The sequence below is a fragment of the Saccoglossus kowalevskii genome, chromosome 15 (genome assembly GCF_978046115.1).
Source record: "Saccoglossus kowalevskii chromosome 15, keSacKowa6.1, whole genome shotgun sequence".
Lineage (NCBI taxonomy): Eukaryota > Metazoa > Hemichordata > Enteropneusta > Harrimaniidae > Saccoglossus > Saccoglossus kowalevskii.
The window spans coordinates 21759447-21831535 of NC_140655.1; the positions used below are offsets into that span (position 1 = coordinate 21759447).

Consider the following 72089-nt stretch of genomic DNA (forward strand, 5'->3'; position numbering starts at 1 on the left):
ATATTTTGTTGACCACATGAACTTGTGTCTTGAAGTGCGTGCAAGTTTGTTACAGGTGTGCGTGTTTTATCACAAAGTTCTGCCCTGGCATTACTGCATATGAATATATATCAATACCAATATAGCTATAAATTATTTATATTGTGCATTTTGGGGTTCAGAATCCAACCACAAGGTCGGTGACGGTACTTTATTTTGGCTGTTGTATTTCTGATATACATTTGGCGATTCTACCACACCATAGTACCTCCCCGTATAATTTACCTTGGGACATTAAAATGACGCATAACGCACGCTTTGACTTTTTGAGCGTTTTCAACTTCAGCTAAACAAATATCAATACGCGCCCGTTTAGTAATTCTGTGAATATCTCTTCTAAGTATCATATTAGTAGTGTTCACGCTACACGAAGTACGGGCTAAGATTTAAGCTGATTTAGGCTTGTCTCGCATATTTGCATTTCGGCTAGACCCAATTGCATCCATGCACTGGGCACTTAGCGCGGGCTAAGGGGCGCCATCAGTCGGTGACCTTTGTTAAGCCGCTGTTTACAAACAAATCCTTTTAAATTTAGCTTGCATATCCTGGTAAGCATTGTTCTGTTTCTCGGCGAGGAGTCCAACTGTTTCAAGATTTCGCTGCCTTTCCATATACTCAGTAAAGCTTTTGTCTCTTCGTCGCTCCAGCTTTTGCGAGGGAACGAAGTTTCGTACACACTGAGCTCGGTTGCCATTTTGGAATTTTACCTCTTAGCCCGTACTAAGGGGTTGTGCGTGAACGCAACTATAGTAAATTGTAGGTTGTTATCTGTTATAGTAGATAAACGATGTGGATCTATGGGTGACCAATCATGGCCCGATTTTAGATGCCAGAAAATAATTGATGTCGCATCGATCACATACACACTTTACTCCTTGAATCTTTGGGCCTTTCCATTATGGTTCCTGCGCCCTTCGCGATGAATTCAGACGCAGTCCGGAAGCAACACTATCTACATTTATGAACGCATACCTGCAAGTTGAGGTGCGGGAGTGGAGAATTGTTCGAGGTCGTTAAGTGTGATGGGGAGACTAGTACATTTTGCAAAATAAAAAAATAACATTTGAAACGAAAAAAATAGGGCAATTATTTTATATTGCATGCGCATTTTCCATTAAAAAAAACAAATAAAAAGATATGCTTTAGTTTATGGCTATGAAGATTAGTTTAATAAATTTGATTTGAAAGACCGATCTCGACTATTGTCGACGTTATGATTACAATAACCAATGTTTAATTATGTCTAGTTGAACACGGTGTCCCGGGGACATTCGTTTTCAAAGTAGACACAAAGGCAACATTGTAATGGTGTACATTAGCACTTCGATTTGCTTTTTTTTTTATTTTATCTTGACCATTGAAAGACTGGTCACCATTTATGTCAACAAAATGTAAATGTACTGCACCATTTCTCACATCCTCGAATTATAAGCAATTAAAGTCAACGAATCAATCAATAAGAAGCCTGGTAATAAATGACACAAAACAGAAGTCGTTGCCTGGCACAATATATAAGAAACATTTATAGGGAATATGTATTCCTATAAGATATTGTGAGTTGGAGTCAAGCATTATTGTTTATATTCCTATATGTTATTACAATTCTGTTTTTCAATCATAAGCATATTTGTTTGATATTTGTTGGTGTAATTGACAATGCACATGTTGCTGGTATGTTGAAGCACATTTTTGATTGAAGCAAAAATTTCAAAAAGATGCAATGTTGGAGACCCCCATTCCCACTTCTCAATGTTTCTTACTACAATGACAATCCTTCAGTTTGCCGATACCTAGATTTTTTTTATTTCAAATTGTTAAAATTATAGATAGTGTTCTATTAATCGTCAATCTGTTTACCAGCAATGTTCATTGTATTGGACGGAGGTATCCCTATTTTTTTTTATAATTACCGTATGTCATTGTTTCAGTCAAAACGAAATAAATGATACAGTACATATAACCTTGCAGTGTGGTCACGTTCGACTAATAACCAAACTCCGTGAAGTTACAAAATAATTTCCTTTTACCATCATCTCTCTCACTTGGCATCAATCGAGTATCATGTTCATTTCTATGATGGCAACAAAAAGGTTAAATATCAGCATGTTCAGCATAGAAGTTTTATAACGACATTATGTTGTCACCTTTGCACTTATTAGTTGACTGTCTGTATGATTTGATTGATTTCTTTTCTTATATTAATGTTGATTTGGATATATGTTATGTAATGTGAGAAAATAGTACAATCAGCATGACCATATGCATGACCAGACCACTGCTGATTCATTTCACAATCACCCGTCGTAATATTGTCCTTGACACATTGTAATATTTTCGGTTTCAGTTTATATGGATTGTGGTTCCGATTTTTGTCATTATGTGTGGTAAACGTAATACACACATCAGCCGACAGCCGTGTTTAGAGGACCAACTAGTTGAAGTTATGTTTTGGGAAAAGGCTATGTATGCTAAAATGTGTTAATCGTAATCTCGAAGAAACACTGAACATATCTTTATGTAGATAATATATACGTTGTTAAAGGTACCTTTACGGATTATGACAATCGCAGAAGTTTTTATACTAGATTTGATGGAAAATAGGGTGAAGGAAGTTTATAATTTTTTCCTCATTTCAATAATTGACAACCATATATTTTCATAGATTAATGCATATTTATATCATGTTTAATAGACTACTTCATTCTAATGATTCTTGTATCCAGTACAAGCATAATGACATTCCTATGATTGTTTAGACGATATAGTATCTTCATCTTCCCATTCTGCAGTTTCTGTGTAATAACAAATATTTAAATAGTAAAAGATTCTCCGTTAATTTGAACATTTTTCAAATAGAACACACCAAATATACGGTATGTATACGGTATTCTGTGACGTCACGTGGTAACCGAATTGTGCTACAAGTAGCTATCCGTGGTCTATTAAGAAAAAATATACTTGCATGTGATATATATGAATTGAAATTACACGTGTTACATGAGTTATTTGTATTTAATATGTCAAGTTGCAAAATAAAACCAATAATCATTTTGTTTGAATCCACATCCAAATCCACGCAGACTTCACTATGATTATGTCGTAGAATTGTCAAGGAATTTTCAGGAAAGATTTATTTGTGCCAAAATTGACTACTCATTGGGTTTTTGGAGAGATGTGTACCAAGGGAACAGATACTCTGAATGATTTTTCATTGATAAATCACAAGAATTGTCATGAAATAAACATTAGCGTTCATCCCTAACACTCAATTATATTTTTTGGAGTAAACTGAATCTGGTTGCCAAGAGAACAATGATTCTTCATTTATAGTTCATGAGCAAATTATTAATTATAGAAGAAATATTTTCTATATTTTCATTACCACTGAGATAACTAGCCTATATAATATTTCCAAGCCAGGCACACATACAGTCAGGCAATACATGAATTAATAATTTTCAAATGTTTTTCTTAGTCTAATTAATTAATTAATTATGTCATAAATATTTACATGCGTGTACTACTAAACCCATAGACACAATTGTAAATGATTTAAATTAAAGGTTATTTACATGGATCATTGCCACGAGTGTAATAACATAAGTCTTCATGATTCAAATATCACATTACATGTGAAACAGTATAAATTTTAAATACCTTGTGTTCTATGAATTTTTTTGTATTTTAGGTCAAATTATTTGAAATTGTTATGTACTTTATTATTTTACAGACGATACGGGAATTGAATATATTAATGATATACACGACGTTGATTCCAGCCTTGAGTGATACCAATTGACTTATCAAAGCGGTCAAATAGAAATGAACGATATTTGATCATTTTGCGACTAGTTTCAGAAAAACAAATCAATGGAGCTACATGTGACTATGTGCAGTTTTACTTGAATTAACTGAAAATTCTCTTATGGTTAGTCAGATTTCATCTGATTTATCTGGTGTCAATACGAATATTCTCTACTATCGAAAACATTTCCGAATTTAAAATGCCGGCTTGAAATCATTCACATGGAAGTAAACCGAACCGTACCGAATGTCTGGATTTTCTGTTGACAGTTGTTGAAGTTTTAAGACTACCGAGACTGAGACATTTCTACAGGCCTACTGTACGACCAGTTTTACTGAGACCTATCGGTGTATGTTTACCAAGAATACGAACTACTACTATACAGGAAGTCGTTGAAGTTGAAGACAATGCACATAGAAGTTCATATATTCGTTGCTCATGGACATGTATGTGAATTGCTACGGTAGTGTATTTTTCAAATATATTATTTTGTGTTCCCATACAAGGATCATATTTTGCATCATGTACGATAGATGTAGATAGAATTTACAAAATGATACAATGTTTCTTTTACTTACATTCATCTCTTTTCTCTTTCCCTACAATTTAAAAAAAAATATGTACCAAGTGTTAGATTGGATAGGTGGTGTATACTTTAAAACCAAACTCGCTATGTTCATTGGAATATTGAAAGGATGTATGTACCCTGCAGCTAGGGCCATATTATAGATCATTGTCATGAATCATCATAGCATAAACAGAGTATGTGTTTGTGAATCAATTGTCCTATTACAAATGTAATAATTACAGCGCCAGTTTTTAAAGTGAGTTATTGAACATGAGTTTGTTCTGATTCGTACACAATATTTTGTCATAGAAACAAATATACATTACAGCATACCGAATCTTCCATTTTATATATCCAGGTTTATTTAAATAAATCAAGAAAAAGCTACAATGCGACTTGTGCAAACTGTTGAGTGCTGGTGCTGAACGCATAAACAAATGAATGTATGCATAAATAAATAATGCACAATTGTTTTCATAAGATATGGGCATTCTATCGTTACAACAAGTCAACAAACAAAACTACATTAAATGCTGCATATTCTTATTCCGTTGGTACAGATATGTAGTATAGTATAGTGTGTTTATTCCGTATGCATATCATTAATGACATCGTGCACGTTGGATTTGGAATATACACAATGTTGTCATGTTAGAATATCGTGTTTTTTTTTTTAATTTACCTTGTGCTAGGTACTGACTTCCTTTCCAGATCGCTACAATTAAGAATATATGCACCAAGCGTTATATTCGATAGATAGTGTTAATTTGAACCAAATTCGTCATGCCCTTTAAACGACTACATGTATACATTTTGAGAGTTTAAATAAAGGAATCATTCCTTAAATGTGAAAGAAACATGTTGTATTTTGGCACGTCATATCTCGGGTTGGGTCAAATGAGGACAAAATTATTTCTACTGGTGACTCTCATTAACATGATAGGTCGTTTCCCTGTTTATTGTTTGTCAATTGGAAAATTATTTTGTATTATTCATACAATTTAACGGTTCTATTGTTGACAATGAGCATCATAACGTAATTACAATTTGTCTACATGATACAAATGTCATAATACACTTAAAAAAGTGCTGGTCATGCGACAAACTCGATATACCTACAACTACATTGAAGTCTACATATCCTATATAGTGTGTTTGTTTGTCAATACAAATATCATAAATGACATCGTGTATGATGGATTCGGATAGAATATCCAGAATGATGTTAGATTACATTATTGTTTCTTAAATTTACCTTTTGGGGATAACCTATTTCATCCATATCATCTACAAATAAAACAAATTGCATCATGTGTTTGATGTGATACTCGTACTGTTTATCTTAACAAGATTCGCTATGCTCCTTATTGGATTGAAGGATTTTAAGTATCTTGCTCGTAATTTGATATGATAAATCATTTTCATAAATAACAATAGTGTGCCTTCATGATTCAAATCGCAGTGCATCATAAGACCCAATATACTTTAAGGTCACGCCGTGGTAAAATTGTAATTACACCTATAAGGTATATAAATTAACTTTATGGACAGGGTACGGCTTTTGGTGCCCTCTGTCTTACGTCTTCCGGCACACTACCTCGGACCGCAAAAGCCATAACCCGTCAATAAAGACAGAACTAACGCATATAACTTTGCGCCGAACTATATACTAATATATAATTATAGTATTTTCAAATGATATGTTCCTACAATACAGAGAACATAGTCTCATTCGATGTCTTAGATATCTGTTATCAATTGAAGGCAATGTACGTTAAAGTCCACATGTTCGTTTCTCATTGATATGTATTGTAGTGTGTTTGTCAATTACGCTATTATGTTGCGTTTCCCATACACGGATTATAGTTGGCATCATCCATGATAGAAGTAGATAGAATATACACAATGCTAAATTATTACTTTCACTTACATTGATTCCAATCTCTAGCGTTATTCCCTACAATTTGAAAAAAAAATATGCATCAAACGTTAGATTGGATAGATGGTGTTTACTTCAAACCAAACTCGCTTTGTTCATGTAACGATTGAAAAGATGTATGTACCCTGCAGCTAGGGCCATATTATAGATCATTGCCATGAATCATCATAGCATAACAGAGTATGTGTTTGTGAATCAACTGTTATATTACAAATGTCTTTACAGTGCGTCATAGAACACGAGTTTATTCTGGATCGTACACAATATTTTGTCATATAGAAACAAATGTACATTACTGCATAACGAATCCATGTTTATTTAAATAAATAATTGTCTGCATAAATAAACAATGCACAATAGTTATCATTAGATAGCTGTCACGAGCATCCTAACTGTTCAAACAAGTAAAGCAACAGAACTACATTACAGGTTGTATGTTCTTATTCCTTTGATACATATTCTATTGTTTGTCAATTGACATATTAATATACATATTCCGTATGCATATCATGAATGAAATTGCACATGTTGGATTCGGATAGAATATACACAATGTTATGTTAGAATATTGTTTCTTAAATTTACTCATTACTGGGATCCAAAATGTTTTCCCACTCTCTACAATTGAGAAAATATTCATCAAGCGTTATATTTGATAGGTGGTATTAATTTGAACCAAATTCGCCATGCCTTTTGAACAACTGAAGGTTTCATGTTTGTTGCTATATTTTGACACCAAAAATAATTGTTATGAATATCATACATAACAACAGTGTTCCTTCATGATTCGGCACGTATATTAATTAAACCTCTAATCATATAAACATGCAAACAAGCGCATATCACTTTGCGCCAAACTATATATTCCATATATGCCTTTTGTTTAAAAATAATGTCACTTTAATTTACCTTGTTCTGCATTCCAATCTACAAATCAGAAAATATAAGTGTTAGATTCGATAGGTGGTGTTTATTTGAACTAAACTCGTAATACCGTTTAATCAATTGATGGATCTTAAACCATAACGAAATTTAGCGCAATAATATTGTGTGTTTATGAAACGTCAAATTTCACGTGTAATAGTTAAAGCGCGAGTCTGCGCATTGCGAGCTAGTGCTGGTCGTGACACAATGTTATTTACTGAAGATGCGCATACTGCTTTGTAAACTAGCAAACATCACATAATAATGTGCGCTAAACTATATAGTGTATATATATATATTTATGATAATTTACAATAATAAACATCCAAGCATGTTTAAAATATATGTTCATATAATACACTAAACAGGGTTTGCTCACGCTTTCTTAAATTCATGCACTGCGACTGAGTGCAGGTGCTGCACGCATAAACAACTACATTACGTAAATTAACGATGATTTCTAATTCACAGCGACAAGAATAAACATATACAATTGTCATTCATGATTAGTTCGTTATCACGTACCCCTTTTGATCTCACTTTGAATTGATATGTGCAAACTCGTAATTGAATGGTGACATACAAAAAACAGCCTAGAGTTTAAATTATTATGCGTACTATATCAAGTTATTTTGTGTTTGTTTCACAATTGTCAACTACTTATTGTCTTATCTATAATTGTATTATGATTGACATGGATATGTATTCTCGGGGTGGAGCTAAAGCACGTGACAATCTATGTTGCTAAGGCGTGCACCACTGTACCATGTATTTGTATGGGCTCTGCTGGTGTGGTACGCTGGGAGAATAGCTATATTGACAACAGCTGAAGCCTAGAAAACAGCACAAAATCAACTTTGAAATAATCCTTAGCAACCAAATTTATATATGTTATACATGTAGGAGAGTTTCTGCAACTATCACAAAGTTCCGTTTACTAAAAATTGCCAGCTTTTGTTCTCATTGTGATAGTTGCCTGGCGGTGAAAATGCCCGGATGTCCGCCACAGAATATTATATTCAATGTGTTGTTAAGCCAATGTTTCTTTATTCATATGCACCGGGAGGTTAAAACAGCAAGCAAAGGTACTTTTCCTAACGAATATAAATCTTCTCCATGGTAATTTAATATGTTTGGTGTGAAAAAAATATTTGAGCAGGAGTGAGCTTATCTTTCAACCCATAATATGCTAATTAGTTTTGATGACTTATATTCATTCTCAAATAACTGAGCGTGCAGTTTACAGTCTCAATATGAGACAACAAACTTGAATATCATCATTTAAATCTCGCTTATGCAAACGAAGATAAAAACTGATACCAATAAAAGTCATGTAAATTCGACTAAAACGTTTTTAAATTGTTGGTGATAAATCATTTCTAAAATTAATGTTTTCATGGCAACCAGATAAAAAATATTAGGTACATTCCTTTTTAACAAAATCATGAATGTTCGAACGGATGAGTGGTTTGGCAATAACTAATTGTAGGAATCAAGTTTGTTTGCATGGAAACCAAATCAAATTGGAAATTGTCAATTGGAAAATTATTTTGTATTTGTCATATTCGGATAAGAATTTATATCACTTATATTGTATGTGGATATATTGTACACAATATTGTTTGTCTCAATCATTAGTACTTATCTTTACCTCCTCCTCGCTGTAGTCTCTGTAAATAGGAAAATATACACAAAACGTTATTGGGATAAACGAAAGCATAGTTTATTAAACCACACTCACTATGCTATTCATACAATTTAACGGTTCTATTGTTGATAATGATCATCATAACGTAATTACAATTTGTCTACATGATACAAATGTCATAATACACTTAAAAAGGTGCTGGTCATGCGACAAACTAGATATACCTACAACTACATTGAAGTCTACATATCCTATACAGTGTGTTTATTGTTTGTCAATACAAATATCATAAATGACATCGTGTATGATGGATTCGGATAGAATATCCAGAATGATGTTAGATTACATTATTGTTTCTTAAATTTACCTTTTGGGGATAACCTATTTCATCCATATCATCTACAAATAAAACAAATTGCATCATGTGTTTGATGTGATACTCGTACTGTTTATCTTAACAAGATTCGCTATGCTCCTTATTGGATTGAAGAATTTTAAGTATCTTGCTCGTAATTTGATATGATAAATCATTTTCATAAATAACAATAGTGTGCATTCATGATTCAAATCGCAGTGCGTCATAAGACCCAATATATTTTAAGGTCACGCCGTGGTAAAATTGTAATTACACCTATAAGGTATATAAATTATCTTTATGGACAGGGTACGGCTTTTGGTGCCCTCTGTCACACTACCACACTGGTGCACACTACCTCGGGCCGCAAAAGCCATAAGCCGTCAATAAAGACAGAACTAACGCATATAACTTTGCGCCGAACTATATACTAATATATAATTATAGTATTTTCAAATGATATGTTCCTACAATACAGAGAACATAGTCTCATTCGATGTCTTAGATATCTGTTATCAATTGAAGGCAATGTACGTTAAAGTCCACATGTTCGTTTCTCATTGATATGTATTGTAGTGTGTTTGTCAATTACGCTATTATGTTGCGTTTCCCATACACGGATTATAGTTGGCATCATCCATGATAGAAGTAGATAGAATATACACAATGCTAAATTATTACTTTCACTTACATTGATTCCAATCTCTAGCGTTATTCCCTACAATTTGAAAAAAAAATATGCATCAAACGTTAGATTGGATAGATGGTGTTTACTTCAAACCAAACTCGCTTTGTTCATGTAACGATTGAAAAGATGTATGTACCCTGCAGCTAGGGCCATATTATAGATCATTGCCATGAATCATCATAGCATAACAGAGTATGTGTTTGTGAATCAACTGTTATATTACAAATGTCTTTACAGTGCGTCATAGAACACGCGTTTATTCTGGATCGTACACAATATTTTGTCATATAGAAACAAATGTACATTACTGCATAACGAATCCATGTTTATTTAAATAAATAATTGTCTGCATAAATAAACAATGCACAATAGTTATCATTAGATAGCTGTCACGAGCATCCTAACTGTTCAAACAAGTAAAGCAACAGAACTACATTACAGGTTGTATGTTCTTATTCCTTTGATACATATTCTATTGTTTGTCAATTGACATATTAATATACATATTCCGTATGCATATCATGAATGAAATTGCACATGTTGGATTCGGATAGAATATACACAATGTTATGTTAGAATATTGTTTCTTAAATTTACTCATTACTGGGATCCAAAATGTTTTCCCACTCTCTACAATTGAGAAAATATTCATCAAGCGTTATATTTGATAGGTGGTATTAATTTGAACCAAATTCGCCATGCCTTTTGAACAACTGAAGGTTTCATGTTTGTTGCTATATTTTGACACCAAAAATAATTGTTATGAATATCATACATAACAACAGTGTTCCTTCATGATTCGGCACGTATATTAATTAAACCTCTAATCATATAAACATGCAAACAAGCGCATATCACTTTGCGCCAAACTATATATTCCATATATGCCTTTTGTTTAAAAATAATGTCACTTTAATTTACCTTGTTCTGCATTCCAATCTACAAATCAGAAAATATAAGTGTTAGATTCGATAGGTGGTGTTTATTTGAACTAAACTCGTAATACCGTTTAATCAATTGATGGATCTTAAACCATAACGAAATTTAGCGTAATAATATTGTGTGTTTATGAAACGTCAAATTTCACGTGTAATAGTTAAAGCGCGAGTCTGCGCATTGCGAGCTAGTGCTGGTCGTGACACAATGTTATTTACTGAAGATGCGCATACTGCTTTGTAAACTAGCAAACATCACATAATAATGTGCGCTAAACTATATAGTGTATATATATATATTTATGATAATTTACAATAATAAACATCCAAGCATGTTTAAAATATATGTTCATATAATACACTAAACAGGGTTTGCTCACGCTTTCTTAAATTCATGCACTGCGACTGAGTGCAGGTGCTGCACGCATAAACAACTACATTACGTAAATTAACGATGATTTCTAATTCACAGCGACAAGAATAAACGTATACAATTGTCATTCATGATTAGTTCGTTATCACGTACCCCTTTTGATCTCACTTTGAATTGATATGTGCAAACTCGTAATTGAATGTGTGACATACAAAAAACAGCCTAGAGTTTAAATTATTATGCGTACTATATCAAGTTATTTTGTGTTTGTTTCACAATTGTCAACTACTTATTGTCTTATCTATAATTGTATTATGATTGACATGGATATGTATTCTCGGGGTGGAGCTAAAGCACGTGACAATCTATGTTGCTAAGGCGTGCACCACTGTACCATGTATTTGTATGGGCTCTGCTGGTGTGGTACGCTGGGAGAATAGCTATAGTGACAACAGCTGAAGCCTAGAAAACAGCACAAAATCAACTTTGAAATAATCCTTAGCAACCAAATTTATATATGTTATACATGTAGGAGAGTTTCTGCAACTATCACAAAGTTCCGTTTACTAAAAATTGCCAGCTTTTGTTCTCATTGTGATAGTTGCCTGGCGGTGAAAATGCCCGGATGTCCGCCACAGAATATTATATTCAATGTGTTGTTAAGCCAATGTTTCTTTATTCATATGCACCGGGAGGTTAAAACAGCAAGCAAAGGTACTTTTCCTAACGAATATAAATCTTCTCCATGGTAATTTAACATGTTTGGTGTGAAAAAAATATTTGAGCAGGAGTGAGCTTATCTTTCAACCCATAATATGCTAATTAGTTTTGATGACTTATATTCATTCTCAAATAACTGAGCGTGCAGTTTACAGTCTCAATATGAGACAACAAACTTGAATATCATCATTTAAATCTCGCTTATGCAAACGAAGATAAAAACTGATACCAATAAAAGTCATGTAAATTCGACTAAAACGTTTTTAAATTGTTGGTGATAAATCATTTCTAAAATTAATGTTTTCATGGCAACCAGATAAAAAATATTAGGTACATTCCTTTTTAACAAAATCATGAATGTTCGAACGGATGAGTGGTTTGGCAATAACTAATTGTAGGAATCAAGTTTGTTTGCATGGAAACCAAATCAAATTGGAAATTGTCAATTGGAAAATTATTTTGTATTTGTCATATTCGGATAAGAATTTATATCACTTATATCGTATGTGGATATATTGTACACAATATTGTTTGTCTCAATCATTAGTACTTATCTTTACCTCCTCCTCGCTGTAGTCTCTGTAAATAGGAAAATATACATAAAACGTTATTGGGATAAACGAAAGCATAGTTTATTAAACCACACTCACTATGCTATTCATACAATTTAACGGTTCTATTGTTGATAATGATCATCATAACGTAATTACAATTTGTCTACATGATACAAATGTCATAATACACTTAAAAAAGTGCTGGTCATGCGACAAACTAGATATACCTACAACTACATTGAAGTCTACATATCCTATACAGTGTGTTTATTGTTTGTCAATACAAATATCATAAATGACATCGTGTATGATGGATTCGGATAGAATATCCAGAATGATGTTAGATTACATTATTGTTTCTTAAATTTACCTTTTGGGGATAACCTATTTCATCCATATCATCTACAAATAAAACAAATTGCATCATGTGTTTGATGTGATACTCGTACTGTTTATCTTAACAAGATTCGCTATGCTCCTTATTGGATTGAAGAATTTTAAGTATCTTGCTCGTAATTTGATATGATAAATCATGTTCATAAATAACAATAGTGTGCATTCATGATTCAAATCGCAGTGCGTCATAAGACCCAATATACTTTAAGGTCACGCCGTGGTAAAATTGTAATTACACCTATAAGGTATATAAATTATCTTTATGGACAGGGTACGGCTTTTGGTGCCCTCTGTCACACTACCACACTGGTGCACACTACCTCGGGCCGCAAAAGCCATAAGCCGTCAATAAAGACAGAACTAACGCATATAACTTTGCGCCGAACTATATACTAATATATAATTATAGTATTTTCAAATGATATGTTCCTACAATACAGAGAACATAGTCTCATTCGATGTCTTAGATATCTGTTATCAATTGAAGGCAATGTACGTTAAAGTCCACATGTTCGTTTCTCATTGATATGTATTGTAGTGTGTTTGTCAATTACGCTATTATGTTGCGTTTCCCATACACGGATTATAGTTGGCATCATCCATGATAGAAGTAGATAGAATATACACAATGCTAAATTATTACTTTCACTTACATTGATTCCAATCTCTAGCGTTATTCCCTACAATTTGAAAAAAAAATATGCATCAAACGTTAGATTGGATAGATGGTGTTTACTTCAAACCAAACTCGCTTTGTTCATGTAACGATTGAAAAGATGTATGTACCCTGCAGCTAGGGCCATATTATAGATCATTGCCATGAATCATCATAGCATAACAGAGTATGTGTTTGTGAATCAACTGTTATATTACAAATGTCTTTACAGTGCGTCATAGAACACGCGTTTATTCTGGATCGTACACAATATTTTGTCATATAGAAACAAATGTACATTACTGCATAACGAATCCATGTTTATTTAAATAAATAATTGTCTGCATAAATAAACAATGCACAATAGTTATCATTAGATAGCTGTCACGAGCATCCTAACTGTTCAAACAAGTAAAGCAACAGAACTACATTACAGGTTGTATGTTCTTATTCCTTTGATACATATTCTATTGTTTGTCAATTGACATATTAATATACATATTCCGTATGCATATCATGAATGAAATTGCACATGTTGGATTCGGATAGAATATACACAATGTTATGTTAGAATATTGTTTCTTAAATTTACTCATTACTGGGATCCAAAATGTTTTCCCACTCTCTACAATTGAGAAAATATTCATCAAGCGTTATATTTGATAGGTGGTATTAATTTGAACCAAATTCGCCATGCCTTTTGAACAACTGAAGGTTTCATGTTTGTTGCTATATTTTGACACCAAAAATAATTGTTATGAATATCATACATAACAACAGTGTTCCTTCATGATTCGGCACGTATATTAATTAAACCTCTAATCATATAAACATGCAAACAAGCGCATATCACTTTGCGCCAAACTATATATTCCATATATGCCTTTTGTTTAAAAATAATGTCACTTTAATTTACCTTGTTCTGCATTCCAATCTACAAATCAGAAAATATAAGTGTTAGATTCGATAGGTGGTGTTTATTTGAACTAAACTCGTAATACCGTTTAATCAATTGATGGATCTTAAACCATAACGAAATTTAGCGTAATAATATTGTGTGTTTATGAAACGTTAAATTTCACGTGTAATAGTTAAAGCGCGAGTCTGCGCATTGCGAGCTAGTGCTGGTCGTGACACAATGTTATTTACTGAAGATGCGCATACTGCTTTGTAAACTAGCAAACATCACATAATAATGTGCGCTAAACTATATAGTGTATATATATATATTTATGATAATTTACAATAATAAACATCCAAGCATGTTTAAAATATATGTTCATATAATACACTAAACAGGGTTTGCTCACGCTTTCTTAAATTCATGCACTGCGACTGAGTGCAGGTGCTGCACGCATAAACAACTACATTACGTAAATTAACGATGATTTCTAATTCACAGCGACAAGAATAAACGTATACAATTGTCATTCATGATTAGTTCGTTATCACGTACCCCTTTTGATCTCACTTTGAATTGATATGTGCAAACTCGTAATTGAATGGTGACATACAAAAAGCAGCCTAGAGTTTAAATTATTATGCGTACTATATCAAGTTATTTTGTGTTTGTTTCACAATTGTCAACTACTTATTGTCTTATCTATAATTGTATTATGATTGACATGGATATGTATTCTCGGGGTGGAGCTAAAGCACGTGACAATCTATGTTGCTAAGGCGTGCACCACTGTACCATGTATTTGTATGGGCTCTGCTGGTGTGGTACGCTGGGAGAATAGCTATAGTGACAACAGCTGAAGCCTAGAAAACAGCACAAAATCAACTTTGAAATAATCCTTAGCAACCAAATTTATATATGTTATACATGTAGGAGAGTTTCTGCAACTATCACAAAGTTCCGTTTACTAAAAATTGCCAGCTTTTGTTCTCATTGTGATAGTTGCCTGGCGGTGAAAATGCCCGGATGTCCGCCACAGAATATTATATTCAATGTGTTGTTAAGCCAATGTTTCTTTATTCATATGCACCGGGAGGTTAAAACAGCAAGCAAAGGTACTTTTCCTAACGAATATAAATCTTCTCCATGGTAATTTAACATGTTTGGTGTGAAAAAAATATTTGAGCAGGAGTGAGCTTATCTTTCAACCCATAATATGCTAATTAGTTTTGATGACTTATATTCATTCTCAAATAACTGAGCGTGCAGTTTACAGTCTCAATATGAGACAACAAACTTGAATATCATCATTTAAATCTCGCTTATGCAAACGAAGATAAAAACTGATACCAATAAAAGTCATGTAAATTCGACTAAAACGTTTATAAATTGTTGGTGATAAATCATTTCTAAAATTAATGTTTTCATGGCAACCAGATAAAAAATATTAGGTACATTCCTTTTTAACAAAATCATGAATGTTCGAACGGATGAGTGGTTTGGCAATAACTAATTGTAGGAATCAAGTTTGTTTGCATGGAAACCAAATCAAATTGGAAATTGTCAATTGGAAAATTATTTTGTATTTGTCATATTCGGATAAGAATTTATATCACTTATATCGTATGTGGATATATTGTACACAATATTGTTTGTCTCAATCATTAGTACTTATCTTTATCTCCTCCTCGCTGTAGTCTCTGTAAATAGGAAAATATACATAAAACGTTATTGGGATAAACGAAAGCATAGTTTATTAAACCACACTCACTATGCTATTCATACAATTTAACGGTTCTATTGTTGATAATGATCATCATAACGTAATTACAATTTGTCTACATGATACAAATGTCATAATACACTTAAAAAAGTGCTGGTCATGCGACAAACTAGATATACCTACAACTACATTGAAGTCTACATATCCTATACAGTGTGTTTATTGTTTGTCAATACAAATATCATAAATGACATCGTGTATGATGGATTCGGATAGAATATCCAGAATGATGTTAGATTACATTATTGTTTCTTAAATTTACCTTTTGGGGATAACCTATTTCATCCATATCATCTACAAATAAAACAAATTGCATCATGTGTTTGATGTGATACTCGTACTGTTTATCTTAACAAGATTCGCTATGCTCCTTATTGGATTGAAGAATTTTAAGTATCTTGCTCGTAATTTGATATGATAAATCATGTTCATAAATAACAATAGTGTGCATTCATGATTCAAATCGCAGTGCGTCATAAGACCCAATATACTTTAAGGTCACGCCGTGGTAAAATTGTAATTACACCTATAAGGTATATAAATTATCTTTATGGACAGGGTACGGCTTTTGGTGCCCTCTGTCACACTACCACACTGGTGCACACTACCTCGGGCCGCAAAAGCCATAAGCCGTCAATAAAGACAGAACTAACGCATATAACTTTGCGCCGAACTATATACTAATATATAATTATAGTATTTTCAAATGATATGTTCCTACAATACAGAGAACATAGTCTCATTCGATGTCTTAGATATCTGTTATCAATTGAAGGCAATGTACGTTAAAGTCCACATGTTCGTTTCTCATTGATATGTATTGTAGTGTGTTTGTCAATTACGCTATTATGTTGCGTTTCCCATACACGGATTATAGTTGGCATCATCCATGATAGAAGTAGATAGAATATACACAATGCTAAATTATTACTTTCACTTACATTGATTCCAATCTCTAGCGTTATTCCCTACAATTTGAAAAAAAAATATGCATCAAACGTTAGATTGGATAGATGGTGTTTACTTCAAACCAAACTCGCTTTGTTCATGTAACGATTGAAAAGATGTATGTACCCTGCAGCTAGGGCCATATTATAGATCATTGCCATGAATCATCATAGCATAACAGAGTATGTGTTTGTGAATCAACTGTTATATTACAAATGTCTTTACAGTGCGTCATAGAACACGAGTTTATTCTGGATCGTACACAATATTTTGTCATATAGAAACAAATGTACATTACTGCATAACGAATCCATGTTTATTTAAATAAATAATTGTCTGCATAAATAAACAATGCACAATAGTTATCATTAGATAGCTGTCACGAGCATCCTAACTGTTCAAACAAGTAAAGCAACAGAACTACATTACAGGTTGTATGTTCTTATTCCTTTGATACATATTCTATTGTTTGTCAATTGACATATTAATATACATATTCCGTATGCATATCATGAATGAAATTGCACATGTTGGATTCGGATAGAATATACACAATGTTATGTTAGAATATTGTTTCTTAAATTTACTCATTACTGGGATCCAAAATGTTTTCCCACTCTCTACAATTGAGAAAATATTCATCAAGCGTTATATTTGATAGGTGGTATTAATTTGAACCAAATTCGCCATGCCTTTTGAACAACTGAAGGTTTCATGTTTGTTGCTATATTTTGACACCAAAAATAATTGTTATGAATATCATACATAACAACAGTGTTCCTTCATGATTCGGCACGTATATTAATTAAACCTCTAATCATATAAACATGCAAACAAGCGCATATCACTTTGCGCCAAACTATATATTCCATATATGCCTTTTGTTTAAAAATAATGTCACTTTAATTTACCTTGTTCTGCATTCCAATCTACAAATCAGAAAATATAAGTGTTAGATTCGATAGGTGGTGTTTATTTGAACTAAACTCGTAATACCGTTTAATCAATTGATGGATCTTAAACCATAACGAAATTTAGCGTAATACTATTGTGTGTTTATGAAACGTCAAATTTCACGTGTAATAGTTAAAGCGCGAGTCTGCGCATTGCGAGCTAGTGCTGGTCGTGACACAATGTTATTTACTGAAGATGCGCATACTGCTTTGTAAACTAGCAAACATCACATAATAATGTGCGCTAAACTATATAGTGTATATATATATATTTATGATAATTTACAATAATAAACATCCAAGCATGTTTAAAATATATGTTCATATAATACACTAAACAGGGTTTGCTCACGCTTTCTTAAATTCATGCACTGCGACTGAGTGCAGGTGCTGCACGCATAAACAACTACATTACGTAAATTAACGATGATTTCTAATTCACAGCGACAAGAATAAACGTATACAATTGTCATTCATGATTAGTTCGTTATCACGTACCCCTTTTGATCTCACTTTGAATTGATATGTGCAAACTCGTAATTGAATGGTGACATACAAAAAGCAGCCTAGAGTTTAAATTATTATGCGTACTATATCAAGTTATTTTGTGTTTGTTTCACAATTGTCAACTACTTATTGTCTTATCTATAGTTGTATTATGATTGACATGGATATGTATTCTCGGGGTGGAGCTAAAGCACGTGACAATCTATGTTGCTAAGGCGTGCACCACTGTACCATGTATTTGTATGGGCTCTGCTGGTGTGGTACGCTGGGAGAATAGCTATAGTGACAACAGCTGAAGCCTAGAAAACAGCACAAAATCAACTTTGAAATAATCCTTAGCAACCAAATTTATATATGTTATACATGTAGGAGAGTTTCTGCAATTATCACAAAGTTCCGTTTACTAAAAATTGCCAGCTTTTGTTCTCATTGTGATAGTTGCCTGGCGGTGAAAATGCCCGGATGTCCGCCACAGAATATTATATTCAATGTGTTGTTAAGCCAATGTTTCTTTATTCATATGCACCGGGAGGTTAAAACAGCAAGCAAAGGTACTTTTCCTAACGAATATAAATCTTCTCCATGGTAATTTAATATGTTTGGTGTGAAAAAAATATTTGAGCAGGAGTGAGCTTATCTTTCAACCCATAATATGCTAATTAGTTTTGATGACTTATATTCATTCTCAAATAACTGAGCGTGCAGTTTACAGTCTCAATATGAGACAACAAACTTGAATATCATCATTTAAATCTCGCTTATGCAAACGAAGATAAAAACTGATACCAATAAAAGTCATGTAAATTCGACTAAAACGTTTTTAAATTGTTGGTGATAAATCATTTCTAAAATTAATGTTTTCATGGCAACCAGATAAAAAATATTAGGTACATTCCTTTTTAACAAAATCATGAATGTTCGAACGGATGAGTGGTTTGGCAATAACTAATTGTAGGAATCAAGTTTGTTTGCATGGAAACCAAATCAAATTGGAAATTGTCAATTGGAAAATTATTTTGTATTTGTCATATTCGGATAAGAATTTATATCACTTATATCGTATGTGGATATATTGTACACAATATTGTTTGTCTCAATCATTAGTACTTATCTTTACCTCCTCCTCGCTGTAGTCTCTGTAAATAGGAAAATATACACAAAACGTTATTGGGATAAACGAAAGCATAGTTTATTAAACCACACTCACTATGCTATTCATACAATTTAACGGTTCTATTGTTGATAATGATCATCATAACGTAATTACAATTTGTCTACATGATACAAATGTCATAATACACTTAAAAAAGTGCTGGTCATGCGACAAACTAGATATACCTACAACTACATTGAAGTCTACATATCCTATACAGTGTGTTTATTGTTTGTCAATACAAATATCATAAATGACATCGTGTATGATGGATTCGGATAGAATATCCAGAATGATGTTAGATTACATTATTGTTTCTTAAATTTACCTTTTGGGGATAACCTATTTCATCCATATCATCTACAAATAAAACAAATTGCATCATGTGTTTGATGTGATACTCGTACTGTTTATCTTAACAAGATTCGCTATGCTCCTTATTGGATTGAAGAATTTTAAGTATCTTGCTCGTAATTTGATATGATAAATCATTTTCATAAATAACAATAGTGTGCATTCATGATTCAAATCGCAGTGCGTCATAAGACCCAATATACTTTAAGGTCACGCCGTGGTAAAATTGTAATTACACCTATAAGGTATATAAATTATCTTTATGGACAGGGTACGGCTTTTGGTGCCCTCTGTCACACTACCACACTGGTGCACACTACCTCGGGCCGCAAAAGCCATAAGCCGTCAATAAAGACAGAACTAACGCATATAACTTTGCGCCGAACTATATACTAATATATAATTATAGTATTTTCAAATGATATGTTCCTACAATACAGAGAACATAGTCTCATTCGATGTCTTAGATATCTGTTATCAATTGAAGGCAATGTACGTTAAAGTCCACATGTTCGTTTCTCATTGATATGTATTGTAGTGTGTTTGTCAATTACGCTATTATGTTGCGTTTCCCATACACGGATTATAGTTGGCATCATCCATGATAGAAGTAGATAGAATATACACAATGCTAAATTATTACTTTCACTTACATTGATTCCAATCTCTAGCGTTATTCCCTACAATTTGAAAAAAAAATATGCATCAAACGTTAGATTGGATAGATGGTGTTTACTTCAAACCAAACTCGCTTTGTTCATGTAACGATTGAAAAGATGTATGTACCTTGCATCTAGGGCCATATTATAGATCATTGCCATGAATCATCATAGCATAACAGAGTATGTGTTTGTGAATCAACTGTTATATTACAAATGTCTTTACAGTGCGTCATAGAACACGAGTTTATTCTGGATCGTACACAATATTTTGTCATATAGAAACAAATGTACATTACTGCATAACGAATCCATGTTTATTTAAATAAATAATTGTCTGCATAAATAAACAATGCACAATAGTTATCATTAGATAGCTGTCACGAGCATCCTAACTGTTCAAACAAGTAAAGCAACAGAACTACATTACAGGTTGTATGTTCTTATTCCTTTGATACATATTCTATTGTTTGTCAATTGACATATTAATATACATATTCCGTATGCATATCATGAATGAAATTGCACATGTTGGATTCGGATAGAATATACACAATGTTATGTTAGAATATTGTTTCTTAAATTTACTCATTACTGGGATCCAAAATGTTTTCCCACTCTCTACAATTGAGAAAATATTCATCAAGCGTTATATTTGATAGGTGGTATTAATTTGAACCAAATTCGCCATGCCTTTTGAACAACTGAAGGTTTCATGTTTGTTGCTATATTTTGACACCAAAAATAATTGTTATGAATATCATACATAACAACAGTGTTCCTTCATGATTCGGCACGTATATTAATTAAACCTCTAATCATATAAACATGCAAACAAGCGCATATCACTTTGCGCCAAACTATATATTCCATATATGCCTTTTGTTTAAAAATAATGTCACTTTAATTTACCTTGTTCTGCATTCCAATCTACAAATCAGAAAATATAAGTGTTAGATTCGATAGGTGGTGTTTATTTGAACTAAACTCGTAATACCGTTTAATCAATTGATGGATCTTAAACCATAACGAAATTTAGCGTAATACTATTGTGTGTTTATGAAACGTCAAATTTCACGTGTAATAGTTAAAGCGCGAGTCTGCGCATTGCGAGCTAGTGCTGGTCGTGACACAATGTTATTTACTGAAGATGCGCATACTGCTTTGTAAACTAGCAAACATCACATAATAATGTGCGCTAAACTATATAGTGTATATATATATATTTATGATAATTTACAATAATAAACATCCAAGCATGTTTAAAATATATGTTCATATAATACACTAAACAGGGTTTGCTCACGCTTTCTTAAATTCATGCACTGCGACTGAGTGCAGGTGCTGCACGCATAAACAACTACATTACGTAAATTAACGATGATTTCTAATTCACAGCGACAAGAATAAACGTATACAATTGTCATTCATGATTAGTTCGTTATCACGTACCCCTTTTGATCTCACTTTGAATTGATATGTGCAAACTCGTAATTGAATGGTGACATACAAAAAGCAGCCTAGAGTTTAAATTATTATGCGTAATATATCAAGTTATTTTGTGTTTGTTTCACAATTGTCAACTACTTATTGTCTTATCTATAGTTGTATTATGATTGACATGGATATGTATTCTCGGGGTGGAGCTAAAGCACGTGACAATCTATGTTGCTAAGGCGTGCACCACTGTACCATGTATTTGTATGGGCTCTGCTGGTGTGGTACGCTGGGAGAATAGCTATACTGACAACAGCTGAAGCCTAGAAAACAGCACAAAATCAACTTTGAAATAATCCTTAGCAACCAAATTTATATATGTTATACATGTAGGAGAGTTTCTGCAACTATCACAAAGTTCCGTTTACTAAAAATTGCCAGCTTTTGTTCTCATTGTGATAGTTGCCTGGCGGTGAAAATGCCCGGATGTCCGCCACAGAATATTATATTCAATGTGTTGTTAAGCCAATGTTTCTTTATTCATATGCACCGGGAGGTTAAAACAGCAAGCAAAGGTACTTTTCCTAACGAATATTAATCTTCTCCATGGTAATTTAACATGTTTGGTGTGAAAAAAATATTTGAGCAGGAGTGAGCTTATCTTTCAACCCATAATATGCTAATTAGTTTTGATGACTTATATTCATTCTCAAATAACTGAGCGTGCAGTTTACAGTCTCAATATGAGACAACAAACTTGAATATCATCATTTAAATCTCGCTTATGCAAACGAAGATAAAAACTGATATCAATAAAAGTCATGTAAATTCGACTAAAACGTTTTTAAATTGTTGGTGATAAATCATTTCTAAAATTAATGTTTTCATGGCAACCAGATAAAAAATATTAGGTACATTCCTTTTTAACAAAATCATGAATGTTCGAGCGGATGAGTGGTTTGGCAATAACTAATTGTAGGAATCAAGTTTGTTTGCATGGAAACCAAATCCAGATTTAATCACAAATCGCATCTATGGTTGTTTGCCTGCAGATTAACCTCTCTTAAAAAAATCCTAAAATTATCAATTGTAATGTCATAAACTATCAATAAATGAACAAAACTGATATTTCGATGACAACTAAATTCATTTCAAAATTTAAGCAAATGGTCGTTGTACCACAAGATTGGACATCTTCGTTTGCATTATCAGAAAAACTGGTAAGCATACCTAAATACATACAAACTAACAAACAAACGGGAGCACAAACCTTAACATTTTATGGGGTTCTAAACACATTCAGTGCCTAGAACACTGGATTATGCATTGATTCACCGTGAGTGTTAGATAAGATTGGGATTACACGGTATAATGAATACTAACCTTGTGGTCCAAGATCTTGATCCTGAGCCTGTTTATATGAATATTAGGATGTGTAAATGTCAATATATTACCAACAATATATTACAAAAGGATGGGAACTTTTTAAATTCTCCATAGAGAAACCTTTCCGGCTAGATTGGTTGTAAAGTAAATTGAATACATTGTTGCTCTGCAGCTTTAATTTATATTCATTTTATTCTCCACGATACAGGAATTCCAAACAATGCTGATGACTTCTCAAGAGGTTTATATACATCATGTACTAATTCTAATTATTTTCCTTGTAATGCGCACAATCAAATGTATCCAATTTGCCCCACTTGTGGTATATTTAGCGCGAACATTTATATATTTAGGGGAAAAACTGTCCCCAATGGGTTCTTTATTTCTTAATTATTACCCACACCTTATTCTAGATCTTAACATATATGTTAATTGCATTTAATACACCATATCATTTATATAGATCACAAAGCCAAAATATTGAACTAATCGTCTGTGTGAAATGTGAAATTTACTAGGAATATAAATAGTAAAATGTACGTATTTTGTCCAATTTTAGATGAGTTATTAAAATTTGTTATTTATATAGCAGCTTGCATGGTGTTAATTACAGGTATCTCAATAAAATCAAATAAAAGTGACGATGGGGTGTTGCAACATTGAACTTCCTTTCTGATATTTTGTTGATTTAGCTAATTGAATGATCAGACTATGGAAATAAATAAATTATGGTGGAGCATGAATGAAAAACTATAAAATCTGGTACGAGTACGGTCAGATTTCTCATTGCTGTGTTATTCAGATATGGCATTGTTACGTATTTGATTTAATTTAATTTTTATTTTTATTTAGAGACATGCTGTATTTAATATGATAATATGTGGTATATAATGAATTATATTGTTTTGTGTCACATGTGACTGCATATCATTAATTTGCGAAGAGTAGGTCAAGTATGTAACATGTATATGAGACATAAATGTGTGTATGGATGGATGGATGGATAGCATATGAAAAACTGTACCTTTATATCTGTGACCAGGAGTAACACAACACATATTACCATCATTGCTGTGTAACTTGCCATCTTTCTGTCGTGGAAAAAAATAATGAAAGAACTGAAGTGTTGTGTTATGTTGTAATGTAATATGACATTAATACACAAATTCCTATAGCCACATGTTGGCATTGTTATTTATAGACAATATTATAATAAACAAGTTTTTATTCTTGCGTTGCATCAGAGACAATTTACATACAGTGTACTTATTAATGCTGCTGTCATTATCTAATATTTGCTAATGACTTATTTGATTGGTGATATGTAGCTCAGTGCATTATGTCCATTAAAACTATAAATCATTAAGTAAGACACGTGAAGTTTTGATTATATCACTCATATGTGTGACCATATTTGAACATGGTATCAACAATGTGTATCAACAAGGGTGGACTGTATTTGTAATAAATGAATAAATGGGATGCAGGGGAACAAAGAAAGAATGGAAGAAAGCAAAATAGTAAGAAAGAAAAGACTAAGTCGCTATAATTTAACAAGAAATGGTAGATCATTTAGCTACAAGCTGGAGGAGAGGCCATCACCAAATTAACTTTATTTTACGAACAAATTAAAACTGCAAAATGTGAGCTAGTTGTAGATGAGATTTGTGACAGGGACGTGGTCAAGTTTAAGGCATGTATGTAGACCAAGTAGGAATATCTTATTAAGTTATGCCAGGTGCATCATCACAAGTCATTACATTGTTTGCTCAAGCTACTGTGCATACTGTAGCAGCTTTTGTTATAGCACGTGTAACAACTGAATTGTTGGTGTTCTTGAGGGGACACTCGTAAATTTGCTGCCTTTGGTACTATAACCGAAATCACAGTGACCTTGACATCTGTCGAGCGGATCCACGTACTGCCATAGCCAAACGTAGCATTTAACATAGGCCAAACTGAGAGGAATGCCTGTGGTTGAGTTTGCGAATATAAAATTGATGGACCCTTGGGGAATTCCGCACTTGACCGTATTGGGGAATGACGAGTACCATTAATATTTACGGCCTGTTGACGGTTTTCAAGGTAACTACGAAACTAAAGAAACGGAAGACCCCTAATACCATAGTATGTCAGTTTTTGTAAAAGAATGTCGTGGTCGATTGTGTCAAAGGCTTTTTTTAGGTCGATGAAAATACCAAAAGTAATAATCCCTTCATCCATGCTATCAGTGATTAAATCAGCAAGGGCTTTGTGCTGTACTTTTTACAAAATCCGTACTGTGTATTTAAAAAAAACGTTAAATTTGTCGAGAAATGCCATAAGTTGATTTTTAACCAGAGATTCAATTATTTTACTAAGCACAGGCAATACTGAGATTGGTCTATAATTATTTATATCTAAAGCAGATCCTTTTTATAAATATGTGTAATTTTAGCATATGTTCATACATCCGGGAATTTGCCCTGGGTCAGAGAGCAGTTGACAATATGTGTGAGTGGACCGGAAATGATATTAATAGCGTCAATCACAAATCTTGGATGTATGTCGTCATATCCCATGGTTTTTTTGGAGTCAGTGACTGGATGGAAAAATAATGAGTTGGGGTAATTTCCTGACAGATATAAGCTTAGTGGGCGTGGTTATTTTCGCTGCAAGATTGGGTCCTATATTGGTGAAGAAATTGTTAAATTCAGTTGCAATATCAAAGCTTTTTGATAATAGTCTGTTTTTATCGTCGTTGGCCATAATATTTTTAGGTGATGTCACGCTAGTCTTTTTATTTAATATTTCATTAATTGTCATCCATGTTTTGTTCATATTTCCACTGGCAGACAAAAATCGTGTATAGTAGTATTTTTTTGGCTGAATTTATATATGGGTTGCCAGAAAATAGTTAGTCCAGGGCTTCCAGTTCTTATACTCTGACCTACTATGTGTTTTTCATTGGCCAGTTTTATATTTGTGATATTTTATAAATATACATGTGAGTATTGAGTGTTCTTTCTCGCTCTTTACACATGACAGAACTGGTTGTGGTGTGTGTAGTGTGTAATTTCGTAATCTTCACCTCATATCAACAAGATATTCACGTTAGTACATGGTTTATGCCCATTTAGCTCTTAACTTTTGCGAGGGCGTATGATACTACTGAAGACAGAAATCATATCATGCATACATTTTGGTACATCTAATAAACCATGGTTTCTCATAGGTCATGAGTGACGCTGTGTGTGTAAGATTAACCAGCATGCATTCTTGGTTCTATTTATATATGCTAACCATTGCATTGAACGATATTTATGTCCATCAGCCTTGTGTTGTGTTGGACGAATTGTGTAATTCTACATTTGTTAAAAACCTACTCACGCGGTAGTAAACATATTGAATATTATATGAGGTTATTACGAGGATACCTCGAAGTATGCACGAAGACATTACAGCAGGAGTATCGTCTGAATCCGCTTAATAACCTTATTATTATTATTATACATCTTTTCCTTCCAAGGATACATCATGGGAATGCCGAAATTCAAAATGTTTAGAACAGAATCAGCGAACTTCTTCGTGTGGATCCCGGTCAAACCCCGGTGGCAGCCATGTTTGTTTTTATTATTAGGGGAAGCTTACGCGCGTAGTCATTCCATATTTGGAATTCGCATTTCCTAATATGGTAGGATGAAAATACCTCGTAAAATACCGAAAATCACGGCACTTTGTAACTCATGGCGTATGTTACGATGGCAAATGTATAATAATAGCACATATTATATCGCGATCTTGTGATATTAAAATATCATAACTGCTATATACGCTCACACACTGGAACATCAGCTTCATCAAATTACAGTTTCAATCCGAGATACAGTGTTATGATTTCAAATGCAATAATTTAGATCAATCAATATCAATGAAATGCATTCAGGAATTTGGAAAGTGTTGTAACTGTTGAAAAGTGTTTTTTTGCAACAGAGTCTGTTTGTTCATAGGTTGAGAATAGTTGTTACTGTATAATCTGTATATATTTGTTGAAAATACCAGGAGATAAAGGAACTTAAAATGAAAGACAAGAGAACTAACTGGGTGTGGCAACTTCTGTCATCTAGTATGTATGCACAGGATGACGTGTTCATTTGAACGATTTTGTTCTTTACGCGATTGTGTGAAATCAGACCTCTTGGCAGGCGAATAACAAGTGTTCTATCCGCGATTAGGTGGTCTAATTGCACATGGAAACGGTTGGATTAATATCAATTAAACTTTACATAATAGCAGGGGACATGCTGTGAGTAAGTATGATGACAGACTCCTGTGTAGTCGAATAAGCGTGTACTATTCGAGATACAGTGGTCTAATTTGATATGACAACGTTTTGATAAAAATCATTTTGATTTCTGAGCAGTTAAACATTACAACTACGAAAAAAGGTGTTAATGTTGAAATATGTTACTTACAATTTGGTCTGCTTGTGGGGAATGCTTCCCGTTTTGTCGACAGACAGAGAGTGTGCTCTGGGTCGATAATGTGTTGATTTAACACAGTTAAATATGTATCTTGTTGCAAATACCAGGAGATACAAGAATACGTGGGTGTTCAAAATGGAAGACAGGCAAATCACCCGGATGTGTCTTGCAACTTCTATCATCTAATATGTATGCATATCATTTGCATCTAATTTTTGTCCCTAGTGACGACGTGTTCATTCGAAAGACCTTGTTTTTACGTGGTTGCATGTTATTTAATATTAGTGTGCAATTTCGTGAAACCAGCACCTGTTTACACTGTTTCGTTGTTTTAAGTACAATTTACATGATAGCAGCGAACATGCTGTGAATAAGTATGAAGACTAACTCCTAGGCAGTCGAATAATTGTGTTCTCTCCGAGATACAGTGGTCTAATTTGATATGAAAACGTTTTGATGAAAATCATCTTGATTTCTGAATTGTAAAACAATACGACTACGAAAAAAGGTGCTAATGTTGAAATATATTACTTACAACTGTATCTGCTTGTGAGGACTGCTTCCCCTTTCGTCGACAGGCAGAGAGTGTGCCCTGGGTTGGTAGTGGGTTGATTTACTACAGTTAAATATGTATTTTTGTTGCAAATACCAGGAGATACAAGAATACGTGGGTGCTCAAAATGGAAGACAGGCAAAATCACCCGGATGTGTCTTGCAACTTCTATCATCTAATTGTATGCATATCATTTGCATCTAATTTTTGTCCCTAGTGATGACGTGTTCATTTGAAAGGCTTTGTTTTTACGTGGTTGCATGTTATTTAATATTAATGTGCAATTTCGTGAAACCAGCACCTGTTTACACTGTTTCGTTGTTTTTTAAGTAAAATTTACATGATAGCAAGGAACATGCTGTGAATAAGTATGAAGACTGACTCCTGGGGAGTCGAATAATTGTGTTCTATCCGAGATACAGTTGTCTAATTTGATATGAAAACGTTAAATTGATAAAATTCATTTTGATTTCTGAGCAGTAAAACAATACAACTACGAAAAAAGGTGTTAATGTTGAAATATGTTACTTACAACTGGGTCTGCTTGTGAGGAGTGCGTCCCGTTTTGTCGACAGGCAGAGAGTGTGCTCTGGGTCGATCATGTGTTGATTTAACACAGTTAAATATGTACCTTGTTGCAAATACCAGGAGATACAAGAATACGTGGGTGTTCAAAATGGAAGACAGACAAATCACCCGGATGTGTCTTGCAACTTCTATCATCTAATATGTATGCATATCATTTGCATCTAATTTTTGTCCCTAGTGATGACGTGTTCATTCGAAAGACCTTGTTTTAACGTGGATGCATGTTATTTGATATAAGTGTGCAATTTCGTGAAACCAGCACCTGTTTACACTGTTTCGTTGTTTTAAGTACAATTTACATGATAGCAGGGAACATGCTGTGAATAAGTATGAAGACTGACTCCTGGGCAGTCGAATAATTGTGTTCTATTCGAGATACAGTGGTCTAATTTGATATGAAAACGTTTTGATGAAAATCATCTTGATTTCTGATTTGTAAAACAATACGACTACGAAAAAAGGTGCTAATGTTGAAATATATTACTTACAACTGTATCTGCTTGTGAGGACTGCTTCCCCTTTCGTCGACAGGCAGAGAGTGTGCCCTGGGTCGGTAGTGGGTTGATTTACTACAGTTAAATATGTATTTTTGTTGCAAATACCAGGAGATACAAGAATACGTGGGTGCTCAAAATGGAAGACAGGCAAAATCACCCGGATGTGTCTTGCAACTTCTATCATCTAATTGTATGCATATCATTTGCATCTAATTTTTGTCCCTAGTGATGACGTGTTCATTTGAAAGGCTTTGTTTTTACGTGGTTGCATGTTATTTAATATTAGTGTGCAATTTCGTGAAACCAGCACCTGTTTACACTGTTTCGTTGTTTTTTAAGTAAAATTTACATGATAGCAGGGAACATGCTGTGAATAAGCATGAAGACAGACTCCTGGGGAGTCGAATAGTTGTGTTCTATCCGAGATACAGTTGTCTAATTTGATATGAAAACGTTAAATTGATAAAATTCATTTTGATTTCTGAGCAGTAAAACAATACAACTACGAAAAAAGGTGTTAATGTTGAAATATGTCACTTACAACTGGGTTTGCTTGTGAGGAATGCTTCCCGTTTTGTCGACAGGCAGAGAGTGTTCTCTGGGTCGATAATGTGTTGATTTAACACAGTTAAATATGTATCTTGTTGCAAATACCAGGAGATACAAGAATACGTCGGTGTTCAAGATGGAAGACAGGCAAATCACTCGGATGTGTCTTGCAACTTCTATCATCTAATATGTATGCATATCATTTGTATATCATTTTTGTCCCTAGTGATGACGTGTTCATTTGAAAGGCTTTGTTTTTACGTGGTTGCATGTTATTTAATATTAGTGTGCAATTTCGTGAAACCAGCACCTGTTTACACTGTTTCGTTGATTTTTAAGTAAAGTTTACATGATAGCAGGGAACATGCTGTGAATAAGTATGAAGACTGACTCCTGGGGAGTCGAATAATTGTGTTCTATCCGAGATACAGTTGTCTAATTTGATATGAAAACGTTAAATTGATAAAATTCATTTTGATTTCTGAGCAGTAAAACAATACAACTACGAAAAAAGGTGTTAATGTTGAAATATATTACTCACAACTGGAAATTATCCGGATGTGTCTTGCAACTTATGTCATCTAATATGTATGCATATCATTTGCATCTAATATTTGTCCCTAGTGATGACGTGTTCATTTGAAAGGCTTTGTTTTTACGTGGTTGCATGTTATTTAATATTAATGTGCAATTTCGTGAAACCAGCACCTGTTTACACTGTTTCGTTGTTTTAAGTACAATTCACATGATAGCAGGGAACATGCTGTGAATAAGTATGAAGACAGACTCCTGGGGAGTCGAATAATTGTGTTCTATCCGAGATACAGTGGTCTAATTTGATATGAAAACGTTTTGATGAAAATCATCTTGATTTCTGAGTTGTAAAACTATACGACTACGAAAAAAGGTGCTAATGTTGAAATATATTACTCACAACTGGAAATTATCCGGATGTGTCTTGCAACTTATGTCATCTAATATGTATGCATATCATTTGCATCTAATATTTGTCCCTAGTGATGACGTGTTCATTTGAAAGGCTTTGTTTTTACGTGGTTGCATGTTATTTAATATTAGTGTGCAATTTCGTGAAACCAGCACCTGTTTACACTGTTTCGTTGTTTTAAGTACAATTTACATGATAGCAGGGAACATGCTGTGAATAAGTATGAAGACTGACTCCTGGGCAGTCGAATAATTGTGTTCTATCCGAGATACAGTGGTCTAATTTGATATGAAAACGTTTTGATGAAAATCATCTTGATTTCTGAATTGTAAAACAATACGACTACGAAAAAAGGTGCTAATGTTGAAATATATTACTTACAACTTAATCTTCTTGTGAGGACTGCTTCCCCTTTCGTCGACAGGCAGAGAGTGTGCCCTGGGTCGGTAGTGGGTTGATTTACTACAGTTAAATATGTATTTTTGTTGCAAATACCAGGAGATACAAGAATACGTGGGTGCTCAAAATGGAAGACAGGCAAAATCACCCGGATGTGTCTTGCAACTTCTATCATCTAATATGTATGCATATCATTTGCATATCATTTTTGTCCCTAGTGATGACGTGTTCATTTGAAAGGCTTTGTTTTTACGTGGTTGCATGTTATTTAATATTAGTGTGCAATTTCGTGAAACCAGCACCTGTTTACACTGTTTCGTTGTTTTAAGTACAATTTACATGATAGCAGGGAACATGCTGTGAATAAGTATGAAGACTGACTCCTGGGCAGTCGAATAATTGTGTTCTATCCGAGATACAGTGGTCTAATTTGATATGAAAACGTTAAATTGATAAAATTCATTTTGATTTCTGAGCAGTAAAACAATACAACTACGAAAAAATGTGTTAATGTTGAAATATGTTACTTACAACTGCGTCTGCTTGTGAGGAATGCTTCCCGTTTTGTCGACAGGCAGAGAGTGTGCTCTGGGTCGATAATGTGTTGATTTAACACAGTTAAATATGTATCTTGTTGCAAATACCAGGAGATACAAGAATACGTCGGTGTTCAAAATGGAAGACAGACAAATCACCCGGATGTGTCTTGCAACTTCTATCATCTAATATGTATGCATATCATTTGCATCTAATTTTTGTCCCTAGTGATGACGTGTTCATTCGAAATACCTTGTTTTAACGTGGATGCATGGTATTTGATATTAGTGTGCAATGTCGTGAAACCAGCACCTGTTTACACTGTTTCGTTGTTTTAAGTACAATTTACATGATAGCAGGGAACATGCTGTGAATAAGTATGAAGACTGACTCCTGGGCAGTCGAATAATTGTGTTCTATCCGAGATACAGTGGTCTAATTTTATATGAAAACGTTTTGATGAAAATCATCTTGATTTCTGAGTTGTAAAACTATACGACTACGAAAAAAGGTGCTAATGTTGAAATATATTACTCACAACTGGAAATTACCCGGATGTGTCTTGCAACTTATGTCATCTAATATGTATGCATATCATTTGCATCTAATATTTGTCCCTAGTGATGACGTGTTCATTTGAAAGGCTTTGTTTTTACGTGGTTGCATGTTATTTAATATTAGTGTGCAATTTCGTGAAACCAGCACCTGTTTACACTGTTTCGTTGTTTTAAGTACAATTCACATGATAGCAGGGAACATGCTGTGAATAAGTATGAAGACTGACTCCTGGGGAGTCGAATAATTGTGTTCTATCCGAGATATAGTTGTTTAATTTGATATGAAAACGTTAAATTAATAAAATTCATTTTGATTTCTGAGCAGTAAAACAATACAACTACGAAAAAAGGTGTTAATGTTGAAATATGTTACTTACAATTTGGTCTGCTTGTGAGGAATGCTTCCCGTTTTGTCGACAGACAGAGAGTGTGTCCTGGGTCGGTAGTGGGTTGATTTACTACAGTTAAATATGTATTTTTGTTGCAAATACCAGGAGATACAAGAATACGTGGGTGCTCAAAATGGAAGACAGGCAAAATCACCCGGATGTGTCTTGCAACTTCTATCATCTAATTGTATGCATATCATTTGCATCTAATTTTTGTCCCTAGTGATGACGTGTTCATTTGAAAGACTTTGTTTTTACGTGGTTGCATGTTATTTAATATTAGTGTGCAATTTCGTGAAACCAGCACCTGTTTACACTGTTTCGTTGTTTTTTAAGTAAAATTTACATGATAGCAGGGAACATGCTGTGAATAAGTATGACGACAGACTCCTGGGGAGTCGAATAATTGTGTTCTATCCGAGATACAGTTGTCTAATTTGATATGAAAACGTTAAATTGATAAAATTCATTTTGATTTCTGAGCAGTAAAACAATACAACTACGAAAAAAGGTGTTAATGTTGAAATATGTTACTTACAATTTGGTCTGTTTGTGAGGAATGCTTCCCGTTTTGTCGACAGACAGAGTGTGTGCTCTGGGTCGATAATGTGTTGATTTAACACAGTTAAATATGTATCTTGTTGCAAATACCAGGAGATACAAGAATACGTGGGTGTTCAAAATGGAAGACAGGCAAATCACCCGGATGTGTCTTGCAACTTCTATCATCTAATATGTATGCATATCATTTGCATCTAATTTTTGTCCTAGTGATGACGTGTTCATTCGAAAGACCTTGTTTTTACGTGGATGCATGGTATTTGAAATTAGTGTGCAATTTCGTGAAACCAGCACCTGTTTACACTGTTTCGTTGTTTTTTAAGTAAAATTTACATGATAGCAGGGAACATGCTGTGAATAAGTATGAAGACTGACTCCTGGGGAGTCGAATAATTGTGTTCTATCCGAGATACAGTTGTCTAATTTGATATGAAAACGTTAAATTGATAAAATTCATTTTGATTTCTGAGCAGTAAAACAATACAACTACGAAAAAAGGTGTTAATGTTGAAATATGTTACTTACAATTTGGTCTGCTTGTGAGGAATGCTTCCCGTTTTGTCGACAGGCAGAGAGTGTGCTCTGGGTCGATAATGTGTTGATTTAACACAGTTAAATATGTGCCTTGTTGCAAATACCAGGAGATACAAAAATACGTGGGTGTTCAAAATGGAAGACAGACAAATCACCCGGATGTGTCTTGCAACTTCTATCATCTCATATGTATGCATATCATTTGCATCTAATTTTTGTCCCTAGTGATGACGTGTTCATTCGAAACACCTTGTTTTAACGTGGATGCATGGTATTTAATATTAGTGTGCAATTTCGTGAAACCAGCACCTGTTTACACTGTTTCGTTGTTTTAAGTACAATTTACATGATAGCAGGGAACATGCTGTGAATAAGTATGAAGACTGACTCCTGGGCAGTCGAATAATTGTGTTCTATCCGAGATACAGTGGTCTAATTTGATATGAAAACGTTTTGATGAAAATCATCTTGATTTCTGAATTGTAAAACAATACGACTACGAAAAAAGGTGCTAATGTTGAAATATATTACTTACAACTTAATCTGCTTGTGAGGACTGCTTCCCCTTTCGTCGACAGGCAGAGAGTGTGCCCTGGGTCGGTAGTGGGTTGATTTACTACAGTTAAATATGTATTTTTGTTGCAAATACCAGGAGATACAAGAATACGTGGGTGCTCAAAATGGAAGACAGGCAAAATCACCCGGATGTGTCTTGCAACTTCTATCATCTAATATGTATGCATATCATTTGTATATCATTTTTGTCCCTAGTGATGACGTGTTCATTTGAAAGGCTTTGTTTTTACGTGGTTGCATGTTATTTAATATTAGTGTGCAATTTCGTGAAACCAGCACCTGTTTACACTGTTTCGTTGTTTTTTAAGTAAAATTTACATGATAGCAGGGAACATGCTGTGAATAAGTATGACGACAGACTCCTGGGGAGTCGAATAATTGTGTTCTATCCGAGATATAGTTGTTTAATTTGATATGAAAACGTTAAATTAATAAAATTCATTTTGATTTCTGAGCAGTAAAACAATACAACTACGAAAAAAGGTGTTAATGTTGAAATATGTTACTTACAACTGGGTCTGCTTGTGAGGAATGCTTCCCGTTTTGTCGACAGGCAGAGAGTGTGCTCTGAGTCGATAATATGTTGATTTACCACAGTTAAATATGTATCTTGTTGCAAATACCAGGAGATACAAGAATACGTGTGTGTTCAAAATGGAAGACAGGCAAATCACCCGGATGTGTCTTGCAACTTCTATCATCTAATATGTATGCATATCATTTGCATCTAATTTTTGTCCCTTGTGATGACGTGTTCATTCGAAAGACCTTGTTTTTACGTGGATGCATGGTATTTGATATTAGTGTGCAATTTCGTGAAACCAGCACCTGTTTACACTGCTTCGTTGTTTGTTTAAGTACAATTTACATGATAGCAGGGAACATGCTGTGAATAAGCATGAAGACCGACTCCTGGGCAGTCGCATAATTGTGTTCTATCGAGATACAGTGGTCTAATTTGATATGAAAACGTTTTGTGATGGGTTATCAGAAAACACACAGCAATACGAAGGCTGAACCAATAAAATAAAAACGTCATGGGGTATCAGAAAATGCACACCAAGATAAGGGCTGAACCAATGGAATAAAAACGTGATGTGGTGTCAGAAAATGACCAGCAATATGAGGGCTGAACCAATAAAATATACACGTGATGGGGTATCAGAAAATGCACAGCCATATGAGGGCTGAACCAATAGAATAAAAACGTCATGGGATATCAGAAAATGACCAGCAATATGAGGGCTGAACCAATAGAATAAAAACGTGATGGGGTATCAGAAAATGACCGGCAATATGAGGGCTGAACCAATAGAATAAAAACGTCATGGGATATCAGAAAATGACCAGCAATATGAGGGCTGAACCAATAGAATAAAAACCTGGTGGGGTATCAGAAAATGGACAGCCATATGAGGGCTGAACCAATAGAATAAAAACGTGATGGGTATCAGAAAATGGACAGCCATATGAGGGCTGAACCAATAGAATAGAAACGTGATGGAGTATCAGAAAATGCACAGCAATATGAGGGCTGAACCAATAGAATAAAAACCTGGTGGGGTATCAGAAAATGGACAGCCATATGAGGGCTGAACCAATAGAATAAAAACGTGATGGGTATCAGAAAATGGACAGCCATATGAGGGCTGAACCAATAGAATAAAAACGTGATGGAGTATCAGAAAATGCACAGCAATATGAGGGCTAAACCAATAGAATAAAAACGTGATGGAGTATCAGAAAATGCACAGCCATATGAGGGCTGAACCAATAGAATAAATACGTGATGGAGTATCAGAAAATGCACAGCCATATGAGGGCTAAACCAATAGAATAAAAACGTGATGGGTATCAGAAAAAGCACAGCCATATGAGGGCTAAACCAATAGAATAAAAACGTGATGGGGTATCAGAAAATGCACAGCAATATGAGGGCTAAACCAATAGAATAAAAACGTGATGGGGTATCAGAAAATGCACAGCCATATGAGGGCTAAACCAATAGAATAAAAACGTGATGGGGTATCAGAATATGCACAGCCATGTGAGGGCTGAACCAATAGAATAAAAACGTGGTGGGGTATCAGAAAAAAGCACAGCCATATGAGGGCTGCACCAATAGAATAAAAACGTGATGGGGTATCATAAAATGGACAGCAATATGAGGGCTAAACCAATAGAATAAAAACGTGATGGGGTATCAGAAAATGGACAGCAATATGAGGGCTGAACCAATAGAATAAAAACGTGATGGGGTATCAGAAAATGGACAGCCATATGAGGGCTGAACCAATAGAATAAAAACGTGATGGGGTATCAGAAAATGACCAGCAATATGAGGGCTGAACCAATAGAATAAAAACGTGATGGGATATCAGAAAATGACCAGCAATATGAGGGCTAAACCAGTAGAATAAAAACGTGATGGGATATCAGAAAATGGACAGCAATATGAGGGCTGAACCAATAGAATAAAAACGTGATGGGGTATCAAAAAATGCACAGCAATATGAGGGCTGAACCAATAGAATAAAAACGTGATGGGATATCAGAAAATGGACAGCCATATGAGGGCGGAACCAATAGAATAAAAACGTGATGGATATCAGAAAATGGACAGCCATATGAGGGCGGAACCAATAGAATAAAAATGTGATGGGGTATCAGAAAATGCACAGCCATATGAGGGCTGAACCAATAGAATAAAAACGTGATGGAGTATCAGAAAATGGACAGCCATATGAGGGCTAAACCAATAGAATAAAAACGTGATGTAGTATCAGAAAATGCACAGCCATATGAGGGCTGAACCAATAGAATAAAAACGTGATGGGGTATCAGAAAAAGCACAGCCATATAAGGGCTGAACCAATAGAATAGAAACGTGATGGGGTATCAGAAAATGACCAGCAATATGAGGGCTAAACCAGTAGAATAAAAACGTGATGGGATATCAGAAAATGGACAGCAATATGAGGGCTGAACCAATAGAATAAAAACGTGATGGGGTATCAGAAAAAGCACAGCCATATAAGGGCTGAACCAATAGAATAGAAACGTGATGGGGAATCAGAAAATGACCAGCCATATGAGGGCTAAACCAATAGAATAAAAACGTGATGGGATATCAGAAAATGCACAGCAATATGAGGGCTGAACCAGTAGAATAAAAACGTGATGGGCTATCAGAAAATGGACAGCCATCTGAGGGCTGAACCAATAGAATAAAAACGTGATGGGGTATCAGAAAATGCACAGCAATATGAGGGCTGAACCAATAGAATAAAAACGTGATGGAGTATCAGAAAATGGACAGCCATATGAGGGCTGAACCAATAGAATAAAAACGTGATGGAGTATCAGAAAATGGACAGCCATATGAGGGCTAAACCAATAGAATAAAAACGTGATGTAGTATCAGAAAATGCACAGCCATATGAGGGCTGAACCAATAGAATAAAAACGTGATGGAGTATTTGAAAATGGACAGCCATATGAGGGCTGAACCAATAGAATAAAAACGTGATGGGATATCAGAAAATGCACAGCAATATGAGGGCTGAACCAATAGAATAAAAACGTGATGGGATATCAGAAAATGACCAGCAATATGAGGGCTGAACCAATAGAATAAAAACGTGATGTGGTATCAGAAAATTGACAGCAATATGAGGGCTGAACCAATAGAAGAAAAACGTGATGCAGTATCAGAAAATGGAAAGCCATATGAGGGCTAAAGCAATAGAATAAAAACGTGATGGGATATCAGAAAATGGACAGCCATATGAGGGCTAAACCAATAGAATAAAAACGTGATGGGGTATCAGAAAATGACCAGCAATATGAGGGCTGAACCAATAGATTAGAAACGTGATGGGGTATCAAAAAATGACCAGCAATATGAGGGCTGAACCAATAGAATAGAAACGTGATGGGGTATCAGAAAATGACCAGCAATATGAGGGCTGAACCAATAGAATAAAAACGTGATGGAGTATCAGAAAATGGACAGCCATATGAGGGCTAAACCAATAGAATAAAAACGTGATGGGGTATCAGAAAATTGACAGCCATATGAGGGCTGAACCAATAGAATAAAAACGTGGTGGGATATCAGAAAATGGACAGCCATATGAGGGCGAAACCAATAGAATAAAAACGTGATGGGGTATCACAAAATGGACAGCCATATGAGGGCTGAACCAATAAAATAAAAACGTGATGGGATATCAGAAAATGCACAGCAATATGAGGGCTGAACCAATAAAATAAAAACGTGATGGAGTATCAGAAAATGGACAGCCATATGAGGGCTGAACCAATAGAATAAAAACGTGATGGGGTATCAGAAAATGGACAGCCATATGAGGGCTGAACCAATAGAATAAAAACGTGATGGGGTATCAGAAAATGGACAGCCATATGAGGGCGGAACCAATAGAATAAAAACGTGATGGAGTATCAGAAAATGGACAGCGATATGAGGGCTGAACCAATAAAATAAAAACATGATGGGATATCAGAAAATGCACAGCAATATGAGGGCTGAACCAATAAAATAAAAACGTGATGGAGTATCAGAAAATGGACAGCCATATGAGGGCTGAACCAATAGAATAAAAACGTGATGGGGTATCAGAAAATGGACAGCCATATGAGGGCTGAACCAATAGAATAAAAACGTGATGGGGTATCAGAAAATGCACAGCAATATGAGGGCTGAACCAATAGAATAAAAACGTGATGGGATATCAGAAAATGGACAGCCATATGAGGGCTAAACCAATAGTATTAAAAACGTGATGGGGTATCAGAAAATGGACAGCCATATGAGGGCTGAACCAATAGAATAGAAACGTGATGGGGTATCAGAAAATGACCAGCAATATGAGGGCTGAACCAATAGAATAAAAACGTGATGGGATATCAGAAAATGGACAGCCATCTGAGGGCGGAACCAATAGAATAAAAACCTGATGGGGTATCAGAAAATGGACAGCCATATGAGGACTAAACCAATAGAATAAAAACGTGATGGGTATCAGAAAATGGACAGCCATATGAGGGCTGAACCAATGGAATAAAAACGTGATGGGGTATCAGAAAATGCACAGCAATATGAGGGCTGAACCAATAGAATAAAAACGTGATGTAGTATCAGAAAATGCACAGCCATATGAGGGCTGAACCAATAGAATAAAAACGTGATGGGATATCAGAAAATGCACAGCAATATGAGGGCTGAACCAATAGAATAAAAACGTGATGGGATATCAGAAAATGACCAGCAATATGAGGGCTGAACCAATAGAATAAAAACGTGATGTGGTATCAGAAAATTGACAGCAATATGAGGGCTGAACCAATAGAAGAAAAACGTGATGCAGTATCAGAAAATGGAAAGCCATATGAGGGCTAAAGCAATAGAATAAAAACTTGATGGGATATCAGAAAATGGACAGCCATATGAGGGCTAAACCAATAGAATAAAAACGTGATGGGGTATCAGAAAATGACCAGCAATATGAGGGCTGAACCAATAGAATAGAAACGTGATGGGGTATCAAAAAATGACCAGCAATATGAGGGCTGAACCAATAGAATAGAAACGTGATGGGGTATCAGAAAATGACCAGCAATATGAGGGCTGAACCAATAGAATAAAAACGTGATGGAGTATCAGAAAATGGACAGCCATATGAGGGCTAAACCAATAGAATAAAAACGTGATGGGGTATCAGAAAATTGACAGCCATATGAGGGCTGAACCAATAGAATAAAAACGTGGTGGGATATCAGAAAATGGACAGCCATATGAGGGCGGAACCAATAGAATAAAAACGTGATGGGGTTTCACAAAATGGACAGCCATATGAGGGCTGAACCAATAAAATAAAAACGTGATGGGATATCAGAAAATGCACAGCAATATGAGGGCTGAACCAATAAAATAAAAACGTGATGGAGTATCAGAAAATGGACAGCCATATGAGGGCTGAACCAATAGAATAAAAACGTGATGGGGTATCAGAAAATGGACAGCCATATGAGGGCTGAACCAATAGAATAAAAACGTGATGGGGTATCAGAATATGCACAGCAATATGAGGGCTGAACCGATAGAATAAAAACGTGATGGGGTATCAGAAAATGGACAGCCATATGAGGGCTGAACCAATAGAATAGAAACGTGATGGGGTATCAGAAAATGAGCAGCAATATGAGGGCTGAACCAATAGAATAAAAACGTGATGGAGTATCAGAAAATGGACAGCCATATGAGGGCTAAACCAATAGAATAAAAACGTGATGGGGTATCAGAAAATGGACAGCCATATGAGGGCTGAACCAATAGAATAAAAACGTGATGGGATATCAGAAAATGATCAGCCACATGAAAGCGGAACCAATAGAATAAAAACGTGATGGGGTATCAGAAAATGGACAGCCATCTTAGGGCGGAACCAATAGAATAAAAACGTGATGGGTATCAGAAATTGGACAGCCATATGAGGGCTGAACCAATAAAATAAAAACGTGGTGGGATATCAGAAAATGCACAGCAATATGAGGGCTGAACCAATAAAATAAAAACGTGATGGGGTATCAGAAAATGGACAGCCATATGAGGGCTGAACCAATAGAATAAAAACGTGATGGGATATCAGAAAATGGACAGCCATATGAGGGCGGAACCAATAGAATAAAAACGTGATGGGGTATCAGAAAATGGACAGCCATATGAGGGCTAAACCAATAGAATAAAAACGTGATGGAGTATCAGAAAATGGACAGCCATATGAGGGCTGAACCAATAAAATAAAAACATGATGGGATATCAGAAAATGCACAGCAATATGAGGGCTGAACCAATAAAATAAAAACGTGATGGAGTATCAGAAAATGGACAGCCATATGAGGGCTGAACCAATAGAATAAAAACGTGATGGGGTATCAGAAAATGGACAGCCATATGAGGGCTGAACCAATAGAATAAAAACGTGATGGGGTATCAGAAAATGCACAGCAATATGAGGGCTGAACCAATAGAATAAAAACGTGATGGGATATCAGAAAATGGACAGCCATCTGAGGGCGGAACCAATAGAATAAAAACCTGATGGGGTATCAGAAAATGGACAGCCATATGAGGACTAAACCAATAGAATAAAAACGTGATGGGTATCAGAAAATGGACAGCCATATGAGGGCTGAACCAATGGAATAAAAACGTGATGGGGTATCAGAAAATGCACAGCAATATGAGGGCTGAACCAATAAAATAAAAACGTGATGGAGTATCAGAAAATGCACAGCAATATGAGGGCTAAACCAATAGAATAAAAACGTGATGGAGTATCAGAAAATGCACAGCCATATGAGGGCTAAACCAATAGAATAAAAACCTGATGGAGTATCAGAAAATGCACAGCAATATGAGGGCTGAACCAATAGAATAACAACGTGATGGGATATCAGAAAATGGACAGCCATATGAGGGCTAAACCAATAGAATAAAAACGTGATGGGGTATCAGAAAATGACCAGCAATATGAGGGCTGAACCAATAGAATAAAAACGTGATGGGATATCAGAAAATGGACAGCAATATGAGGGCTGAACCAATAGAATAAAAACGTGATGGGGTATCAGAAAATGCACAGCAATATGAGCGCTGAACCAAAAGAATAAAAACCTGGTGGGGTATCAGAAAATGCAAACAAATTCAAAAGACAAAAGAAATATAGTGCATTAATGGGTGACTAAAATGCTGAAGATTTGACCACTTATTTGCTTCTGACATTTTCTGGTTTATAATGTGCTACCTTCCAAAAATGGGTTCAATGTATGGATGTTTTCTTCAGTAATCAAATTAGTAACCTTGGGGGTAGACTTTTAGATTGATTACATCCGAAGTTCTTAAAGTTGCTATGGAAATGCCCCACTTGAGTGCTGTGATGTTCATATGTTGAAAGAATCAATTATCTAGAAAAGGGGTGGATATTCATCTCCAGTTGGTGCAATATAGCCACTACTACCCATAACACATTTTTGACACCATAAAAGCAGTGATACAAGGTGGGTGTGACTACACTCTGGGTCCATTCAATCGCATTACTACAATAACATGGCCACACAACTTCCCAGTGACAGTTTATTACATATTGTGTCCCTGTATGAATATGTAATTGTCGACATTGGTGGTGAGAGCATTGATGAATTATCCTTGACTCCTTTGAAATCTTTTGTAACAGAATGTAAGAAAAACGCAATCACTAAAATCTGGGTTAGGCAGAAATCATCAGTTTGTCGTAGGACATAAACATGTGGTGGGTATATGTAGCGGAGTAGTATGCAGACATTGCCGACGAAGGAAAAAATAGGTAGTAACAGCTTGATGGCAATTGCAATGGGCACTCTACCCACCAGTTACTTGAAATCATAGTTTGTGAAGATAATTTTATGAGTTACAGATGAGATGTAGTGGAAACTCAAGTAATGCATTGACTCACTGTTAGGTGCCATGGAATCATCCAGGCATTGACAATTAGTGGTGAACTCACTGTTTGAATCAGACTACTGAAGACGAATTGAAGCATTTTGTCATGTGTTTAAGGATTGAGATACCTCTTGCAACCAAACCTGGCATAAACCACATGTGCAATGCCATTTTTGTCATCGTCTGGGCTCCCTCTTACCGTAATCCAAACAAAAATCCTAATAATCATAATCTTTAGTTTCAATATCACAACTTTAACAATTGTGTTTGGCGGAGAATAAGGCCATGCTGTTGCCTTGCATAGGCAACTTTCCCAACAAACGGTTCATCCATTAGCAAATATTGTGAGATCATTGTCTGTGTCAGCATTCTTTATTTTATGTTTTGTCATATTACCTCAAATAGTGTGCATGGAATCATGGGAAGAAACGGGGTGCATTGCCGTGTGATAACTGTCATAAAAGTGATTGACAGGTCATACTTGCTTTCAACTCTGGAAGGACAGTTGGAATCTACCAGGTGTGCTTATGATTTACACAACAAAGGGTGTTTACAACTTTGAAAGGACAATTGGAATCTACCATGTGTGCTGTTATTTGAAAAACAAAAGATGTTTATGATCTACTGAGTTGCCTACGTGACACAGCTGCTAGCAAGATTACATTCTGATTGGTTCATGTGGAAACCCAGGTGGTGTCAATCTGGGCCATTTATTCCTAAAATTGGACAAACTGAGGACAGTTGGGGGTCCATCTTTTCTACTGTGTATCCTGTGTGTAACTACTGCGATATTGTTTTTTTCTGTGTTTTATTTCTTGTTATTATTTTGAGAGGTATTAAAGCAAGGAGTTTTAAATCGATATTTTGGTGTATGTGTAATTTCATTTCCAATACTATTGTCTTGTATACCCCATAGTAGCAGTGAATCAACCCCCTGTCCAGTGTGAGTTTTATGGACGCCCTCTCATTAGCGATAAGCGGCCTTACACAGTGACACTGTGACAGATTCTGTGAATAACCTTTTTCCAAACAATACAGCTTATGTCAATCTGATAAATATGTATTTAATAAGATTTGAAACTGGAATGCAGATGAGGTCAATATGAAAGAACCTGTACCAAAAGTTCTTCCTTGCCATCACAACAAAATAGGGGGTGAATATTAGGAGTGCAGAAACAATTAGTTGAATAAGCTTTTTTACTGAGAATACAACTTAATGTTGTTGTATCAAATGTTCGTCACTTGTAATGTGGATTGTAATCACATACTGTACACCTCAGATTCGTGTGAGTGGTCATATAAAAACCATTCCTATATTTATTTTTATTATTTTAAAAGAACGTTTTATTCAATATATAATTGAGATATAGATCCGTCTGAAAAATCTTTGGTCGGTGCTGATTCATAATAGTAACGATTTTTGTGCTAACAAAATTGTAGAATGGGCCCTCTAGAATATCCCTACTTTACTGGGGCGTTTTTGTGGAGTAACAATTAATTAAAATCTTGTTTATAACATTTTGTTCCGGTTTAACGAGTTCATATTTCTCATTCTAATTATTTATTCTCCTGTTACGGATGTTAATCTCGGCATCCCCACCTATGTCAGTCTTGATACAAATGTTATGAATCTAGAGCAGATTTGAAAGTTACGACTTGTGAGTTAATAGCACGCGTGGTTTTATCAGCTGACTGTAGTTGTGTGTTCTGTAAAAATATAACTTTAATTAAATATATGATTGAAAAATTACTTTTTTACAGAATTGTGTATAATAATGTAATAAGAGTAGATGAAGCAACGTTGTACAGAGACATACAACCCGATGCGAAGGATTTTTTAAACTTGTATACAATTATGGTATCACTTGGCAAAATCGGCATCTATTGTTGTTGACACCGTGTATTGATGTAGCCTGACGTTTTTGCACAGGAGTCTTACATTTTTGTCAATGAAGTTTAAACGTGTCCGAACAAGATGTACGGTCATGATGTAATCAATACATAATTTGTATAGCATAATAGCTTTGTAATATTACCATATATTCTTCGTGTGTTTATGTACCAAACTACGTAGTTCGCGTAAAAGATTGATTGGATTATGAATTTTCCACGTCACGACTTTCCAAAACGTGTTTTGGTCGAAGACTTGAACAGATCAAAATTGTGATATTGTCACTAGTACGTATATAACTGATACTTTAATACTGCTTCAGATAATATAGTATGAAAAAAATGATTTCACTTTAATTCGCAATACCCGTTTTAGTAGAACTTTTCCCGTAATTGATGCAAGGAATTAAGTTAAACATTCATGAACAAGTTTGAATACTTGACCATGTTTCCCGAAAGTATATGGTCTCATGAACTTAAAGGTGTTTTCTGCTGCCAATCATTGGTCACCATGAAGTAACCCTGGGCAACGTTAATCGAATTGACCTAAATTTGGGAATGTCCAATTTCATTGGTGAAAAAAACGATTCCTGTACAGTAAACCTAATGTTTAGAGTCTTACACACGTCAATGCGCAACAATAACAGTGTTTGTATTCATCTTTTGTAAAGATACACGAGTTCTGACATTTCAATCAATGCATGCATTCAGATCAATATTCATTCTATTCATGTGTAACCATATGACGATTTCATAAATAGCATAACCTCGTTACACTAGCTAACTAAATGACGACACGTGAAAATAACATAAGCTAAACTTTGAGACAATCCCGAACAACCAAATTTACATATGTTACACATATCTTACGCTATTAAGGATAGTCTAAACAATTAGTTTAAGTACAGTATCATGGGAGCTTCCGGCTTTTGTGTTCAGCGGTGATGATTGTCAGGTGGTGAAAATTCCCCGATGTTATCTCCCAAGAATAGACTCTTTTTCCGTTCACTGTGAGATCTCGCGTCATGCGTAGAATCGAGCGTGAAAACAAGACAAACATAACATTTTTGGCGTACCTTCTCTCTTAATAATGTGCTATACACATTTGATGGTGGTCACTTTTGTTGAAGTAAGAGTATCCCAGCATTAAAAAAAAGGTTCAAAATCAAATTATTTGATTTTTTGACAATTATCCCCTTCCACCGCCATGTAACAGGAAAAATTATATGGTTTTGTGGGGTTTTTTTCTGTAATCGTCTGGGGATATACTTACTCAACAAACTCTTTTTCATATCTTCACTATTTCTGATTGTTGTTTTATTTAGTACCCCCACTTTGTAGTCACCTGCGCATGCGTCAGATGGCCATAGCGTGTCATTGTTTACAAACAAGCATCTACCCATGAGCCTTTGCGTTTTAGCGTGTGTTGTTATCGTCGCTTGGGACTCAATTCCCGCGCGTGCCCAGGTGGCGACCCTCCCTCTTTAATTTTTAGTGTTAAATCATAATAAATTCGTTCGTTTTGCATGATCGGCCTCGGACATTAATGAATATGCAAATGTTTAGTTACAAAAATAATTTCTCAATTTTCAAAGTAAACGTGGCTCAATATTCTAAATAATTAAATTCTTCTAAAAAAAAACAGGAATATATAGTTTAGTTTATATACAATTCACAAGTAACATGTACTCGTGATGTTTATTTCAGATTTTTAACTTTGTTTTTAATTTACTATACAAGAAATTACAGCACGCTAACCGACACAACACACAGCGAAAATTTACGAAAGTTAACGTTATTTTTATCAAATTTTTATTCAACACTAGTATTTCATGTGCAACATAGCACATGACAATTCTGGCCCGTATTAAAATCGTGAATTCGTAGAACGTATATGAATTTGTATATGTTTCGCATTGGGCTGGGAAACAAAAGCTACTGTAATATATTTGAAATGGTAGTAGATAATAGGCTGATGTAGCTTATAGCTTTAGGGCATCCGTTCAGGAACTTATTGGTGAATTGTATACTATCAAATAACGTTTTAAACAGTTTTGCAAACAGTTTTTTACCAACTATGCTCTGTAAGCCTACTCGCCATTTCCAAAATGGCCGCCAATCGGCTATAATGGCTCGAGTCACAAAACTTATTGCGAGTATCTCACGATGTTTGATGGTTTTGAAAGATAAGTCGTTGCATACGGGAAGGGACAGAATGGCCGCCAATCAGCGATAGCGGATCGAATCATGGAACAAATAACGCGCCTCTGCCACATGAAATGCATTGTCATCATGCAAACTGTCGTCGGAATCAGGCCAATCATCTCGGCTGTGGATACGTCCAAGCAAAAGAAGGACCGCTTTTGAATGGACATATTTATTTGCTCTTTTTACGTAGCTAGGGTGTTCTACATAGTAAAATCATCAATTAGCTCCATTTGGTGACTCATTAAATGTCATAGATAAGTAGTTCCGATCATATATAAGGGGTAGTCTGGGTCTAAATTATGGCACTAATAAAATTGTCCTAACTCGAACTCTACACCCTACAATAATTCTACCACGGAGGTAATTTCGCATAAAAATTGTAAGTGCTTGCATACGTTGTGTCTTTGTTTAATTCAACCTAATATACCTATCCTATGCACGGGGCTTCTGTGTTGGTGTCACTGCCTTTATATTGAACATTCTTCGTAAGAGAAACACTTGGAAGACCGAGGCGGAGACGATTACGATGCATTGGGCTATCGACCACTTCTGTATGTACGAATGATTACTGTTGGCAAGATGCCAATCTCTTATTGCTCTTCTCCTTCCCGTTCCTTGTAGGAAAGAAATGGAATCCATATGGTCGGCAATATAGTCAAGTTTATCAATCATCGCCTCCTGTGGATAGGAAAGTGGTATAACAAAAATGGAAGCAGACAGCAACAAGAGTAACACGAGTTAACAATTCTCTAAAGACTACTACACAAGTTACTTTACCACATTTGAAAGCATAGATATAGAGGAATACGTTAGTGCATAAGCTATATCAATGTTATCTAAGTGGCTGCACATGGAGGCCATTTTCGGTGTTTTGCTTTTTTGACTATCACACCATTTTAACATTTCCATTCACTCAAAAAGAGACATGTGAACTGCACTGGACGTTATTAACACAGTCGGCTGGAATATTGTGTATCGTTTTTTTTCTTTAATTGCTTTTGTATTTTACCACAGAGGAACTGTGTTTTTACCTACAAAAAATTAACTACAGACATGATACCGACAACGGAAATTGGCTATCGAGTAATCCCTTAGACAAACAATGATACACTGTATGCACTACTTTCAGACAATGTATAAGTTGTTATAGTACTAGTATCATGATTAGTAACTTTTATAATCACAAATTAATTTTTAACATGTTTTACCCCCGTTGTTACCGTGAGTGATTATAAAAAAAAAACGACATTTATTTTAGATTATCACGTTTGTGGAACAAAATGTGATCTCGTCGTAGATGGCCCTTGAATTATAGTAAATGTACCCCAAGTTACGGTTGCCCACGTTTCGTTACGTACAATATGTTGTATTGTTATATGCATTGTCGTCATACGATATGACGTCATAATTTGCAGTGCAACTCCTTTAGTACATACCGTTACATTTTCCATAGCCGAGGCCACAACTTCACCTTCAATTGCGTTAACTTCCGCGATGATCTGTTCACGCTGCATTTCCATGTATTTCTTCCACTCCCCGCGTTGGACTATTGTGAGTTCCAAGTACAGTTGTTTAGATGTAAACTTGCTGAATCCATTGTCAAAACACAAAGTATATACACCTATAACCACATAAAAATGGCGTTAGTGTGTGTGACATTGGTACAATGTATTCGGTCTCAACAATGGCGATACAGTTTAAAACGATCCTAAACATTCAAAATACTATTAAACACACCGTTTCTAGGAATCACCCCCCCCCCCCCGCGCGGCGCTAGCGACGAAACATATACATGACGTAGGAACATCGTCCGACATTGTTCTGATCGGTCGTCTTGCGTTAATAAAAAATACTGCTTTCTTTAAATATGCTATATTCTAAATTACAAACGACTAAGCAACCAACAAGAGTTCTCTAGTGTGAACGAAAATGTTCGAATATCCGTCGTATCACAAAGTCGTTTTCGTCGCTGGGAGCGCGACTTATTGGACTTAAGGTAGAAGCCTTCGCTGGTTCCCGGCGTCCTTTGTGAGTGGCCAGTAGGACGCAGGTAACTAGTAATCGCCATATTGTTCCATTTGGGCCTGTTTCACGGCCGGAAGGAACGCGACTGAGTGACGTAATTTGAAAACATTCCAAGTTCCGTTCTGCGTAAACGTGTCTGTAATACTACAATAAAGCCATGCTCATACATACTGCCTGCTTAGATTCATATATTTGAGATGTTTCTGACATTCCTCGCTGTTTCTGTGAAAATTTATAACAAAAGAAACAGTTTTTTATTCGCCCAACTTTCGAAAGTAAAAGGAAACCCCCTGCCTTAGAGCCACGAGCGTAAGCGCTGACGTCAGGTAACCAAGGGAAATAGAACAAGCAATGAGAAAGTGATGGACCAATCGGAATGCCGGATTCGTTACTAGTTACCGGCCTCTTGTGGTTTGGTACGCCATGACACTTGAGGCGGGAACCAGCCAAGGTAGAAGCCTAGCCATAATTATTGACAAAATTGGTCATAAATCGCAAGATAGTGTTCATTAGTTTATTTATGAACAATCATGAAGCTAATGTCTCATAGAACACAATGTTAAAGAAAATTGCATTTTTTGATACTTTTTAAAACCTAGATTTTTTAAATAATTCAGAACAACAAAAAGTACTTCATCATTAACAATATATGATTTTTTTCAGCCTATGTCACCAGGCTAGATTTTGAGATATTGCATAATATCTCTGCCATAGGAACCTATGGTAAAAGTGTTATACATGTAATAGTGTCAAAATGGCGACTTTCCACTAAAATACGTTGTTTCAGAGGCCCCGTGTACATGTCCGTATATTGCCTTGGAATGCAATTTATTGCAAAATGAATAAATTCTGGGTTTTTAATTTATGAGTAGGCTTCTATCTTAAAGTACTTGTCTGACGAGTGAAAATACTGGAGATACGATAATATGTACGGTGATATACAGCTTATTGTTTTGGGTAACTAGTTAGATTCATAAGATGATTAGACTTTGAAAGTGTCCATCCAAAAAAGAAAAACAATTTTTGTTACCATCTTATGTTATGAAATTATTTCAGATTTGTTTAGAAAAAGTATATGGATTCACATGCCCGCGAATTACAATCACGGCCTTAAATGCCATTAAACGAAGTTTTACTCAGGTTGTTTTCTAGTTGTTGTTTTTTAAGACATAGTAGTTTGCATACCTTTCCTCATTATCATGGTTTTGTATGACCCGTCCTCCTCGTCTGGTATCTCCTTCAAAATCGCACCATTGGGTGCTTTTAAAATAAAGTCAATATCATAATTTCTCCCGGCTGAAGACAATACCTGAAAAGTTGATGAAATTAAAGTAGTATACTCCACCGTGCTGCATGTATTTAGTTCGGCGACCAATGTGATATCTAAAATGGGTAGTAGTCGTTTCGCTGGGAAGGGGAAAAATGTTGATGACTACATGTTCATGCAGCATTTTTGTCACTTGTTTGGCGAATATGCGATAATTGCGTTTGATAGTTAAAGTTATAGTTTCCATGGCAACCACAGATGTGTGTGTTTTTTTCGCAGATTTTGTTGTAGCGTATTATCATAAATCATGACCCGTTACTAATCGCATATACACGGTATCACGACCATATGGCTGCCTTCTCTGCGTATAACATCGATATCATAATAACAAGTTTAGATGAGATTAAAGTTGGTATATTAACAAGCAGTAACTTGAAATGTCAGTTGATACAAAATAAAACCTCAAATTTGTCAGTATGTACTAGTATATATATATTTTTTTAAATGAAGACATATTCCATATTTTTTCCAAAAACGTTGACCAAGGCCTGTAGCGAATACGAAATTATATCAGTTAAACTCAAGAAATTACAGAAAAAAATTTTGGCGGGAAGAATAACGACTTCACAAAATAAAATGTCGCCAAAGCGATCCACAGGTATTCTTTTGGCTGAGTTGTATTTTATTTATACGAGTCAACAACATACCTCATATTCGATGTTTAACGTAGCTCCTGTCGATATATATTGGTGAAAACATTCTTCCGTTCTGGCCCGTATTAAAACCGTGAATTCGTAGCTAACATATGGGCGACTACCGCTCTTCATTAGTGGGTCTCCCTCCTCCAGTTGCGCCAGTACCGAGAAAACTACCACATTGAGGAGAATGTAAGACAGCAGCGCTGAACTCATAGCTGAAAATTAAATACAGTAGTCTGAGGTAGGCGTCACAAATTTTCCATGTTATGCAAAAAAATGTGATTATAAGTTCATCTACGCTAAATGATAACAAGTATACTGTGTGAAGCAAAGAGCGCTCTAAAATATAAACGTAGACGCGACCATTCCAGAAAGGGGTGGACACACTGGTGTAAATTCAGATGTTTATAGACGCATTCAAATTTAAACAAAAGACGTGTCTGTGATGTAAACTGGCGTACTAATAAATGGGTGACATGGTGTGCGCGACGTTTCTGTGATGGTTTGAAAACAAAAAATGTGATCAATACATATAAACGGTGTCATGTATACCCCATGCCATGCCTGTATTGCCGAATAGTCGAACACGAACCCATCATAATGGTGTCTATTGTTACACGTGTCACCAGGCAGGTCGGCTATCTCAAAACTACAAAGACTTTATGTATGTATTGTTATCGTTTTGATCTTTGCCAATTCATTCGTTGTATTGTGTGTACTAGTATTACAAATCTAAATCGCGTCAGGAATATATTACCATTTTTTGGCCGCGTGTTAAATTTTATCCGACTTTGCAGTATAAAATGATATTATTTCAAGTTTCTTTCATTCAATGATATTATTTATTATCATAATTTCTGTAACTGACATTTTTGACATAATTCTTTATTTTTTCATTCATCATTATTGTTGACAGCATATGTATTGACCTGTTGTTTTTATCGATTATGCAGTTATGTAAAAAAATGATGTTATTAATTGGCCAACCGGTACTTAAAATACAATTTTCCTGTTACTCGCGTTTTCTATCGAGAAAACGCTTCGATGACGTCAGAATGACGTGGGCGGATGAAGGTAATTGTCTGTTGTCGTTTCTCGTTTAGAAAGTGCTAAATCTCTCAAAAACAATTTTAATGACGGACGATTTTTACCGAGGTAAAATGTACATATTTTATTGGAGGCGCATGCGCGTGCGCCCAGTCAGATTTGGAGTAACATGTGACTACAGGTCATAAACAAAATAAGTATTGCCAGAGAGGGCGCACTTAAATACCATCTTCCAAGGTGAAGTGATGAGGCGATGGCCGAATCAATGAACCTTGGCTGGCGAAGATGGTCCCATGGCCGCGGTCTGCAACTCTTTCAGTATTTTTTACTTTGGTTATGAACTCATGATAATAAATATGTTGTCGACATCTTAAATGAACACACGGTAGCAAAACCCATAATGGTGCAAAAATTACATTTTATTTTTAAAACGTGCTATAACTATTGCACGTGCAATAAGTTTTTATTTTTTTCCGCCAAAATGTTGGCAAAAGTGAAGCAGACAGCCAAAATATGATAATGACAATTTATTTTTATCAACAGATAGAGAGTTATGATCAACATATTTTATTAGCAAACCAAGCAGCTTCTGTTTCGTGAAATACTATGCCATTTTTTATCGCCTAAGACAAATCAAGTGGGTGTAGCAGAGTTTCCGAAAATAACTAACTCCGTGATTTACGGCTCTATAAACTGTGTTGTTGTGACTGTTACTTTGCATATGCAAATTACTTGAATCTGGAGAAGGTTTTATGTGCCATCTTCTAAAAATTCTCGGAATGCAGGAAGACAAAATGTCATTGTTGTTGATTTTTAAAACCAATGGTATTCATGTTCGCACAAATAATATCGCAGGGAGCACACTAATTTATAAATTCATTGTTCTGCTTTGGGGTTTGATCTAATAATGTCAATTCATGTTTAAAACAACTTATACAAGTCTCTTCCACTGGGAAACATGTAGCTTTGATTTACAATCATGTTCATGTTAATTCACTACGTTCATGTAAGCGCATGTTTAATACAGAATAATTATAATAGTCACATTCTTCCAGTCAACTATAAATACCAAGATTATTTTTTTGTGTTTCGCGGATTCATTTGTTCGTTCACAATAACAAAATATAAACTGACATCAAAAAATAAAATATAATCTCCTTGAAACTGTCATGGTAGCACACTCCCCAGGGTATGCTCGTGAGCGGTCGTTTTGATGGGACAACAGTGTTAGAAGCTTTGACCAAATTATGTTCTCGTTTCTTCGGCAATGTGCCACTCTCTTCAAAAAATAGGGGTGTGTGTATTTCTCCACACACACTTTTAGTTCATACGTCCCTCCCCGATTCAACCTACTCACACCTGCATAAATATGGTTTCACCTTTAATATTTGCATTTGGGCATATGGTTAGATTCCGTTATGTGGTATGATACAACAAATGTTCCATATGGTCACATGACTTACATTGTTTGGCCGATATCATTTTGTGATTGTCGAGTTAAAATCAATTCATACTTTTAGCTGCACCTTGTACGATTATGAAGTAAGTCAAAAAAATACCACTGAGGGCGCTATACACACATATTTGTCAATATATGAGCAATGGTATACATATAAATAAAATCATGCTGTTTAAATATAAATATATCTAAATGTAGACTATTTGTGTGACGTTGTGTCATGTGACATTGACTTTAATGTCTCCAATGATATGTTGTTACACGCCGTGACCTAAATTCTTAATTATGCAAAAATAAAACACATCTGATTGCAGAGCAGGCATCCGTGTAATTATGTACATTGTATGTATGCATGCATGGTACTTAGTACTGGGTGGCTGACGGGAAAACTATCAGACATTGGTAATATTTGTGAAATAGCTCTAGCTGATCCACTTTTTTATGCAATACACGGCAGTAATAACCAATGATTTCGGTCTGTCTCGGGCTACACTGCCGGCAACTCGACAGTGACGCACCAAAATACCGTATCTTTTTTTTTTTTTGAAGCTCATTATATACGCAATTTAATTTCCCTGTAATGGACTGAATTAAAGCCCGAATGTTAGCCTTGGGATATGAAGTATGTTATGGATGAAACAATCCAGCGGCCAGGTTTAGCTAAAGTGTTGGTAGAGGAATCTGTCTCCTTTTTTGTTCGGGGATCAAGTAATACTTGACCGCTGGTGGCAGGCTTGCGATTTTTAACGCACGCATGTCTTTTGTAAGACACGCTACAAGTGAGGTCTGTTAACTCAAGGGGTTGACCCTGACCTATCTGTCAATAGTGAGGAATTCCATAAAATCCAGATCCACATCTCTTCTGAAATCCAACCGCTTGGATCCTGATTGAAGAGCGACCCCTGATTAAAAACTTGGTAATTGTTAAAAACATTTTGTTTCCAACAAGATCCAGATCTCAACCAACCTTTTACCGATTGGTGCCCATTATGATTTTATGCAAATCCATCTATAGGTATAGGTATTTAATCAGTCCCGAAATTACTGTTTCCCTCGCAACCAAATCCACTTCTCTGACAAAAGATAATCAATTGGTGCCAAGAATCAATCGATAAGCTTTTGAGGTACACATGAAAAATCATTACCGAAATTGTTGTTGCCATGGCACCCGCAGCCACATCTCCAGTAACAACTAACGGCTGGGTCATTGCATTAAGAGCAACCTCATGATAATATCATGATACTCTGTGCATAATTATCAAATTTGATGTTTCCATGGCAACCATATCTAACAATTTCATGAGAACCCATCCATTTTTAGTTACATATGAAAACTCATTTTCAAAATTAATGTTTCCATGGCAACCAGATGTACACAAATGTAACCAATTATTTCATATCGAAATCAACTTCTCTCTCGTTTTTGAGTTATAAATTACAAAAAAGTTACAAAAGTTTATAAGTTACCAAAAAGATGCTTTTACCACAGAAACTGCGTCCACAACTATACCGAAATCTAGTTGATTGCTCCTCATGTTTATGGCACTCCTTCCTGGTAATTTCGTGGGGATCAATCAATAATCTAATTATGTTATTTAATTGTTTTAGCAACAGCATACAACAAAACTACATGTTAAAAGTATATTGGAAAACGTCTGAAATTTGCAAGTGGTGATGAAAAAGCATATTATCTTCAACCTCCGACACATTTAGTGCACCTCTTTTGTTCATGTAGAATGTTTAGTCTTTCATGTTCTAATTCAATTTCCAATTTATGGCAGCTAAGTTTGACATTAATTTAACATCTTTCCTTTCTTTCAGTTACTATGTCTCATTATTAATATCAATATACCTTGGGGGTAATAAAATGGATGATTTCCTGAGAAAAAAATTAATATCAATGTTATAAATTTCTGTTATTTTTTAAAATGACTCCTGAATCTTTTTCTTTTTTGTTTATTTTAACATAATCAATACAAACTGTACACCCCCCCCCCTACACACACACAAATACACAGAATGAGCTTCATTACACATAAGAAAAATTACACGTCAAAATAGAAAAAAAAATAGAAAAATACCATGTTTCAAGTTGTCAATACGATAAAAAAAATACTGCTAGAACTTTGGTACTAGTTGCTCATTGTGTAAAGTGTGCCCTATATATTTTTGAACACAATTAGCATATCCTCTTGTAACGATGTGTGTACTTTCGACCTGTAAATCTTTATAGTTTTCAGTATTTCCCAAATTCTGAGATTGCGTAGTATGTATTACTTATACGACCAATGTTATAAAATTACCATTGAATGTTGGTTATCATTAATGGTCTTCAAATTTCAAGGCTTACAATCAATTGCACTTTATTGTTAAAAGGTGGCGGCTGTCGCGCCGCATCGTGTTCGATATAGAACTCATAGCGACGTACACAGCGCGTGTAAAATACATTGTTTGTTTACATGAAATTGGTACACGCGCTGCGCTACGACCGCCGCCCTTTAATACTAAGTAGATGATGACGAAAGCCGAGATGGAACTTTCCAGTGTCAGTTGTGTAGCTGAAAGTACGAACCTAGTGTTCGATACTAATAGTTGTGCGTACAAAGATTATAACTGCTTCCTTTTAAACTGTCGGTAAGTTTATATATATATATATAGGAAGGTAGTCAATTATTCCAGGTGAGAGTGCTCGATACTAAACGATGAGTTTGTAGAGCAGATTTACATACGTGGACAGAGAAATTAAGACACGACTACATGAGTAAAGTTCACTCTACAGTACTGTTTCGTAAGGTACATGGAGTACCTCACTCATATATATATATATATACAGGCATCTGTTCAGCATGCTTCTGTTTTCAGATACAGCAATGTAATTTGTTGCCCGGTGTCATGACATCGCCCGTTCATGTCCGGCTGGGCGAGGCCACGCACAGAAAAACTAAAATATCGATGCGTTATTTTCTCCTCCTTCATCATGTTGGGTGCATGTACTTTGCAACGAGAAACACGATCTGGGAATGCAAGCCTGTCGAGGAATTCGGTAACTTGTAAAGCCAAGAGCGAATATACTCATCCACCTCTCTACTACGTTATTACGGTTGCAACTTGATCCGTGCACTATAATAATGCCTCTGTATATATAGAACTCGGTGTGCTGCCCGAACGTGTATCGATCGCGTCGACCAGATTGACCGTGTGAGGAACCTCCAGAGCCACGTTTGCCGGTGCAGGAGGCAACAAAACTATCGAACGTATTCCCCGTTCACGATTTCCCCTTCACTGACAACAGAGTTCACGATGAATCCGCCGACGAGTGTCACAGTTATTGTATTTCTCCTAATTGGTGTAATTGCGGCAGTTTCTTTAGAAGGGGTGCCTCCGCGGTCGGATTCAAGTCCGGGATATCATAGATCAACGTTTCTTGTGAGTATTTCTAGTTTTATCTCCCTTATATTATGTACTCTAGTGCAAATTTCATTTCAGTTCCGGCTTATAATGATAAAATGCCTACAAGGGGTAGACTACGACTTTTTAATGATGTTTATATTGTGGCATTCCCGTAGGTGAAGGGTGCGCGGTCCGCCGTTCCTGCACAGTGCTCAATCACTACCTTATACAAACGATCACAATGAATTAGTGGTTTGAAAATAAATAATATCACAATAATAATAAATACTTTTTTTCTAAATTATATAACAAATATTATAAGCTGTAAAAAGAACTTCGTGGTTTAATATAATTGAGAAACCCACAAATTCGAAAAGTTGATCACGGTGTAACCAGCACAACGTGGTACACTGCAAGTGACCAGCTCTGAAAAGCCCCGAATATACCCCCGATTTATCGTACACGTGGGAAAATGCAGTAACGCGGCATTACGACCAAGCAGACAAGCATCAGTAAACATGTCAGGTAAAGCTGTCATCGATGCTGGTGTCTGCCCACCAACGACATTGTACGTGTTAAAACAACATATATATTACTTATGCATGAACACGACAGTTTAATTTTCCACGAGCAGAGAGACTCGAGTCAGTCAACGCCATTGAGCTAAGTCCAAATACACCGGGAGTACTGAACAGCTAAGCGAACACAAATGGTTTAGTTATTTTCTTTAAACAACCAACACAAATAACACGAGGAATCTAACCCCAGTTTGGGGTCTGCTTTCCCTGTGTGTTGTTAATTAACCGTACTTATTCTGACTAAATGCACTGCTAACACCAGAGGCGGGATGTACCATTTAGCTCAGCAGGGAAGTCCGTTCAGAGTTCGTCAATGGTAGGTTTGTGACGTGTCTATCAGTCAATGAAAGATACCTTCCGCAATTTGCCCGTCTGTAAGTCCGAGCAGACAGCACATATATAAATATAATTGTATACGCCCCTCCTAAGGACACTTATAGTAATCTAGAAGGGGTATATAGAATTGAACCGGGCTAGGGTCAGCTAGGGTGAGGGTTAGAGTTAAGATTAGGGGTTGGGATGGTGGTACAACTCATTCCGATATATCGGTTTAATCAGTCTATAGAGGGAATGTGGCAACACACTCCTCTCTATACAAAAACATTCAAATAGAAATATTCTAAAAAACGCACATGTATTTAATACTGGCGAAGCTGCGTGCAGTCAGCAGTAATGACGTACACCACCCAGTCAAGGCTGTCATCGCCACGTGCTGCGGTTAGAAAGGTCGTGATCTTTAAGATGATGAGCGATATATACTTAGTATATGGATTTGGATTTCACCTGGCTCGTAAAGATTTACACAGCTATAAAACATAACGGTGTAACGTTAATAGTCGGTGCTTATATGATAATATCTGTCACGTATAACCAGGAAATCGGCCCATCACTGTGCGTCCAAGTAAAAATAAGTTTATGCCAATGAATAATTCATTTTATTCAAATGATGCAACATTTGTACATTTTTTACCAATGACAAATGTCTGCGTTTAATGAAAGCAGTGGCGGTGGCACAGGGGGAGAGGGGGCAGTTGCCCCCTCGAAAAGATGTTGGGGGCGTCGCCCCTCCAAAATCAAGCTGAAACCCTTTGTGTTAGAAAAATTTGCCCTTCGTTTCAGGGGTATAGATTTCAAAACACTCTAAGTTGAATGCACATGTGTACTGCGTTATTACAGTCCGATTTACTGTGTTGCCTCGACTTCAATGTGTCATACATATCAGCAATGTCCATCAGTGTGTGATGGACATGTCAAGGGGAACGCACTTTTTTTAGAGCGTACTGTCTATTTGTTGAAAGGATCCATGGTTAAATCGTCATTTCAGTTTGGAACGTAACTATGGATTCGGACGTACTTAATTTAAAATTTTTAAATTACTTGTATTTCAGCATAAATAAAAATGAAATAATTCTCAGTTGATTAATGCCTTCCATGGTTAATGTTACATTGAAATTTATTCTCAACCCGACTGTCGGGGGCATGTGGTAAGCATCAATCGATTGTAGACAACTAAAACTCATAACGAGATCTGCTTTATTTCAATTAAAAATCCATTTCAAAATTTTTAAAATCAGTCTTTAAAAGTAAATGTCAGCTTTAGGCGTTTTCTCTTAGTGAATTATGTCTTTTCAGTTTCAACTTTCGTTAAGGCCGCACACAAGCAAGTTTGACAATTAAAAACATTTGTTTCTGTAACAAAAACATAAATAAAAAGTGTCATTCAAGTCTCTAAAATTGCGAAAAGCACACAGACACAACAAATACAACAACAGGTAACTAGTATGTATTGTTCGTGAATTACTATATAAAAGGTACGTTGTGTTGTCTTGAATGATGTCTGGAAAGCAATGAAGGTCAGAGGTCAACACGACTGTAACGCCGAGTCTCGAGGCAAACGAACACAACTGTGTGTCGTTACCATAGAAACATGTGATGATGTCATCTGTTGCAATAGTAAATGCACTGCTGACAAGAACGTCCGTTTTTTTCAAACTGACCCCGATTCAATTTATTCTTACTCCGAAAGTAAGGTATTCCATTACGTTGACTGGTGGATTTGTTCATCTTTGAATAAATCCAATATGCCCTGAATACATTCGTGAAATACCCCGCCGGTAATGGAACTCGGTAACAGTTGAACCCAAACAACGCAATTCAAATCGGAGAATTTATACTATGACCTTTCTAAGTGGAAATACTTGTCAGTGGACGAAAATCTTGATCCATTCGACAATGACACACCGCCTAATGAATAGAGCCATGCTAGACAAGGGAAGCGCCTAATTGGTATGTTTTCAAGCGGAACATTCAACCAACCAGTTCCATTGCAGCTTTAAAGTTCTATTGTCGGCAAAACTTAGTTCTTTTGAGTAACTTTGCCAATAAAAAAAATCTGCAAGTTACAGCGTTCGTGAGTTATATTGATCGAAACCTGACGTCTATTTTTCTGAATACTAGTATTGAACAGTTCAATCACAAGCGGAAGATAACGGTGACGATGAGGAACATGTGTGAGCCATGCATGATCTTTGTTAAGTATGTCTACCTCCGGACGTAAGCACGGACGCAGGTATCAAGGGGAAAGTCTCCTTCTCTCGGGTTCTCCACACGTATCAGGGGGTAAAATCTCGTCTCGTCTCTCTATCGCGTCCCCTTGAGGTACGGGATCGGGAAAGTCACTTTAACTTTACAGTCAAATAAGGCACACACAACGAAATACGTTTCAGCTCTCGTCTTAGTCGATCTTTTGGAGCACTCTATAAGACACAGCGCCCTGGGGAAAAGTCCCCAAGACTCTCACAAGGCTGAACCAAGACTCGCCCAAGACTGCGTCAAGGCTCGCCCCAAGTCTCTCCAGGACTGCTCTAGACTTAGACTGCGTCTATCGTGGAGTATTTGCCAAGACCAACTCAAACTCTCTTTATTCATTTTCAAAACTCTAACCAATTACAAAGCAGTAAAAAGACTCTAAGGCGTAAACTTCAATCATAAAGCCAATCAAACTAAGTACTGAATACGTCATATCTTTTGATTAATCGTTCACTACATTAATAACTACGGATGTCAGAATAGCGACGGTATCTCGTAATTAGTTCCAAATCACTGAGCCAAGTTCCGTCCAAAACTTCAAATAGGCCTACACGATGACAGACATAACACAGCAATTCAGCTAATAATCAACTAATTAAGTCGGTCAACAGATACGCAAAAAACATATTCATGACACAGGGATAGAACCCGAATTAGTGGTCCCTGATTTCGGAACAGGGATTAACTGACACTAAAAGAAATTATATTTCATTATATTTCAGCTTGATATCGGTCAGGGTCATTTATGTTTAGTCTAGTTTTGAGGAAGGCCATTATTTTTCTATCAGACTAAATTTCTCCCGGTCCTTCCCAAGGTGATAAACTTCCCGTTCCTAATCCCCGCAAATATGGAAGCACTGTGCGTGATGCACGTCTGACGTGACGTGCGCCGAGACGCAACGTTCAACATACTTTGCACTATATTGCTCATGTGACTTTGTTTTATGCGCGTTCTTGTATGCACACTATGAACGTATACAACGATTGTATAACCCAACCTATCTCATATATCAGAGCAATTATTAAAGTTCAAACTAGAATAATGAGTTGATATCAAATTCACTAGTGATATCTCTCGAGTGAAATTAACACAGTGCAGTTAAAAAAACGGAAACTATTTTCCCGATTAATGGATCGTGTTTATTATTATTATTTTTTTATAGTAGCATATGTAGTAATAATAATAATAATAATAAACTTTATTGATATCGTATGCTTTATATGATCTTGAGTTTAATTACAATAAAGTGTGGATGAAAAAAAAAAAACAATAAAATAAAATAATAACAGAAAATAGATATGCCTTGATATTAATATTGTGTTATTGTTTTGTTTTTTGGATGAGAATGAAAGCTTTTTTATGTTATTTTCTCTAATTTTGAAACATTCATATATGTATTTAGCTAGTTTTATAATTGTTTTATTTTCATTGTTGTTAACACTGTGAAGTTATAACACGTATATCTCACCGTGACAATAAACCATTTTTCTTTCACTGCAAACAAAGGCCGTAGCGTCATAGTCGCGTCAATACTTCGCATATACTAGTATGTATATAGAATATGACAGACGCGGTCGTTTTGGGTGGGAGTAGGGGTTACGTGCTATAAACATTTGATAGTAATACCGGCAGTTCGACAATGATCTATTATAATAAAAGAAAATCAAATCAAAATCATTCGATTTTTGTGGCGGACGTTAGATCCGCGCCTTTCACGCAATGAGCGAAATCTCGCTGCGAACGTGAAACCACTGCTGTGTTATTCTAAACTAAGAATTTGCTGAGGCGGGCATGAACATGAAGTCAGTGAGCACCGAGACGTGGTGGCGTGGATATGGAACATGTTGACCGAAAGCTCCCTGGCATCCGTCTTTTTAGGGGCAGCATTCTTTGCAATGTATCATGTGTCTAGCCCTAGCTCAGTAAACTTGGAAGCAATAATTTATTTGGTCATCTGATATTTCGATAAGCGTTTAGAATGATTTAAAATCGGCGCTGACAACTTAGAAACTACGCGCGAGGATTGTGTTCCACCCAAACTGCCACGTCACCAGAGTCTATCGCAGTATAACTAATCATTGGAATAAAGATAGTTTCCTTACGATAATCTGAATCATGTGAACGATAATCTGTCTTTTTTAGCTCCATTGATTGATACAACATGAAGAGCTGGTTTCTGTCATCGTCACAGATGTTGTGATTCAAGTTGCCAACTCCTAATTTGCAGATGAGTCAAAGTATATATACAAGACAGAATTTAATAAGTCGAAAAACTATTTTTTTAATTATACCGTTGTATGAATTTTAACTAATTTCCGACTCCTCCATAGGAAGGTTGTTGTTCACATGGTAATTGTGTCGGTAGAATTGTCTTTTTCGTTATTTGCTGGGACATTTTACTCAGTTAAATACCAAGAATTTACTAATTTATAATGTAGGCGGCCATCATGTATATGAACTGTGTATGCTTTTAAATCTCCTAAATTGCCGAGGGCGACAGCCTTCGAGCATCGGCCACGAATGAACACGTGTTAACACATACCGGGAAGCATGGTAGTTGATTTTAAAACAAACCACAAATTACGAACATAGATTAGTTTACTTTGTAAGTCGAGAACCCCTGCTGGAATACATTATCTATGACAAGTATGTTAACATCTTGCAGTAAAGCAAACCAATAAGCCGTTGGAATGCGTGGTAGAGAACAAAAATGTCACTGGCATTTCGAGATCGATGTATTATAAGTTGGTTTTACACCACTATTGGGAAATGTACTTGTCGATTGTCAAATGTGTCATAAGGACTCATGTTCATAGAATATTTATTAAAAGTAATATAGAGCATGCAGAAGAAAAAAAATCAATATCGAGTAAAACCAGCTGATACTAACATGTAATGTTTATAGTATGGTTGAGTTAGTAACATGTCAAGGTAAATTGTACAGAGAGATAAGTGTAAACTCATAGTAGCTGCTGACATAGAAAGTAAAGCAAGTATACAACACCAAATAAACCGCAAGGATAAAAGTAAACATGTACTGCATGTGTGACTCAAACCGCTCGCGTACGTCAAAAGATTGTCTACTATAAACACGTCACGTAACGCCACACCCTCTCAATATGGATCGACTATTTCACGGTCTCAGTGCGCAATGAGCTGGCTTATTAGGCATTCCAGCTCAGCAGCCAATCAGCGACGGCCTAACGCTTAGATGACAATTTCGGTTTCAAATACCCCGGCTTAGTGTTCTTGGTTCTTCGCGTAATTAGGTGTTCGTATGCAAGGGATTTTCCACACAAAAACGCCGAATTCGGCCGAATTTTGTTATCGGTTGGCTTAATATAACTCAAACGGACCGTATTTTTGTGAAAGATTGGTTATTTTGTCTTGATTTGTAGGAATCTGAAAAACGCGTTTCACAACTTGTCTCTTATTTAGTTTTATGCGTCATTCAAGATGGCGGCCCCCATATAGTCAATATCGTATTTATTTTATTATCACGTGTGCGCCAGCTGACTGTGATTCCCTCGTCCAGTAGACCCGTACTTATCACAATCGTGATTTACTACCTAATCGAACTGCCAAGAACTGGTAAAGGTTAAAGGTCAAGTATATCGCTTATCGTGAATGATTTATATCGCATCTATGTTAATTGTGAACAACTTTGTGTATATTTTATCGTAATAAGTCACTTAATTGGGGATGATGTACGACGAGAAGCTTTTGCATTGCTATCTTTGTTTTCGCTTGCATTTTTGTGTTAACGTACTATGCTCCAATGAAGTGCTTGTGAAATGACTGCTATTTTCTCGTCTAATCATTCATTAATACATAAATATTATTATTTTTTTATTATTTTATGTTTCTGAGCATAAAATATTTTTGTAAAGTGAAAAAAAAAATTATAACTGGTCTACGGCAACGTTATTTTTGTTTATTTTAAAACGAGGCTCCTCATTAGCTTCCATTTGCATACAGAATTTTCTCTTGTGACGTCGTAAGAAGGCGTCCAAGCTAACAAATATAAGCGAAAACTATATTACCATATTTTGTCTCAAAAGTGTTGCATAAATATTTATTTAGACACAAATCACCAATTACCCATAAACCCGATTTACTATATATATGATATATATATATATGTATATATGATTTATTTTCACCAATAATAATAACAATTCTAGTAATCTTATATTAATAATAATAATAATAATAATAATAATAATTTTAGCTGCAAATAATATTTGTATCATACATATGATAAAGCTAGTATTTAAATATTAAAGTACGTTGTTCAGTATATGTTGTTTTAGGGAACTTTTGAAAGTTATTCTATTAGTAATTTGTTTGATTGACTCAGATAGAGAATTCCAATGTTTTACGGCTGTATATTTTAAAGTATGTTGGGAAAGTGAAAGATTCATCCTGGGGACATAGTAGTTATTACCTGACGCAAGTCGTGTTGGATATAAATGAGGTAGAGGGGAGAGATAGTCATTGATAGTATGGGCATAGCGGTTGCTTTTCAGATCATAAATGAACAGACATATCTTAAATTTACACAACTTGTGAATATCAAGTATGCCCAGTTTTTTAAATAGAGGGGCAGTATGTGCATTGTAAACTGCAAATGAGATAAGCCGTACAACTTTCTTTTGCAAAAGAAGGATAGGCTCTAATAGTGTATGATAGGCGTTTCCCCAATACTTCTAAACAATAACTAATGCGGGAGAATCAGGGAATTGTATAACAAATGTAAAACTGATTTGGGCACATAATGTCTGATCTGGGAGATAATACCAACTTTGGGGGCAATTATTTTTTTTACTTTTTCAATGTGAGGTTTCCAGTTGAGGTGCTGGTCAATGGACACGCCAAGATAATTGATTGAACAAACGCCCTCTATCTCAAACCCATTTATATCCAAGCTGCCCTTAATGCCCAGGTGTTTATGAGGCGTTTTAATAGTCATGCATTTGGTTTTTTCTACATTGACTGTAAGTTTGTTGGCACTGCACCATTCACAGACTCTTTGAAAATCGTTATTAGTATGTGCAAGTTTGATTGTGTTACTTTTAATATACTGAAAGAGGTTAGTATCGTCTGCAAATAGTCAAAGTCAAAAGCATTAGTTGAGTTATTGATATCATTTATGTAAATTAGGAATAAAAGTGGGCCAAGAATCGATCCTTGTGGAACACCACACTTTATTGGTTTATATGTAGATGTAATATTGTTAATTTTCACTGATTGATAACGGACAGAAAGGTAGTTTTTAAACCAGAGTAGCGGGACCCGGAGCATTCTGATCCCATAATATTGTAATTTGTGGAACAGAATATTGTGATCTATAGTATCAAAAGCTTTTTTCAGGTCGATAAAAATTCCAAAAGTAATATAACCTTTGTCCATTTTCTCGGCTATGTCTGAGATCAGGTCGGTTAGGGCAAGTGTTGCGCTGTGTTTTTTACGAAAACCAAATTGTGTTTTGATAAGTATACTTTTTTTCTCTATGAAATTAATCAGCTATTTATTAACAATTGATTCAACAATTTTACTAAATGTAGGCAGGATAGATATGGGTCTGTAATTGTTGGTATCTGTAGTAGGTCCTTTTTTTATAAATTGGGGGTAATTTTAGCAGTTTTGAGAGTCTGGAAAAATGCTTTGGCTCAGTGAACAATTGATAATATGTGCGAGAGGATGAGAGATTAGGTGCGCGGCGTCTCTTGCTAGTTTTGGGTGAATGCTGTCATGTCCAACAATTTTTTTCGGGTCAAGGGAAATAATTTCTTTGAAAACGTCGATGTCGCTTACAAGATGAAAGAAGAAAGAGTTTAGAAAATTGCCAGTGAGGTAATCAATGAAATCACCAGAGCTAGTAATTTGAGCGGCAAGATTTGGACCGATATTAACAAAGTGGTCATTGAACTCATCTGCAATATCTGAACTAGTGGTCAGTATTTTGCCAGAATTGCCTGAAATTAATTTCTGTGGAACGGTTGAACGATTAGACTTATTAAGGACTTCGTTGACCACTTGTCATGTTTTGTTGCTATTGCCACGGGATGCTGAAAATTTGTTTGAATAATACCGTTTCTTGGCCAATTTTAGTAATTTAGTTAACAAGTTTCTGTAGGTTTTATATTTTTTTAACAATTTAATATCAGTTGGTTTGTTTTTCAATTTGCCAAATAATTTATGTTTGGTTTTGACCGATTTAAGGAGACCTTGGGATAGCCAGGTTTTTCGAGGAGATTTAGATTTAACGTGAATGGTTTTAATTGGAAGATGTTTAGATGAAATACCGTAGTAAATATTATAAAATAATGTGTACGCGACATTAGGATCGGTACAATTATAAACTGACTGCCAAGATGCATCACTTAAGTCGGTCAAAAACCGGTCTTTATTATAGTAGGAAAAGTCGTATTTCTGAACATGATTATCTGTCTGAAACACGTGATTAAGACGTTCAATGACACCAAATATGGGGTAGTGGTCAGTAATATCGGTTTGAATAGTACCGCAATCGAAGAAATAATTTGTAATGTTAGTAAGGAGGTGATCGATGGTCGTGCTTGTGTTGTCAGTGACGCGTGTTGGGATGTTAATTACCTGGGTAAAATTGTAAGTACTTGTTAATGTTAGATATTGGGAGGCAGATGGTGATTCTGAAGAGGTGTCAATGTTCACATCGCCAAGGATAATGCATTCATTACCACTAGCAGACAGCTGATCTAGACATGCTTCTAAACTGTTGAGGAATTCTGAATAGGGAGTATTAGGTTTTCTGTAATTAACACCTATGATAACTGTTTTGTTGTTAATGGTAGTTTCCACAAAGACCGATTAACAGTGCATAATATTAATGTTAATAGGGGTGAAAGACAAAGAGCTATGAATGTACAGTGCCACACCACCACCCCGTAAGTTATCTCTGTGATTGGTGATCAAGTTGTAAGCTGGAATATTATATAAATCGCAATTAGTTTCAGAATGCAGCCAGGTTTCACTGAGGCCCAAAAACATAAATGTTCTCTCCAATACATTAAGAAAAGTGTACAGTAAGTCACATTGATCACAACTCAAAGAAAACGCGCGACAATTTCCCTTTCACCATTCCGTACCTCGATTTGCGAGTACGTATGTATATGTATATACAATGTCAATTTTCATGTTGCATGTTGGTATTAAATATGGTATTTACACATACTTTAGCTTGTGTGATATCAGTGAATGTTTCAAAATAACCAGTTCATGATTGACAAATGCAGGAACGGGTACAATCGTCCGAATCGCATGGTTCCGTTTCTTCGACCTATACGCCTATAGAGGCTTTGCAGTGACGTCACAAAAATCACTAGGCCGCCATGTTGGATTACAAACAAACCATACGCAACGAAAGCCACGGGGAGGGTGTGGGGTTCTGTTATTATTACATATGTTCCATAGGAAACTTTTGTAAGGGATAATCATGATAATATGCTTGAGATGAAATCAAATTACTATCCGTATATGAAGTAAGTAGATTTAACCTACCACTGACGAAATGATCAGAGCAGACACGAATGTATGGGAGATTTGACTATTATGTACTGCAGTTTATTTTGATTCGTCCCTGAAATCAAAATCGGTATTTCCACAACCCATATGCAAATGAGGTCCGAGAGCAAACAAAGTAGTCCCTTCAGGAGTACAGTTTTTCGGAATAAACAATATTTAGAAGTACGATATTTTCCCCTTGGGGTACATGAATATACTTGCCGAGTGACATGAAATTTGAACAACAGTGATGGTACTTTTAGGCAGTCACTTATTTTGGCCCAAACTAATTTGCATATCACCCATGCAATAATGTTTTCGGTATTTTCACGGTCGATATGCAAATGAACATGGTATTTTCATTGGCTACCGAACTATTTTTATTTTGTAAACACATTTTCGTTTGCTATTTTTATCCAGTTCAAATCGTTCAACAACATTTTTGGCATGTCAGGTGTACATCATATGGAATACTACGATTGGGAGAACTTAATATATGTTGACCACCTGGAAACTGAGTTTTATAAACCTTGAAGGGCTCTCAGAAGATCCACCAGCAGTAAAATCAGCGCTTACTATGGAGCCGCAACCATCAGCATCGAGATACCAGGTTTCTGCTGGCGACGTTGCGGCGTTACTCAGTTTCAAATAAAATTTACCAACGCCAAAAGAGCAACATTTTAACCGGTAATCAAGACTCAGTCAATCCACGACCAGCAAGCAACATCACACACGAAGGTATAGCGTGCAGCCACAGTCCCTCAACGAAGGACTGTGGTGCAGCTAAGCGACAACCGCTGTCGACGAAAGTCATCCCGTCTGTAGAGTACCGCAGTTGCACGGCATGTTTGCCAATGCACAATTCTGTGGCGGAACTTTTAACTTCAATATAAACTGTGTATCATAGTCGTCCAGTTCAAGTTCTGGTTCTGCCGTGGTCCCAACTAAACGTCAACGAGTTATTTATTCGGACAATGACTCAGATTAGACGTCTGATTATTTTAATTTCAAGGATATCAAGCTGACAGTGTATTGTTGTCATTTTTTCCATGATTGCGTTTGTACTCCAAGATGGCGGATCACGTGTTTCGTGACGTCATGTGGGAAGCCTCTATACACGATACCGTGCGGGATCGCATAGGCTAATTGCGTATCGAAACAAGGCGCCCAATCAGCTTGGACGTAGCAAATTATAAAACAAAATTGTTGTCGCTATGAAGACATCCTTCTCACGCAAAACTGCGTCGATTACATGATGAGGCTTGAGGGCACCAACACCGACAACTTTCGCATTTTTATCATCACAAATATCACGATTCATGGGCGCCGCCATTTTGTAACACGCAAACTGATTGGACAATGATTAGCCGCAACTGACTACTGGGGGCGCTGTTAGAATACGCATATTTGATGGTAGTTCTGTCAAGGTCTAAGTTTATTCGGCCAAGCCACAGTCAGCTGGCGCACACGTGATAATAAAATAAATACGATATTTAATATATGGGGGCCGCCATCTTGAATGACGCATAAAACTAAATAAGAGACAAGTTGTGAAACGCGTTTTTCAGATTCCTACAAATCAGGACAAAAATACGGTCCGTTGGGGTTATATTAAGCCAACTGATAACAAAATTCGGCCGAATTCGTCGTTTTTGTGTGGAAAAATCCCTTGCATACGAACACCTAATTACGGGAAGAACGTAGAACACTTAGTCGGGGTATTTGAAACTAAAAATTGGCATTCCAGCACAGCAGCCAATCTGCGACGGCCTAACGCTAAGATGACAATTTCGGTTTCAAGTACCCCGGCTTAGTGTTCTAGGTTCTTAGCGTAATTGGGTGTTCGTATGCAAGGGATTTTTCCACACAAAAACGACGAATTCGGCCGAATTTTGTTATCGGTTGGCTTAACATAACCCCAACGTACCGTATTTTTGTGAAAGATTGGTATTTCTGTCCTGATTTGTAGGAATCTGAAAAACGCGTTTCACAACTTGTCTCTTATTTAGTTTTATGCGTCTTTCAAGATGGCGGCCCCCATATAGTAAATATCGTATTTATTTTATTATCACGTGTGCGCCAGCTGACTGTGGGCCAAGCCTCTAAATGGTACAAGATGGTACAAATCATGGTCAAATTGTTGCATCTTTAAAGAGCGGTGGTCGTCGCGCAGTGCGTGTTCGAATTTCATGTAAACAAACAATGCATTTTAAACGCGTCGTGTACGTCGCTATGAGTCCAATATCGACACGGCGTGGCGAACATCGCCCTTTAAAGCGGGAGGATCGTCACCTGCGTACGTGCTTGAGTCCCAAGCGACGATAACAACACACGCTAAAAACGCAAAGGCTCATGGGTAGACGCTTGTTTCTAAACAATAACACGCTATGGCCATCTGACGCATCTGTAGGAGACGACTTCCCCGATTTAATAGTTTCTGTTTCCTCTCAACTGTGATGGACATCACTTGGCAATTCTGTCATGGTTTTTGTCTGATTCCTTCACATTTTAGAACTCAAATGACGTGCAACAACGTCATCAATGTTACGCGAGTCATTTATACATACACACGAATTGAGTGTTGTTGATTGCAATATGTGAACACATTTTTATATTATTTGTATAGTTAGCAATATTTACGGAAGCCATGTTAAAAAATAAACTGAACACTGTGACATATATCTCGAAATGTTGACGTAATTACAAACTTATGAACTTAATTAATGCGCACGGTTCAGTGCCTGGCCGTTCACTGAATTCTTCTCAAAGATGGTGGCACTTAGAACTTAGAATTGAATATCTGATAAGCTCTTCCTTAACGCGCGCGGGAGGGTCAACTCCACCGCTTTAAAATAAATTACGGTAAATTAATTTGTCATGTGATTATAAAGTTATGTTATTAATATATCTCCTTATTCCTGTAGGATCGGGTAACTCGACAAGAACATCCCCGGGAACACCGCAGATCGAGACCCCATCGTCCTCGATGTAACGGTGGCCGTCGAGGGCGCTGCCCATCACAGTGTTCGAAAGATTTATGTAGAACAGACTGTCCAACGGGGATGTGTTGTTGCAACAAAGGTTGTGTTTATACGTGTATAGACACCGTTATACCGCCACCTGGTAAGATATGTACTGAATCCACTGGAAACATTTTAGAAAACATACAACGTAACAAAGTCAACTTTGGTTAAACAAAATAGGTTTCAAATTCAAGTTAACCATTGATACCCATTCTAGAGGGAAACGACCAATTGTAACAATAAAAAGAAAACATAATTCGATACCCATAAACAAACAAGTCATATTCCGTAAAACGCCGTAATGCATCAAAAGGTACGGGAAAACGCTTATAATATTGCTCGAAGAGGGCGCTGCATTCAATTTGTGTAATAACGTTCTTTACTTTCTAGTTCTAGACTGGGTAACCGAACCAGTACGACAGAAAAATTCAGGTGGGTTGAAAATACGCGTGGTCACGTGGTATCACCAGCATATGCTAGTGCTACTACTAAATCTACAACAGTCATTAACACCATAGCGTAGCTATTGCAAATTTTCACGTTCCCATTGAGCATCTAGATTAAATAACAAATGGGTGAATACAAATTAACGTTACACCATCTTTACTTTGCATGAAAAAAAATGAAACATAGCGATGATATTTTGAGGAGAAAAAAAATGGCTAAAATAATTCTAGTCAAAAGTGAACAATTAGGTCACCATAATTATATATATAAAAAAATATGTTTCTCGAATAATACTACATGTACTGTATTAATCTTAAAAACTACACTATACTTGTCACTTTTTTTATTTATATTCATACAACATCTCGGTTTACTACACTTATCTAATTGACTGACCTTGACTTATTGGTACTTCAAACAATTAATTGTTTTTTCTTCTGCTATTTACCTAGTTACCCCATATCTTAATTAAAAAGTCATAGGTGATTGACAAGTTTATTAAATTTCATTGTTTTCATTTCACATAAAATTTAACCAATATCTTGAAAAAATACACATAGAATAAATACCAAAACTTGACCGAGATCACA

General features: G+C 35.7%; 3 protein-coding genes across 3 annotated transcripts in view; 1 reads left to right on the forward strand and 2 right to left on the reverse strand.

Moving 5' to 3' along the window:
• Positions 1 to 2692: 2692 nt before the first annotated feature.
• LOC144355205 (uncharacterized) lies at positions 2693 to 31732 on the reverse strand. The gene is made up of 25 exons (XM_085490561.1): positions 31658 to 31732; positions 24705 to 24771; positions 23678 to 23705; positions 21770 to 21787; positions 20852 to 20878; positions 20173 to 20204; positions 19809 to 19827; positions 18143 to 18160; positions 17225 to 17251; positions 16546 to 16577; positions 16180 to 16200; positions 14516 to 14531; positions 13598 to 13624; positions 12919 to 12950; positions 12555 to 12573; positions 10888 to 10905; positions 9970 to 9996; positions 9291 to 9322; positions 8927 to 8945; positions 7261 to 7278; positions 6343 to 6369; positions 5668 to 5699; positions 5095 to 5127; positions 4423 to 4443; positions 2693 to 2831 (listed from the first exon to the last, which is right to left on the reverse strand). The coding sequence occupies exons 2-23, from the start codon at positions 24765 to 24767 to the stop codon at positions 5101 to 5103; spliced, it is 579 nt and encodes a 192-aa protein (XP_085346687.1). The 5' UTR covers positions 24768 to 24771; positions 31658 to 31732; the 3' UTR covers positions 2693 to 2831; positions 4423 to 4443; positions 5095 to 5100.
• Positions 31733 to 47822: 16090 nt separating this feature from the next.
• Positions 47823 to 51720, reverse strand: LOC102804906 (transmembrane emp24 domain-containing protein 5-like). Its single transcript, XM_085508349.1, has 4 exons — positions 51430 to 51720; positions 50641 to 50764; positions 48867 to 49051; positions 47823 to 48108 (listed from the first exon to the last, which is right to left on the reverse strand). Exons 1-4 carry the CDS (start codon positions 51631 to 51633, stop codon positions 47863 to 47865), a joined length of 759 nt encoding a protein of 252 aa, XP_085364475.1. The 5' UTR covers positions 51634 to 51720; the 3' UTR covers positions 47823 to 47862.
• Positions 51721 to 66925: 15205 nt separating this feature from the next.
• The window catches only part of LOC144361765 (WAP four-disulfide core domain protein 1-like), a 10353-nt gene continuing 5189 nt past the window's right edge, over positions 66926 to 72089 (forward strand). Inside the window, exons 1-3 of the mRNA XM_085508521.1 lie at positions 66926 to 67114; positions 70954 to 71152; positions 71443 to 71484. Coding sequence (XP_085364647.1) covers positions 66926 to 67114; positions 70954 to 71152; positions 71443 to 71484 — 430 coding nt within the window. The remainder of the gene's footprint in view (positions 67115 to 70953; positions 71153 to 71442; positions 71485 to 72089) is intronic.

Excerpts from the sequence above, each read along its gene's own strand:
- LOC144355205 (XM_085490561.1), bottom strand. The coding sequence starts at position 24,767 with ATGGCAAGTTACACAGCAATGATGGTAATATGTGTTGTGTTACTCCTG. Across the intron at positions 12,951-13,597 it reads CGCTAGAGATTGGAATCAAT|ATGATATGGATGAAATAGGT; the intron begins GTAAGTGAAAGT and ends TTTTATTTGTAG. Across the intron at positions 9,323-9,969 it reads CGCTAGAGATTGGAATCAAT|ATGATATGGATGAAATAGGT; the intron begins GTAAGTGAAAGT and ends TTTTATTTGTAG.
- LOC102804906 (XM_085508349.1), bottom strand. The coding sequence starts at position 51,633 with ATGAGTTCAGCGCTGCTGTCTTACATTCTCCTCAATGTGGTAGTTTTC. Across the intron at positions 49,052-50,640 it reads AACCATGATAATGAGGAAAG|GTGTATATACTTTGTGTTTT; the intron begins GTATGCAAACTA and ends ATGTGGTTATAG. Across the intron at positions 48,109-48,866 it reads CGGCTATGGAAAATGTAACG|GAGGCGATGATTGATAAACT; the intron begins GTATGTACTAAA and ends TCCTATCCACAG.